Source organism: Mizuhopecten yessoensis, unplaced genomic scaffold (assembly GCF_002113885.1).
Source record: "Mizuhopecten yessoensis strain PY_sf001 unplaced genomic scaffold, ASM211388v2 scaffold10377, whole genome shotgun sequence".
Lineage (NCBI taxonomy): Eukaryota > Metazoa > Mollusca > Bivalvia > Pectinida > Pectinidae > Mizuhopecten > Mizuhopecten yessoensis.
In genome coordinates this window covers 376,637-448,725 of record NW_018408516.1, presented here as the reverse complement: position 1 = coordinate 448,725, position 72,089 = coordinate 376,637, and the positions used below count along the sequence as shown (strand labels likewise).

Below are 72,089 nucleotides of genomic sequence, written 5' to 3'. Positions count from 1 at the left end.
GGACTGCTGCAGGTAGGCAGACCATTGTCATGTACAGTCTGGTAACATACTGTACTCCAAGGACTGCTGCAGGTAGGCAGACCATTGTCATGTACAGTCTGGTAACATACTGTACTCCAAGGACTGCTGCAGGTAGGCAGACCATTGTCATGTACAGTCTGGTAACATACTGTACTCCAAGGACTGCTGCAGGTAGGCAGACCATTGTCATGTACAGTCTGGTAACATACTGTACTCCAAGGACTGCTGCAGGTAGGCAGACCATTGTCATGTACAGTCTGGTAACATACTGTACTCCAAGGACTGCTGCAGGTAGGCAGACCATTGTCATGTACAGTCTGGTAACATACTGTACTCCAAGGACTGCTGCAGGTAGGCAGACCATTGTCATGTACAGTCTGGTAACATACTGTACTCCAAGGACTGCTGCAGGTAGGCAGACCATTGTCATGTACAGTCTGGTAACATACTGTACTCCAAGGACTGCTGCAGGTAGGCAGACCATTGTCATGTACAGTCTGGTAACATACTGTACTCCAAGGACTGCTGCAGGTAGGCAGACCATTGTCATGTACAGTCTGGTAACATACTGTACTCCAAGGACTGCTGCAGGTAGGCAGACCATTGTCATGTACAGTCTGGTAACATACTGTACTCCAAGGACTGCTGCAGGTAGGCAGACCATTGTCATGTACAGTCTGGTAACATACTGTACTCCAAGGACTGCTGCAGGTAGGCAGACCATTGTCATGTACAGTCTGGTAACATACTGTACTCCAAGGACTGCTGCAGGTAGGCAGACCATTGTCATGTACAGTCTGGTAACATACTGTACTCCAAGGACTGCTGCAGGTAGGCAGACCATTGTCATGTACAGTCTGGTAACATACTGTACTCCAAGGACTGCTGCAGGTAGGCAGACCATTGTCATGTACAGTCTGGTAACATACTGTACTCCAAGGACTGCTGCAGGTAGGCAGACCATTGTCATGTACAGTCTGGTAACATACTGTACTCCAAGGACTGCTGCAGGTAGGCAGACCATTGTCATGTACAGTCTGGTAACATACTGTACTCCAAGGACTGCTGCAGGTAGGCAGACCATTGTCATGTACAGTCTGGTAACATACTGTACTCCAAGGACTGCTGCAGGTAGGCAGACCATTGTCATGTACAGTCTGGTAACATACTGTACTCCAAGGACTGCTGCAGGTAGGCAGACCATTGTCATGTACAGTCTGGTAACATACTGTACTCCAAGGACTGCTGCAGGTAGGCAGACCATTGTCATGTACAGTCTGGTAACATACTGTACTCCAAGGACTGCTGCAGGTAGGCAGACCATTGTCATGTACAGTCTGGTAACATACTGTACTCCAAGGACTGCTGCAGGTAGGCAGACCATTGTCATGTACAGTCTGGTAACATACTGTACTCCAAGGACTGCTGCAGGTAGGCAGACCATTGTCATGTACAGTCTGGTAACATACTGTACTCCAAGGACTGCTGCAGGTAGGCAGACCATTGTCATGTACAGTCTGGTAACATACTGTACTCCAAGGACTGCTGCAGGTAGGCAGACCATTGTCATGTACAGTCTGGTAACATACTGTACTCCAAGGACTGCTGCAGGTAGGCAGACCATTGTCATGTACAGTCTGGTAACATACTGTACTCCAAGGACTGCTGCAGGTAGGCAGACCATTGTCATGTACAGTCTGGTAACATACTGTACTCCAAGGACTGCTGCAGGTAGGCAGACCATTGTCATGTACAGTCTGGTAACATACTGTACTCCAAGGACTGCTGCAGGTAGGCAGACCATTGTCATGTACAGTCTGGTAACATACTGTACTCCAAGGACTGCTGCAGGTAGGCAGACCATTGTCATGTACAGTCTGGTAACATACTGTACTCCAAGGACTGCTGCAGGTAGGCAGACCATTGTCATGTACAGTCTGGTAACATACTGTACTCCAAGGACTGCTGCAGGTAGGCAGACCATTGTCATGTACAGTCTGGTAACATACTGTACTCCAAGGACTGCTGCAGGTAGGCAGACCATTGTCATGTACAGTCTGGTAACATACTGTACTCCAAGGACTGCTGCAGGTAGGCAGACCATTGTCATGTACAGTCTGGTAACATACTGTACTCCAAGGACTGCTGCAGGTAGGCAGACCATTGTCATGTACAGTCTGGTAACATACTGTACTCCAAGGACTGCTGCAGGTAGGCAGACCATTGTCATGTACAGTCTGGTAACATACTGTACTCCAAGGACTGCTGCAGGTAGGCAGACCATTGTCATGTACAGTCTGGTAACATACTGTACTCCAAGGACTGCTGCAGGTAGGCAGACCATTGTCATGTACAGTCTGGTAACATACTGTACTCCAAGGACTGCTGCAGGTAGGCAGACCATTGTCATGTACAGTCTGGTAACATACTGTACTCCAAGGACTGCTGCAGGTAGGCAGACCATTGTCATGTACAGTCTGGTAACATACTGTACTCCAAGGACTGCTGCAGGTAGGCAGACCATTGTCATGTACAGTCTGGTAACATACTGTACTCCAAGGACTGCTGCAGGTAGGCAGACCATTGTCATGTACAGTCTGGTAACATACTGTACTCCAAGGACTGCTGCAGGTAGGCAGACCATTGTCATGTACAGTCTGGTAACATACTGTACTCCAAGGACTGCTGCAGGTAGGCAGACCATTGTCATGTACAGTCTGGTAACATACTGTACTCCAAGGACTGCTGCAGGTAGGCAGACCATTGTCATGTACAGTCTGGTAACATACTGTACTCCAAGGACTGCTGCAGGTAGGCAGACCATTGTCATGTACAGTCTGGTAACATACTGTACTCCAAGGACTGCTGCAGGTAGGCAGACCATTGTCATGTACAGTCTGGTAACATACTGTACTCCAAGGACTGCTGCAGGTAGGCAGACCATTGTCATGTACAGTCTGGTAACATACTGTACTCCAAGGACTGCTGCAGGTAGGCAGACCATTGTCATGTACAGTCTGGTAACATACTGTACTCCAAGGACTGCTGCAGGTAGGCAGACCATTGTCATGTACAGTCTGGTAACATACTGTACTCCAAGGACTGCTGCAGGTAGGCAGACCATTGTCATGTACAGTCTGGTAACATACTGTACTCCAAGGACTGCTGCAGGTAGGCAGACCATTGTCATGTACAGTCTGGTAACATACTGTACTCCAAGGACTGCTGCAGGTAGGCAGACCATTGTCATGTACAGTCTGGTAACATACTGTACTCCAAGGACTGCTGCAGGTAGGCAGACCATTGTCATGTACAGTCTGGTAACATACTGTACTCCAAGGACTGCTGCAGGTAGGCAGACCATTGTCATGTACAGTCTGGTAACATACTGTACTCCAAGGACTGCTGCAGGTAGGCAGACCATTGTCATGTACAGTCTGGTAACATACTGTACTCCAAGGACTGCTGCAGGTAGGCAGACCATTGTCATGTACAGTCTGGTAACATACTGTACTCCAAGGACTGCTGCAGGTAGGCAGACCATTGTCATGTACAGTCTGGTAACATACTGTACTCCAAGGACTGCTGCAGGTAGGCAGACCATTGTCATGTACAGTCTGGTAACATACTGTACTCCAAGGACTGCTGCAGGTAGGCAGACCATTGTCATGTACAGTCTGGTAACATACTGTACTCCAAGGACTGCTGCAGGTAGGTAGACCATTGTCATGTACAGTCTGGTAACATTCTGTACTCCAAGGACTGCTGCAGGTAAGCAGACTATTGTCATGTACAATCTTGTAACATACTGTACTCCAAGGACTGCTGCAGGTAGGCAGACTATTGTCATGTACAGTCTGGGAACATACTGTACTCCAAGGACTGCTGCAGGTAGGCAGACTGTTGTCATGTACAGTCTGGTAACATACTGTACTCCAAGGACTGCTGCAGGTACATATTGAAGGCAGGCTATTGTTAGCAACTTGTTACTGTTAAATATGTTTCTGTTAATGAGCACTTGTAAAGTCAGCTGCTACAGATAATCTCTGCTAACCAAGGGAGACAAATCATTCCCATTCTCTAATGTAGTAATAAGTGGTTTTGTTTATGCACCTACAAATATAATCTTTTCAGTATTGTGTTGAAATTGTCTTATAGTGAGTTATTTACATATCTGTCAGCTGACCCAATTTTGTCTGGTCTCATCCGATATTTCGACCTCTCACCAGATCAAATATTTAGGAGAAATGAAGTTTGTTTATGTAAAATACTGCTAAAAGGCATAATAAAATACAGGTTCTTGGCATTTAGTCGTTATCAGAGGTGTAAGTTGTGTGGAGGAAACAGGTGTTTCTAAGTGAATTGATTATAGGCAACTTAACAAATATGATACAAATATATATACTGTGTACTTTGAACCGCTTTGGGTAATTTTATGATCACAAATGGCAAGTAATGTTGTATTTTATAATAATTATTAAAACAAATGACTGAAGATGATAATTAAAAGTGAATTTGTATAATGTAACAGTTAATAATAATAACAACAATATACAACATTTGATACAGTGCCCTATCTAGCTCACATAAGCCACTCTAAAGCGCTTTACAGTACATATATATATATAGATATACAATTAGGATTTAAGGAATTCGCAGTAGCTGCCTTATCAGGTGCTAACTACTAGTCCTACGCCACCTGGCTTATATCTCCCTAATGGGAACTAGAACTCCTGATAATGGGAATTTGAATTATATATAGTGGTATATGTATCGTACACATCACAGAGAATAGTGACGGTTAACCCTTATGTGTGCGTATTATGTTGATCCACAGACTTGGAGGCTGTGAGAATGTTTTCCTGGGATTTAAATCACGCCTTCATCCACTCATCAAGAAAAAAATGAAAGAAGACAAAGATATAGATGTAATTAGTTTTGGTGAGTTGATGGGTTCTGTGTTATTATTTTTGGTGAGTTGATGAGTAACTGTAATATTTGGTAAATTGACATAAGTGAATATTGTATAATTGATTGACTCTATCAGGTAAACACTATGTAGGTACACTGTAACACATGACATAAAATCTATTCAATCTGCTCGTTTAATCGAACACCACTCATTCAGCATTACTTTGCATCCACTATACTATTTTGTGAATGTATTTTTATTATGCGCCCGCCATAAAATGGATGGGCATATAGTGTTGCCCATGGCCATCCTGTCCCGTCCCGTCCCGATTTAATGTAAACACCCGTCCCGTCCTGTCCCGTCCCGATTCAATGTAAACACTTAGCAACTTCATTCTTTGACAGATAATTTTATACAAAAGTACAACCCTCCATAAAATGGGGGGGGGGGGGGGCATATAGTGTTGCCCATGTTCGTCCCGTTCCGATTCAATGTAAACACCCGTCCCGATTCAATGTAATACACTTAGTAACTTCATTCTTTGACAGTTAATTTTATACAAAAATACAACCCTCCATAAAATGGGGGGGTGGGGGCATATAGTGTTGCCCATGTCCGTCCCGTCCCGTCATGATTCAATGTAAAAACCCGTCCCCATTCAATGTAAACACCCGTCCCGATTCAATGTAATACACTTAGTTACTTCATTCTTTGACAGATTTTGGTCAAACTTTATACAACGGTCAGGTATGAGTATACTTTGGACATTGATGTGTTTCAGGGTTCCAAGGCCAAGGTCACTGTTGCTATATATAGAAAATCATCAAGTGATTTAATTTAAACACTTAGCGACTTCATTCAATTTGTGATGGAGATGGTAATAACATACAGAAAAAACATATGAATATTAAAATCAACTTATCAACTTTAGGTGTAGTACCTAATGTGTGTATCAAGATCAAAGTGGTTGTAACTTTTTATAAAACACTGAAACTAATTTCACATGGCAGCGGGGGGGCATTTATGCCTTACAGACATTTTCTAGTTTTTAGCTCACCTGGCCCAAAGGGCCAAGTGAGCTTATGGCATGGTCCGGCGTCCGGTGTCCGGCGTCCAGCGTCCGGCCGGCGTCAACTTTTTACTTTAAACAACTTCTTTTCAGTAACCAAAAGGCCTAAGGTGATGATATTTGGCCAGAAGCATGCTTGGATGAAGGGCTACCAAGTTTGTTCAAATAAATGACCTTCATCAATTTTCAAGGTCACAGGGGTCAAATATGTTAAAATCTTTAAACAACTTCTTCTGAATAACCAAGAGGCCTAGGATGATGATATTTGGCCAGTAACATGCTTGAATTAAGGGCTACCAAGTTTGTTCAAATAAATGACCTTGCCTTATATTCAAGGTCACAGGGGTCAAATATGTTAAAATCTTTTAAACAACTTCCTCTGAATAACCGAGAGGCCTAGGGTGATGATATTTGACCAGTAACATGCTGGGATGAAGGACTACCAAATTTGTTCAAATAAATGACCTTGACTTATATCCAAGGTCACAGGGGTCAAATGTGTTAAAAACATTGAAACAACTTCTTCTGAAAAACCAAGAGGCCTAGGGTGATGATATTTGGCCAGTAACATGCTGGGATGAAGGACTACCAAGTTTGTTCAAATAAATGACCTTGACTTATATCCAAGGTCACAGGGGTCAAATGTGTTAAAAACATTGAAACAACTTCTTCTGAAAAACCAAGAGGCCTAGGGTGATGATATTTGGCCAGTAACATGCTGGGATGAAGGACTACCAAGTTTGTTCAAATAAATGACCTTGACTTATATCCAAGGTCACAGGGGTCAAATGTGTTAAAAACATTGAAACAACTTCTTCTGAAAAACCAAGAGGCCTAGGGTGATGATATTTGGCCAGTAACATGCTGGGATGAAGGACTACCAAGTTTGTTCAAATAAATGACCTTGACTTATATCCAAGGTCACAGGGGTCAAATGTGTTAAAAACATTGAAACAACTTCTTCTGAAAAACCAAGAGGCCTAGGGTGATGATATTTGGCCAGTAACATGCTGGGATGAAGGACTACCAAGTTTGTTCAAATAAATGACCTTGCCTTATATTCAAGGCCACAGGGGTCAAATATGTTAAAATCTTTTAAACAACTTCCTCTGAATAACCGAGAGGCCTAGGGTGATGATATTTGACCAGTAACATGCTGGGATGAAGGACTACCAAGTTTGTTCAAATAAATGACCTTGCCTTATATTCAAGGTCACAGGGGTCAAATATGTTTTAAACATTTAAACAATTTCTTCTGAATAACTAAGAGGCCTAGGTTGATGATAGTTGGCCAGTAACATGCTGGAATGAAGGGCTACCAAGTTTGTTCAAATAAATGACCTTGACCCACTTTCAAGGTCACAGGGGTCAAATATGTTTTAAACATTTAAACAACTTTTTCTGAATGACCGAGAGGCCTAAGGTGATGATATTAAGGCAGTAATATGCTGGGATGAAGGGCTACCAAGTTTGTTCAAATAAATGACCTTGACTTATACTCAAGGTCACAGAGAGCAAATATGTTTTAAACATTTAAACAACTTCTTCTGAATAAACGATAGGCCTAGGGTGATGATATTTGGCCATTAACATGCTGGGATAAAGGTCTACCAAGTGAATGACCTTCGCCCATATTCAAGTTCACAGTGGTCAATATATGTTTAAATCTTAACATGATTTGTTCTGTATATCCAAAAGGTCCATGGTAATGATATTTTTCCAGAAGCATGCTGGGTTGGAAGACTATAAACTCTGTTCAACCTAATATTATAATGTCCTTGTTCGACATTCAAGGTCACAGGTGTCATATGTTTAAATCTTTTAATAGGTTCTTATGAATGAAACACTGATATTTTGCCTGTAACTGTATTTTAGTCCACTTTTAAGATTACAAGTGTTAGATCAATACCAGGTGAGCGATGCAGGCCCATTGGGCCTCTTGTTTCTAAACATGTTTTTTGTGTTTTTTTGGTAAAATGTAGCAACTGTACAAGTATTGGGACTAGATAAATAATTTGCCCATATTTTCCTCTGCCTTTTTTTCAGAAATAAAATAGACTCAATTCAGTCTGATAAAACATGCAGTTATCAGGATTTACACCCTTAAAACTGGAAATTATTTTTTTAATTTTCAGAATTTTGAGGAAATAGAGAAACTTAAGTTTGTGTAGCACTATTAACAATGTAACTGTTTAATGTTGTAGGCCATTTACTGTTTGAGATGTGTACTGGTGCCGAGTTACCCACGGCCCACCCCAAACCCAACGATCTGGACAGATGTACAAATGAACAGGTGGAGGTGAGCTTCATACACACATACATGTAGGCAGGGTTTCAATTTATTATTTCTTGTTTTTCTCCTTTTTATGTAGATATTAGCTGAAAAAAACCTTTTCATTATTATACAACAAAAAATGCTTGGATCTGATAAACCAAAGCAGCTATAGGATGTACATGTGTTTGGTATTAACATAATGATTGAATCTAACGACAAATAAAACAAAAACTTTAACAGTAATAATAAGACTTTTTAGTGCATATTTATTCACAAAAAGGGAAATAATGGGTATACTAGTACGGTACTCTCAGTTAGGGGAGATAACTCTAATTAATAGGCTATTGTAATAAATTAATGCCCTGCAATATGATGGAAATTAGGCAAAAGGATTCACTGCACAAATCATAATCACAAAGAAAAATGTCCTGGTTGAAAGTTGGAAAACCCCCACACATCTTAGAGGAGTTTGGAAGTTGGAAAACCCCACACATCCTAGAGGAGTTTGGAAGTTGGAAAACCCCACACATCCTAGAGGAGTTTGGAAGTTGGAAAACCCCACACATCCTAGAGGAGTTTGGAAGTTGGAAAACCCCACACATCCTAGAGGAGTTTGGAAGTTGGAAAACCCCACACATCCTAGAGGAGTTTGGAAGTTGGAAAACCCCACACATCCTAGAGGAGTTTGGAAGTTGGAAAACCCCACACATCCTAGAGGAGTTTGAAGTTGGAAAAACCCACACATCCTAGAGGAGTTTGGAAGTTGGAAAACCCCACACATCCTAGAGGAGTTTGGAAGTTGGAAAAACCCACACATCCTAGAGGAGTTTGGAAGTTGAAAAACCCCACACATCCTAGAGGAGTGTTTTCGTTTATTTATGTATTGTGTTGATGTATTCTTATGTTATACTGTACCGTGTATTAAAATCAATTAGATGCATTTAACATAAAATGTATACATTTGTTACAGATGCTGAACTACATATTTAGTAACGATTCTGGAAAGTATCCAAGTTTACAAGATGTAAGTGTGGAATTCTTAAGAAACATCAATTACTGTATTCCTTTTTCTTTTCACAATACTGAAAAAATTCATGAAATGATTTTAAATAGCAAAAGTTACCCTTGTAACATATATATATATATATATATCAAGGCATAATCATTATACTGAAAATGAAGACCTGGTCGATCGTGAAGTCTACAGCCCTGACCACATGTCTACAGCTGTAGCTTATTAAAGGCACAAGTCTTGACTTTCGGTTAAACCTGTACATAAGGTGTTATATCATTAATGGTCCTGGGTGGTAAAAAGAAGATAATATCTCCTCAGCTAGTAGTAAACACAGTGGCAGTCAAATGTATTGATTTCTTTGTTTTAACTCCACATTAGGCCTAACTACAATAACTCAGCAAGCAGATTAATTGATGTTTTATGAACTTTTCCAGATATGTCATCAGCCATTTTTCCAGGTACACCTCCCAGAGCTGGATTTGTATAACCCTGCCCCTGTGAGTCCACCATTATACTGTCTGTGTTCATAAGTTACTAGCAGTTATCATAAATGTGAAAGCTGCAAATCCATTTTGTTTGATGATTTTAAAAGTGTCAAAAACATGAAATGGGTTAAGATATTTTGTCATGTGTTGTATCTATGGAATGTTCTTAATTCAAAACAGAAAGAAAACTAAGAAATAAGGAGATTATTTGTAAATAGATGGATGTTGTAGACAGGTGGTAGTTGTAGACAGAGACTAATTATAATTATCAGGTGGTTGATCATTATAGACAGGGGTCTTTATAAGCAGGTACTAATACCAAATATATTCAAGGAATAGCTTTCCATTTTGGTCAGGTTATGAGGTGATAACTAAGTCAAGCAGCTGTAAATTGAATAGAATGAAAGCCATCTATGATAAATTCACTCCTGGTCATGATCTGCTGATCAAAATACAAATCTTCCTTAACTTTGATTTTATCCATTAGTCTGATCAACAGACACAAACTTTGTTTTTGAAATACATTAACATGTGATTTGGTCAATCAAAGTAACAGAGCGAAATTTGCATAAGCCTTGGTAATCTCCGCCCACATGTGTTGTGATAGAAAGCTCCCATAGTCAGGTTCTGAGACGATAACTCCAGGACGATGGTTATTGAGTGAAAGTCAGTGAAGACTGTAAACATTTATAAATAGATGGTCATTAAAGACTGCATGTTTTAAATCAGGTGTACCTGTGCGATAAAACTATGTATGTTAATATTTTCAGATAAGTTTATCATCCCAGATGAAGTCTTTATTGAAGTCTGTGCGTAAAGGAAAGCCTCCTCCGAAGTAAGTGTCGCATAAAAGCAAGCCTAATTATATATTAAGGCATGCCTCCTCTAGAGTACTGCATAAGCACTGTTTAAATTTTAATGTTACCATTTCTATTGCTGAATGTAAGTTTGGCAGAGTCGTTAATTATGTAGAATAAGCAAAAAGTAATTTGTGATAAATAACAAGCAGAAAAATTAACAGATATTTGGATGATCTGAAAATTTGTAGAATTTGTATGGATAATCAACAAACTAACCTATTACATACAGTAGAACTGATTATTTGTGATTTGGGTATTTACAGGAAATTAAAAAGAAAACCATCTGTGTCAACAGGGCAGCGAACTCCCACCCCACCTACCCACAACAGGGCTTCCTCCTCAACAGGACCCCCTGGTGGCCCNACCCCCTCCTCCTGGAGGCCCACCAGTCCCTGGGCCACCACCTCCCCCACCAAGTTCATCAGCCCCGGCCCCACCATCCTCTGTAAGGACAGCACTGCTTGGCTCTATCAGACAAGGTACCAGACTAAAGAAAACAGTGACTGTGGACAAAAGTGGCCCCAGGATATGATCTCAACTTTGACCTCTGACCCATCGATCCTGAGTCACTATAATGAATGCTGGGTCACTCTACCTGTAGAGACATGTTTCTGTAGAACTGATCCTTCGAGACAGGTGATACAATATCTGTTTTATTTGAAACAACCAGACAGCTGGTGGTGCTACAGTCTTACAATGTTTATGTGACTGTTGTTATGTTAAAATACATGTTGTGAATGTGTTATAACAGTTGTGCCTAAGAACGGCTGTGATACCTACAGGGAGGATTATATATATAGTAGTTGTGTAATATCGGGCTTGACCTTGACAAGGGTCCTTGTCTGGTGTTACATCATAACATGTGGATTATAAAGTTCTTGGCCAGCTCCACGGTTTTTGTCTGTAGTGTTAAATGTGAAGTCTTTGTTGATGTTTGGATTATGTAGTTAATCAATTTATATTTAGTTTGTTATTGTTTCATTTTATTCTATTCAGGGTAAATTGGAAACGCGGATTGTTTGAGACAGTGAATGGTTTTATTGTTATAACTATTTAAAATGACTTGGCTATTTTACCAACCTTGAGTGATCATAAGTGTAACAAATCCACAAATCAAACAGTGTGCTGTAGTTAAAATCTGTATTACTACAACTCAACCGTCTACTGAACGAGGTGCTTGGTAGTGACGTGGATAATAATAATAATAATAATAATATGCAACATTTACATAGCACCCTATGTAATTTGTAAAGTTACTCTAAAGCACTTTATAACAAACGGATAGAGGTATTAGTTATGATTGATAAACAAAAGAAGGCCTACAAATCAGCATTATACAATCATTATCTCACTATGCATGAGGTGGGTCTTTATAGATCCTTGTTGAATGTGGCCGGTGGATGTAAACCCACTCACACAATCATCAACCAGTCATCCATCAGTCCAACATTGTTCCCATAGAAGACACGTTGTTGATAAGATCCCAACATACATACAATAAAGCTATCCAGACACCCACCATTTACAACAAAAATGATTTTAATTAGCCATCCATGGGTTAATTATATTTCTGTGACCGGTATCATCACTGAGTGCTGACTCTTTTTGCTGGAAATCCTTCATATGACATCCTTTTGTTAACATTTATTTATGGTGTTGGTTGTATTCTTTGCTTTAATTTGTTTTATTATGCAACCTGTACATAATAAAATGATGATAACCGGCAAGATTTGGTTTGCCATATATAGTAGACAATGCATGGCACACCAAATCCTTCTGGTTATTATTTGAGTAATTTAAGGCCTGTCAGTTTTATTCAGCAATCAGCTCATGTGGTTTATGTAAGTATCTGTGCATGTCAGATGTTTTTATAATGTGTGTAATTTTCAGTAAATAGAAATGTGTATGTTTATTAAGATTGGTTGTTACAAGCGCTTACATAATGTAGAGTTGTGACTATGTTTTTTCTATGGTAGATTATATTAAAGTATATGATTCTGCATCATTATTCCTAATACATATATAGGGTACCCCCCGGTTGTGTTAACACAATTTTGTCCATGGTTCATTTTACTCAAGTATTCTGCATCTCATCGCTATATTCACAGAATTTATGAAATGTGCCTAAATAGGGAGTATTAACCATGTGCCAAATTAAAGATCACTGACTTGTAATTTATACATGTTTGCCAAAATGTTTAACCAAATTATTGACCTTTGAAATCAGCAGTTTTCCAAAATGTTGTACTTGGCTCAGATTTTTAGATTTATTTGTAAGACAGCATAAACTAGCATCATTTCACACTATTATTTGGTCAAATACTCCCCATTAAAAATCTAAATGTTGGCAGGTATGTACATAATGCATATGATATATGAGTCTGTGATATATTCTTTTATGAATTACCGGTTTGCTTGACAATTTTATAATTTATTACGATTTATTTAAACATAAAGTTACATCATGTATATGCACGTATGTTTATTTATAATCAAACATTATTTTCACGGTCGTTTGTTGCAATAAATGTATGTATTTTTTTTTTTTTTTTAGTATTTGATTGATGATAACTAAATCTGTTTGGGTTGTGATACTATGTTGTGACAATGTTTGTGTCTTTAGTTTAGATTGAGCTATATTGATGTGGGAGGGGAGGGAATGCAATAATTAGTTTTAAAATAACTGTTTTCAGTTTAATTATCTATTTATCAAATTTATTTTTAGAATGTATAATTTCCTGTAAAGCTTGTTTTTCATATGTTTAAGGCTTTTGTTTGTTTGTTTGTTTGATTTTGTTTAACGTCCTATTAACAGCTAAGGTCATTTAAGGACGGCCTCCCCTGTGTGCAAGATGCATGCGTCAGCATGTAGTGTATGTGTGTGTATTTTGGGAGGCTGCGATATGTTCGTGTTTGTCTCCTTGTGATAGCGCGGAACTTATGCCGACATATGTTTAAGGCCCTAAGGGTTCCAAATTTTATCATTAGTTTTATTCTGTAATGAAATTATGTTCAGTAGAAGTATTTTTCTGCTTAAATATTTTCATGACAATTTTTAAATGACCCAACCCACCATGACAATGTTACCTGTATTAATCAAATTATATATAGATGTATATATTTGCAAAATTGCATATATAGGTGCTGTACAGTTTTTTTTCAAAAGTGCTCAATTAACAAAATGATGAATGTTTGTGATAGGATATCAAATGAGGTCTTATTATCACCAAGTGTCAGTAAGACGGAACGGGAGCAGGTTTGAGGTCCTCTATCACAGGAATTATCTATAAGTACAAATGTGATATATTTGCTCACAAAATTAAGTAGAAATAAACAAATCTAGCCAGTGCTTGTTTTGTCCTCCTCTGTGTATTGCGGACATCATTATCACTTGCGAGTTTACAACGGAAGTGAATACATAAAGGATTCGGTGCTATTTTTGTCCTTCACTATATTGATGTCATTGTTACTTGTGAGTTTTACAGCAGTGTAATTATGTGTCGCATGTCAAACATGTTATGATAAATTATATTGAGATGATTAGTGTTCCTAATGTTTTCTTTGTTTATTATCAGGGTTTTACTACCATACATGTTTCTGGGCATTCATGTGCATTACTAATATCTTCTGTGACCTCTTACATGTATACACCTTAAGATACTTATATATACATTCCTGACACAGTGTTGACATGCAGGTCAGACTTTTTCAGACTCTCGACTACCAGCCCATTCACACTGGCTGTTATTTTCAATGAAAGCTTTTTATAAATTCATCATAAAAAAGTTATTGATTTGACCAGTACAAGTAATTATTGATATGACCAGTACAAGTAATTGTTGATTTGACCAGTACAAGTAATTATTGATTTGACCGGTACAAGTAGTTTTTGATTTGACTGGTACAAGTAATTATTGATTTGACCAGTAATTATTGATTTGACCGGTACAAGTAATTATTGATTTGACCAGTACAAGTAATTATTGATTTTACTGGTACAAGTAATTATTGAGTTGACCATACTAATTCAATGTATTCTTTAAAGTATTAATTAACAGTTACCACAGTTTTTGACGACTATGCCAGGTGTTTACTACCCTGAGAGCAGCAGATTGTTTCTCCTGTAGAGCTGGGCAGTGGGTAGACTTAGTGAATTTTCCTGTCCTGCTATGCTGAGCTGTCATATCTTCTCATGCTTAATTCACTTGCTGGCCTCCTCATCATAGATTATAAGATACGTCTCAGAACTTTGAAAATCTTATAATTATATTGCTTCTTTTGTCATCAAATAGACAGATTCAGTTGGAAGAATTAATTTACTGAGGCGTTCTTGGAATCTAAGACCCTTAAAATCTAGTGAGTTGTTGACCTACCCAGAAGTCATTTAACCTTTCCTATCTATTTGATTTTATAAGGTAAACGGATTGAAAATGGGCCCTAAGTAGACATAAATATATATATATATGTATGTCTAGTAAAGACACATCCTAAACATGTTGGAAATCTTCTCCTGATTAAAACACTGAGCTTTCTTAATTGTCTTCACTGATATGTTGTTTGAATATGTATCATTTCCAAGTCCGTCTTGGTTATTGTTGTTGTTAGTTTTATAATGTCAAGTTCGTAGTTGGTATACCTAATGAAATCTTACCCAGGTGCATGTGCATTTTGATGAAATTTTGATAAAAATGTGTCAAGATCTTTCTGCAATATAATTATGATCATCTTGTATTTTAATAGGGCTGAAGATTGTTTTTGTATTGTCAAACACAATTATGTGTTGGAATTAACTAAAAATGGAAGGTTATTTATAAACATGGCAAATATAATATGTCCAAATACTGACCATTACGGTACTCCTGGACTTGCAGGTATCACATCTGAGTATTTAAGCAACTCAAAAATGTCTTATCCATGCATTCTACCACCAACTAATCAATTCATGGTAGCACATGAGTGTACTGATAAGTTCTGATGAGGCCTGCACTAATTCCTTTTTCCTCTCAGTCAATGAAACATACCAAGGTACGTTTTTCCAAACCAAATAAACACCCAGACTTGTGAAATGTGCCACTTATATGATCTTGCTGTTGTTTCGTAAATATAAACAACGCTAATTCCCAAGTGGACACTCTATGGGTAAAGTATTCATTTTGTTGCTTAAATATTGTTAGAATAATTGATGCTACGTAAAACGCTTCTTTTTGACAATTTTGTTACCATGACTTTTATTCTATTATTGTCAAAATGTTAAGTTTAATCATAAGCTTTACGATAAATGTGTTGTCACAGTGTGCTGGCACTTTGGAGCCCTTATGAATGTTAATAAAACATTACATACAATTCTTTTGTTGTTAGCAATATTCTACCAAAGTGTACAGTCATAATATATTTGCACATAGTTACAATATCCTGTTGTGACGATTTTCAAATCAATTAAAAAATAATTCCAGCCTTTATTAATGGAATGTTACTATCCTCTACCTACTTTTGAAGTGGCGGCATCCTCATTGCTGCCTAGCAGTTGTTTCTATTACCGTATGACATTTTTTATAGTCCTGTATGATCACGTGATCAGAAAACTTGGATGTATCTGATGTTTTTTTTTGTTTTTAGTAATGCCACTTGACTCGGGGAGTAGTAGCTGGTGTCGCAATACGGCATCCTCGATTATCCAGGGATTATCCTATCTGCACACCTGGCACATACCATAGGTCATGATATAGAATCAAAGATACATGTACAACTAAATAATTCCGCAGGAGCTTAATGGGCTTCAAAGAACTGGTATCCACCAATCAAATAGCTAGCAATGTGCCTTCATTGTTGTCATGTCAAATTCAAGGTGAAGAGAGCGAAAGTTAGCGTAACCCCTGGGGTATCGAGGATAGCAGTGAGGCTGTTTACTACAATACACATTAGTAACCCAGTTTGTGATCCTCTTGACTGAAGACTTCGAGTTGGAGTTCTATTAGCCTTGCTTATTACACTGCTAGTTTAGCTGCACATGTAGTTTCTTACGATTAATCTGACGTTTCAATGCTTCTTTTGAGGAAGGTGATCTGGGTAATGTTGGAATTGTCCCAGATTATCGCTGTGAGCGGGCCAGCGTCTTGTAGTAGGTCTACATGTAAGTGGTGTTAATGCCTCTTGAGTATGAAATCACGACCGAAGAAGGCGGGTGTGTTGCATGCCTTCTTTGTGATGTCAATTTTGTCATTTTGGGTCGATTATACTTTTGCGGTATTTTATGGGTGTGTCACAGGACTGTTTGCACTAGGACTAGTCGTTTGTTAATAATGGATATCCCTATTCCTGTATCCCATTGCTGCATGAGTCGGGGTCTTCCTTTAGTCATTTCACTCCTTTAGTCATTTCATATCGGTCTCTCCATCCATTTGTGTTCGATCAGACATTTGCGAACAGCTTCTTAGACGAGGTTTACCTGTATGTCGTTTATGTAAATCAACAACAGGAGAGGCAGTCATAATTGTTTCTTGAACTCCTAATATTACTGATGCTGAAAAGGGATTTCTCACCACCGTCGACCACTACTTTGCTGATGGCCTTCGACGGTGTTGTTATTTCCCGGGGGTCTGATGTTTTTGAAGAGTATGGCAATAAAGGCTGAATTCGTCGGCCGTTGTCTGGTCCTGGTTGATGGATTCGCGGAACGTTTTGGTGAGTGGTACGTGCGGAAGTGTTATCTCATTCATACTCTTCAACTTCGCTAGCTTTATGCTAATTTAGTCCCTACATTAACTTCAATATGCCTCTTCATAACCTATGTAAAGGTCATGGTGCCGTTCAAGGGTCACAATTTATTCATTGGTTGTAATAATGCCGAAGAGGTGCCAGGAGCGTTTAGAGGGAGGTGTAGCTTTACAGGAGTCGCGGTGCTGTCAAGCGATCATAATAGGTCCCATTCAGATACATTCATTTAATATTGTATACCTGTATACTAGTCAGAGATGGTAGTGCCGTACAGGATTGTAGTTCTGGTTATAGTTCATGGTGCCATTGATGGATCTCTCTGCTCTTCAAAGATCTCTTCATTGGTTATTTTATTGAAGAGGCTAAACTACGCAATAACAAAATGGAATGCAATACTGGCAATATAACACATGTCTCTATACTGCAGCATACTTAAATGTATTTTAAGGGTATGGTATCAAAATATTTATGAAATGATAACCTTTTAATCAATTATACATTTAGACAATCAGTTATAAAAATGTAATCCTGCTCGTTCTATTGTTTTTTATGTAAGGTTTAAAATAAATAAAACTATTTACGTCGTATCTTTTTATCAAAAGCAAATGCACATTGTATATCGTACAATTAAACATAGACGGGCTGTGATATCAGCGGATAACTAGTTATCGGGACTGGTTGAAAGAGAACAATGATTGTTTATCAGCCCGAACACTGATATGACGTTTATCACATGTACAACGTTGCTTTTGTTTGGAACAAAACTTTCCCGCGGGGTTGATGTAAAATTACAAACATACAACATGAAACAAAACTACAGCATCACAATATAGCTCTTCACCCAGGAGGTCGACATAAAACTACAAACTTACAATATGGAAAATACTTACAACTTTGCTTTTCTAGAGAAATATGAAGATTTATTCGATAAGCTAACTCTAAATGACTTGTTCTAAGCTCCATTGACTTAATGTAGTGACATTTTGTCTGCAGCTTGCTGTTGTAAATGACTACAAGTTTTGTTAAAAATTACAGTTTGACCCGCTATCAAAGTCAAGGGGTCCTTTTTTAGATGATCAAAAACTTCTTCTAATGATATCTTAAGGTCTAGAGTAACTAAATTCATCTTGAATCTTGTAAGAATGAATCAATCACCCTTATCCACTTAAAAGGTAACGAGAATCAAATGCACTACTGCTTTCAAAATATATAAGGTCTAGAATAATGGTATTTATTTGCTTGTAGCTTGCTGGAACAAAGGGCTATTGAGTTAGTTCAAATACCTTACGTGAACATCTCTGCTTCCCTAAGCTACGGTGCTAGCGTTGCAGTTGAAACAGTACTCAAGAGCGTGCTCCAATATCAAAGATGAAGACTGATGAATACTGTGGACATGTGTTATCGATGACAATGACACCACATTGGCGAATATTATTTTTCTTTGTGTATGGAGAAGGTCGATGTTTCTATTCTATTTTATTTTTTATTTTGTTTTGTTTTAAATTTTGTATATGCTGTTGTCTTGTTGTCACTAATCCGGTTCTCGATATGAGGACGTGCCATTACTGTGACTGACCTTTACATGGTGGATGCCGTCGATAACGCATAACCTTTTAAAGGGTATCTATGGAAATTATTTTCTTTGCCCGAGTTTTTTCGATTTTGAGATCGAATTCCCGTTTTATTGATGCTTGGAGGTTTTTTTTTTGTTCAAATAAATTACATGTATCCTCCTTGAAAGTCAGAAGTGTGTTAAAATCTCGTAAACGTCTATGGACTTGTGAATTCTAAAATAATTATCTTTTAACTTGCTGTGATGAAAGACTTTTTTCAACGAGACTTCACTTCCTTCAAAGTCATAGCTGCAAAATATGTCAACTTTAAAAGGCTCCTTTTTATATGTCCATAATACTTAAAGAAGTGATATTTGGCATGTAAACGTGTTTTTGACAAAGTCTGAGTAAATAAATGTGACTTTGGTTCGCTTTAAAAGTAGCAGTTATGTGTGTTTCCAACACCATTCCATAACAGGCGATCTAAACAGGCTCCTATATATAGCTACCTGTGGGCCGATTGGGTGTCTTAATTCTTTTTACGGGTGACCGAGTCTGTTAAAATTCTGTTCTGTTTGACGCTTTCACACACAGAGTATCCACACAAAAGTGGATTCTTTTTTAATATTGGAAAAGTGGGGTCAACATTGGGCCCTCACTTCAATTTCTTTTATTTTGCGCCATATGGTAGACACATAGAAATGAACGATTACTGCCTATACGATTATTATCACTACTGATAACCGTAGTGGACCTCCTTGCATAACACCAGGTTGAGTGACGTGGGTATACTAACAAAATGACAGATAAATGTCACAGGCGAATGTAATTTTGAAAATGAATTATGATAGTGTATAGTGTATAAAACTACTGTTATTTTGATACTAAATATGTCATATTGATATACATGAAGTAAACGTTGTGATGGTAATAATAATAAATAATAAATTCTTTTATTTAGACAGGGTAACATATTTAGACTTTCGTCTAGTTTACAATATGGCCCTGTAAAAGACATATATATATACAATGTACAACAACACACTTTAAACTTTTACACAACATCACTTACATGAAAATAAAATAAATAAAGCATATATAATATTACCGGTATAAGATAATAGTTCAGTGAGGCACAATGGAGCTTTCCAAGAGTTGGGGAGGTCCCTTCCTGCGAGGTCTATCCACTGCGCCATCACTTTAGTAAATAATTCTTACACCAAGGACATATTAAAATGAACGCATCTTAACTATATCATATGAATGGAAATTTAATAATACATACACTGTAGGGATAAATTTAAAGGATAAAGTTGAAATAAAACTGTGGCTTTAGGACAGACCATTATCACAGGTAAGCTTTGGCGAATTCGTATTGCACTATGTTGTTGATTTAAAATAGTTGCTAAGATATAACTTTTTTACAGACTCATTTTTATGTAATATCAAAACCGGTAAAATACTTGTTTAGCATGCCAAACATGGCTAATGCAAAATTTCACATAATCATGAAGATTTGATTACCATTGCCCATACATGCTCTGTTTTTTTGTATCATACCAACACACTTCATCATATTATGCATGTTTTCAGATTATGTTCAGCAATGATAACTCATAAATATGTATTCTGCAAAAGTAATATTTCCTCTGGAGAAATACTTCAGGTTGAGATTGTGTTATAAACAAAGATATGCATGCAGATATTTAAAAAACAATAAAATAATCTTAAGGTCAAGGTCACCAATGTTTACCAAACTTATGTCCATTCACATAAACAAGCTATTTGCCAATTATCAAGACCCAAGGACTTTTTGTTAAGAAACACAATTTTAAGGAAAAGTGGAAAGAAAGCTTTGTTTTATTCTTTTCTTGATTAATTAAGGTGGCTCCACACATCGTCATCAGTGTCCATTTTCGTGACGTAAAACTGGAAAAAGTACAGCTCGGACTCAATTATCTCGATCGAAATGTGTATGTACACCGTGTGTTATGGCACGATTAACGATTTCTCACCCGGGTGAGAAATCGTGTTACAATGTAGGGGTAGGTATATTACCCGTTGCCATGAGTACGAACACTGATTTTTATTTTGGGGGATTGTTTTAGGCTTGTTTATTAAAAACTACTGCATAAACTTCAACCTTTTTCAAACTTTAAACTTGTTCGAACTTCAATTAATATGCCATACCGCAGCGTCCGTCCGTCCGTCAACTTTTCCTTTAAAACGCTACTTGTCCTGAACGACCCAGTAGATTTGAACTAAAATTGGCCTGGAGCATCCTTAGGCTAAGGGGACTCATATTTGTATACACGGTGGATGTGGCCCGCATGGGGGCAGATAATCGGGGCCCAATAGGGGAAATAGCGGTAAAACCTTTTCAATCCTTCTACCGTAGGGATTAAGAGATTTATCCTTATTTGGTCTGGAGCATCCTTGGGTAAAGGACTCAATTTTGTATAAATTCATCTACCACAGGGATTTAAGGATTTCGTCCCAATTTGGTATGGAGCATCATTGGGCCAAGGTGACTTAATCTTGTTAACATGGTGGGTTTCGACCCCCTGGGTGCAGAGGGGCGAGACCCATTAGGGGAAATAGATGTAAAACCTTTAAACTCCTGCTTCTACCGTAGGGATAAGGGTGTTTTTCATCCTTATTTGGTCTGAGGCATCCTTGGGCAAAAAGGACTTGATCTTGGATAAACGGTGGGTATGGCCTTTTTGGGTGCAGAGTTGCGGGTCTAAATAGAGTAATTTGAGGTTTAATTCTTTAAAATACTTCTTCTTCTGTACCATTGGAGGGATTGTTTGCAATAAGAATACTTTCTCATGGTTGCTTTATTATCCAGGTGAGCGATACATGACCTGTCGGCCTCTTGTTTTATTTTATCTCAACACCTTTGACTGACAATGGTATACACAGATATGTTACATACATTTACACAGATTATAAGCAGAGACATATAAAGCCAGTAGTAAATACGTCTCTGGTATAAGCATGCGTGGTTGTACAGAGGGATACAAGTATCATAGTAATAGAGGTGTACTGCAGTTACATATAATACATTTACTCACTAATGATATTCGATGTTAAGTTTCCGAACGGATCTAAATCATGGCCTATAATTTGTTGAGTCATTTCAGGCTATAACAATTTCTGTTCTGATTTATGGACCACACTTAAGGTTATTTAATTGAATATTTTAATGGTGTTCTTGAAGATGGGGGAAAAGGCCAGTTAACCGGTTATTCGGGCGAAAGACCACGAATCGGTTACCAAAATCCTTAACCGAAAAGTCTTACCCATTTTGGGAGCCGCAGGTTTCCCTGGCTTAGACCTAAAAATTATCTGCATTTGTATAGATGCGACCAACATCGGATAGTTTTGTAATAAAAACAGTATTCAGGGATTATATGTTAGTGTTAAATTTGTACTCTTTTGTAAATACTGACAAAAAGGGTATTTGACTTGCTAATAGCAGATGGTAAGCTATTCCACAACGTGGCCGAAACCCTCCAAAAGCACCGGTTTCCATATGTCACAGTACGAGATTTTGGGACACACAACCATGATTCTGACTCCGCCCGCAGTGATCGTGACGGCTGATACAGGGTAACAAGCTCATGTAGGTACTGGTTCCTTTCAGTGCCTTGTATGTGTACACCATAATTTTGCACTGCGACCTGTATCTAGCACAGGTGTGATGTGCTCTCTCTTTCGAGTACGAGTTACCAGCCGTGCTGCCGTGTCCTGGGCCCTCTGCAGACGACTAGTTAGTTCGTCAGATATACCACAGAGCAGGGCGTTACCTTAATCCAACCGAAAGGTAACAGGTGAATGCACCAAAATCTTGCATGCATCTGCAGTTATAAAATGCCGGAACCAGCCGCTGTTCCTGATCTGGTAGTAACAGGATTTGGCAATAGGGTTCACTTGTTTCTCCCTGTTCAGTGAACTGTCAAAGTATACCCCTAGGTTTTTAACAGCTTGGACAGTCTCAATAGTTCTGACACCGACTTTGAGCTGATGGAGAGCCGTTGTTTGGTGACACTTTGGGGAAAAGACGATTAGTTCCGTCTTTTCCTGATAAGGCTTTAGCATGTTGGCGTTCATCCAGGTACTGATATCTGTCAGACAAGCTTTGAGATTTTCTGATATTGTATTCCAACTGCCCTGTGGTTTGATGACCATGTACATGTGTGTGTCATCAGCATAGCAACGATAACGAAGGCTATGGCGACAACACATTTCTCCGATCGGTTTGGAGTACAGGCAATATGTTTGTGGTCCTAACACCAGCATAGTGTGGTATCAGTCACTCCATAAGAGTACTCCAGACGTTTATAAAGTATGCCATGGTCGATGACGTCAAATGCAGCTGACAAATCCAGCATGACAAGCACCGCTCTGCACGTGTTATCCAATGCAGAAGCTATCTCATTGTGTACACGTAGGAGGGCCGTTTCATTAGTGTCCAATGCGGTAAGCCGATTGCAGGTTGTCGTGGAGACTGTTTGCATAGAAATGAACCTCTAAACGCCGGGACACAACCTTCTCCAAGATCTTAGACAGAAACGGCAAATTTGATACTTCAACAATTGTCTAACATATGTGCCTTCATGATTTGTTCATGATTGAGGTAATCAAAAGAAGCAGTGCTTCAAGACATTGCTTCAATAGGTCAGTAGGTAGTGGATCAAGCTCACAGGACTTCGATTGCGAGGTCATGATGATGATGCGCAACCCGTCCTGGGTTGTTGGTGAGAGCTTTGTCAATGGTTCCCCCATCAAATTTAATGCCAGCAGTCATGACAGATATATCACTGATTTTATTTAGAAAGTAATCACTGAACCTGTTTGACAAGTCTTTTTAACACATTCTTCAATTCTTTCCGAATAATAAGCCTTCTTTGACTGAATGAAAAATGAACCAACTAGTAGGCATTTTCCCCTATAAATCTGTTGGTGAACGGTTAATTTGGTCCTTCGCCACTGTCTCTGCTTCTCTACAGTTCTGTTTTCTAAGATGAGATTTTCATTATATCACGGGGCACCGAGCGACAGTTTAATTCAGAGGAATAACTGACTTACAGTGACCAGCTGGTGACCTGTAGATTCTCGTACGATACTGATGAAGTCGGAATCCGTATGGAAGTATCGTAACGGATCAATTTAGGTGAACCGGATTGCGTTTGAATGTGTTTAAGAAGGTGCGCGCACGTGCAGTGTATGAATAGGGCAACAGTATGTTTTTTCATTGTCTAATTGAATCTGGAGATTTTTAAGACTTCTGTTGTGTATTTCAAAAGTAAATGAATAAATTGTAGATTTTTTAATTACCGTGTGATAAGCAATTGGCGACCTCATTTCCAGATAAATAAGTGTCAGTCATTAATAAATCATTTTCATATTATAGCTCTAACGGGCCTCCGTAAATGTCTACCGGTTTGTCGCCTCACTTAATTTAATCTATGTGAACAAAATACATATGGTATGATTAAAAAATAAGGTTCACTTTATCATAACAAAGAGTATCGGATTTTGTTTGCATCTGATTTGCAGCTAAAGCATTCCAGTACATAAATAATTCAAAAACATATTCCCTGGAGTTTAGAATGCTGATGACTTTTAACAAGGTGACAGACATTACGACAAGTATAACATAATATGACGTAAAATGCGTTTAACTTTCCGCACCACAATCTCAGTTTTCATCCGATCAGCAACATGGTTTATGCCAAAAAGGTCTACTGTTGCAAACCTTGCATGTTTCACTGTTCAGATTTCCAAAGCCTTTGATAAAAATGTAGAGTTACATGCTGTATATACTGATTTCTCAAAGGCATTTGACAAAGTAAACCACAGATTATTATTGCATAAGTTAAAATTGTATGATGTAGAAGGTAGCATTTTAGATTGGTTTACCACTTATTTGAAAGACAGATTCCAGCGTGTTACTGTCAATGGGGCAACATCCGGTTGGTGTGATGTAACTTTCGGTGTGCCTCATGGTTCGATACTTGGACCTAAGCTTTTCCTTGTTTTTTTCAATGAACTGCCATCTATTGTGAAATTTTCTAAAACTCGTATGTTTGTCGACGACAGCAATTTCTTTAAGTGTGTAAGAACGTTGTCTGAGTGTGAGCAGCTACAGAGCGATATAGATAGAGTGTATGATTGGTGCACTGTGTGGAAAATGAAAGTGAATGTACAAACAAGAAGAAATGTATGAATTTTGATTACACTATGAACGATGAGAACCTGAAGAATGAAATGTGTGTGAAAGATCTTGGTGTTTGGCTGACCACTTCAATGAGTTTTAGTATTTCTTTACAAATGTGTTAATAGTGCTTTTGATTGTCCATATTAAGTCAAGCAAATGTGTTTTTTAGTCCCTGATCGTAATCTACGATCAATTCGTTTCAACCAGTTTTACTGCCAGAGAAGTAGAATAAACGTTAGAAAGTATTGTATTTTAAACAGGATTCAATGTAATTTTAACTATCTAGATTTTGCACCAGACTGTGATATGTTTTGTTTCTCACTCTCAGAGTTCAAAGTACGATTAAAGAATATTTGCTATCACTAATTTTTTCTTCTTTTACATATGAGTATCTTTTAGTCTGTGTTACATGCATAACCGACTGTGATATTTTATACTTTATGTTATGTTGTAATGTTGTTATCCATTCTGTAAGTGGACCCTTGGGTCTGTCGAATTGGAAATAAATAAATAAAGTAATTTTTGAATACTGGTTTGTTTATATGTCTCTTCTCGGATCCTGTTGTGGTCTTTTTATTTAGTTTCAAGTTACTTTATTTTATTGTATATCAAATATTTTTACTCACTTGCCTCGAAGTATCTGTAATGCTATGCTGTGGTATCGTACGTCAGTAGTCTATAAACTATTTGTATGTACCACCTGTGCCAAGTAGTCTTAATTTTTGACCAGCAGATACCTTGAACGGTTTCGGAACACTTGACTTACTTTAAAGGTAACTGTGGTCTTACATGTTAAACGTTTAAAACAACATTATATAACACAAACACTTGTATATGCTATAAAGACCAGAAGTGCATTTATTTATATGGAAAAAAATATTCATAAAATGTAATTTTTATATGTTTTAGGGGTTGAGATAGACTTTCGGTAAAAAGCAATATATATAGTAATATATGAATAAATAGATTGATAGATAAATCAATCAATAAACATTAGGCATGTTTTACAATGAACTACTACTCACTTAGGCAAGTTTGGAGACACCACGGATGAAATCCATCCCCAATTGAGATAGACAGTTGGGGTGAGAAATCGTGCCGGGTGAGAAAACGTGTCACCTATGCCCATATTGTTTGCACGAGAAATCGTGCAGGGGTGTGAAATCGTGTTGCGAACGTGAGAAATCGTGTCTGGGTGAGAAATCGTGCCGTAACACCGTGTCGCCATTTCCGTATTGCGTATCGGGCATTTCAATATCGTAGTGCACATTATAATAACACCTGGTAAATAATAGTACACGTGCGTGGCGATGATATGTCAACACACAATAAAATGTGTAATCATACGTACTTCAGGAATAAAGCATAAAGCATAAAGCATAGACATAAACAGACTCACGGGAAGACACTGACATGAGACCAGACGACCTCAAGAAGGTCATATATGAAACGCATGGAATGCGTACTGATGTGATTTGTGGTCAACCTCACATGTGTACAAATGCAGTCTACTTACTCTGTGAAAATAATGCTTCGTACAATATCAAGATCCCTATGAGAATGCATGTGTGAGTGCACGCGAGAACGGCGTACCATGCGATAGCCTCTGGTCACATATGTACCTGACATGGAAATATACCGTGCGTTATGTGGAATGATATCCAAAGTGTACATGACTGAGAGTAATTTGGTTTCATACAAGAACAATAAATTGATAATTTTGATTTCATAATTTTGATTTATTTCCATCATTTTTGTTATATATAAACAGCGATAACTGTCATTGTGTACATTTTATCCCTCTGCAAAAAGTTCCGATTTTTTTCAAGGAAAACAACTCTCACCAGGATCCAAGTGATTGTAAAATATAAAATACAAAATTATAAAGCCATTGTGTATATTTTGTTCAATTTCTCACTCTATATGTGTGAATCTTTGTGTCCTGTTTGTTTTTAGCTTGTAGATTATCACTTTTAAATACAAATACACAAATTCAATAAAAATACACTTTGTGTAACGTGTGGTATATATTTTGCGATAAATAAAATATTTGTAGAGTTAATTAGCAATGCTTCTTTTTATTTTTTTTATTGTTGTTATTGTTCCGAACAATGCCACACACACACAAAAAAACCGGAAAATATTTAAATTGACGAGAATTAACTTTTTTGGTATTTTTTCCAAACAAAATCAACTCTACATAGTTGCATAACCATTATATGAAAGTTTTAACGAATTTTGCTGGTTAATTGCGAAAATGTGGAGCCTCCTTTACCGATTTTCATTTTTTGGAGTTCCTGATGTTGAAAGATATTATTGGTAGCCAATTTTTAAGCAAGTATGAAAAATAGACTCGTTTTAGAACTATGCAAATCAAAGTGTCCAACATGGGAATTCTCTCATCGGTAATGAAATTTCACATACTTTTCTGCTTAAATCTTCAATAAAAAGAACAAATCGTTCTTGATAATAGTGTACTATTTGGTATCAAAATAATAGTTAGAATATGTAGCACACGATGCTGATATAATTTTATAGTTATTGTGTCATTTAAATGCTCTAGGAAGAATTGTATTACCGCACCTTTAACACCCACACAGGTGTAAGTCGCTGAGGTCCCATTTGTCATAAAATGAATTATGAAACTAACTCTTTCTGATTTTAGCTTCTTATACCTATACCTTTATGTATTAATCTTGTTTTGCAATTCCAAGCGGGGACCGACGCTAATGTTAAATCTCCAAAGGCGCTAATCCTACAGCTCTATCAATAACCGTCCTTACGCTCGTGTGTAGACTAAACGTTTCACCTTTGTGCACTTCCGAGCCTTCCCCGTTCGTACCACAGGGACCTGAGCATTTGTTACAGCTATATTTGGATCTAAGCTAAGGTGTTTAGAGTAATTCTACACGTTTTAGGAGTTAAATTATCATTACCTGGGTTTTTTTTTTTTTTTTTTTTTTTTTTTTTTTTTTACCGAAAATTGAAATAAACCCCTAAACCTGCAACTCAAACTGAAATATTAGCATTGGTATTGCACATCGCCAGTATAGGCTAGTTTAATGTTCTACCTAAGGGAATATACATGTACAGTCTAACCTAGAGAGATTTGTTTTGTCTTTTCAACAGTCAGAAATGTACATAGGACGGTCATGAAAATGTTATTTGTACAGTTTATAATATTATAGAAGGTAACAGTTTGGTCTAGTATGGTATCGATGGTGAATAAACAAATTTCTGTTGTGTACAAGATACAAATTCAAATTCAAAATTGTATTTGCATATCTGTAACTACAAAGTAATTTGAAGGCAAAACATTGAAACACAGTGAAATACATACATAGACAGGTACATGTAGCAAAGTCGCAAGGTGATAGCTTATATTTCTAATATACATTAACATGAACAAAATAAACATAGTTTCAATTGGAAAATTTGATTTAAACATTGTTAGCTGCAAAGTCTATACCCTATACTGTCAGCAAGCCCATTCTCCTCAGTTCTACAGACTGTTTAATGAATAAGGAAGAGTCAAGTATAAACTACGAGTTGTTTGTAGACAGTATTGAGGTCAAATAATTGGTATCTAACGTAACATAATTGTGATTAAGAATGCATTATTGGAAATATTCTTTCTGTCAGATTCATTAAGGGAACAGAGAAAAAAGAAGTGTACTTCATTTTTTAAAATACCACATTTTTAAATGTTCTGACAATGCGGTGATCAGCATAATAATTAGGACATGTCTCCCCTCACACGCACATACACCGAACCACGTATTAGTTGTTTACGTCTTTGATTTATACAAGGCTATATATGTACAGAGTTTAAATATACTAAGTCTTTATTTAAAGTGCATAGTGCACGTATGTATTTTTCACTGTCCATTCAGTTTATGTATCAAATTACACATGTATTTGTAGTAAGTCTAACAAATGTTTATACCAGTGTAGTAAGTCTAACAAATGTTGATACCAGTGTAGTAAATCTAACAAATGTTGATACCAGTGTAGTAAGTCTAACAAATGTTTATATCAGTGTAGTAAATCTAACAAATGTTGATACCAGTGTAGTAAATCTAACAAATGTTGATACCAGTGTAGTAAGTCTAACAAATGTTTATACCAGTGTAGTAAGTCTAACAAATGTTTATACCAGTATAGTAAGTCTACCAAATGTTGATACCAGTGTAGTAAGTCTACCAAAGGTTGATACCAGTGTAGTAAGTCTAACAAATGTTTATACCAGTGTAGTAAATCTAACAATTGTTTATACCAGTGTAGTAAGTCTACCAAATGTTGATACCAGTGTAGTAAGTCTAACAAATGTTTATATCAGTGTAGTAAGTCTAACACATGTTGATACCAGTGTAGTAAGTCTAACAAATGTTTGTACCAGTGTAGTAAGTCTAACAAATGTTTATACCAGTGTAGTAAGTCTATTAAATTTTTATACCAGTGTAGTAAGTCTAACAAATGTTGATACCAGTGTAGTAAATCTAACAAATGTTGATACCAGTGTAGTAAGTCTAACAAATGTTTATACCAGTGTAGTAAGTCTAACAAATGTTTATACCGGTGTAGACAGAGGATAGCCAACTGTACATCTCTGAATGTAGACACAAATTAACCAGATGTTACATAATAACTCGACGGCAATTACTTTTTGAAAGGACTATAATAAGTTGTAATTACTTGTGCCTAATCCATTTGTAGTTATTTTCAATAAAATATGCTTAAACTAAGTCAATTAAATCAAGCAATACAAAACGATTATGAACAATACACAAGCACACAAAGAAACAAGGCCAACTCTTCTCAGTTTGATAGTGACTAAGCAGGAATCATGTACAGGCTGTATATTATCAGAGTCAGAATGTTTAGTAGGGATATTTATGTAGGAAAGAATCAGTTAGATTATATTTGGTCAAGTAGTTCTTTCTCAGTTGTGAATACCGCCTATGCATGAGGAACTTGAAATTGTTCCGGTATAACAGTTGGTCTCTAGGTCCCTTTCTCCTCAAACTACCGTACTTCTTGACTACGCTCAGATCATTTAAATCTAGTATACACGCGGACTTCAATATCAACAGTATTATTTAATTAATATAAGGAACCGGGGAATATATTGTATACATGTACTAGCGTTGTGTGGAAGGTAATATAATCAATAATTAGGGAAGAAATTATGATACATAAAAACTAAATTTTCAGCAAAGCACAGTATGACTTCATTGAAGGTAGATGTTGTTTTTTATATAAACGACATGCCTGATGTTACGAGTCCAACAACGAATACATTTCTTTTCGCCGATGATACGAAAGCTTTTAGGGCAATCAATGATGAACAAGATTGTAAGATTTTACAACAGGATATATTTTCACATCAAAAGTGGTCAGAGGCTTGGCATCTTCGTTTTCATCTGGGCAAATGCAACGTGATGCGCGGTTTGAAATGTGTGAACCTCGGAAAAGATATCGGTGTCATCATAGACAATAGATTATCATTTGATAAACATATATCTGAAAAAGTAAATAAAGCTAATTCCATTATGGGAGTTCTACGAAGAACAATGAACATGGAGAGTTTTAGGTTGCTTAACACATCTTTAGTTAGACCACACATTGAATACGCGAATCAGGTTTGGTGTCCTCATCTCGAAAAACGCATTGAAAAAAATGTTCGACGTCGAACAACGAAGCAGGTACCCGGCCTAACATACTTATCCTATAATGAGCGTTTAGAAAAACTAAAAATACGAACACTAGCATAGAAGATCTCGTGGCAACATGATAGAGGTTTACAAAATATTGTCTGGGAAATATGACCATGAAGTATCCGACATATTTAAAATCAGGGATTATTATACGACTGGTGCTAATGCACAGCCCTGATTGGAGGAGCGTAAATCAGGGATAGACCTCACCTAAAGTCCATAATTGTATTTAGTTCAATGACAACTTAGAAATTTACAAATCGAATTCAAGATCAAATATTCGAAAAATTTCGTTTACACAGAGAACTGTTGATTTATGGAACAATCTTCCGTCAAATGTTGTGAATTAAAGCACAGTTAAACAATTTAAATATAAATTAGATGAACAATGGCAAAACCAAGCGCAGAAATATAGTTTTAATTAAAAATAGAAATATGTTGGGGTTTTTTTTCAGAGCTGACTGTCAAAGGATTGTAAAATCCTAATTTTGTCAGAATAAATCTATTATCTATGTATGGTTTCTTTATATATCCTTCTAAAGAAGATATTTGACATGAAAATAAGCTTTTCATAAAAAATATTTTCTGAATCCTTTGAATATTCATGGTATCATGCAGTCTATTTTACTTTACCATATCATTAATATATAGCTGTACCATGAATAATTATACCAGACACGTTTATACTACTTTGGCGTTATATGTCTCCGATTATACGTATTTGCATATATACGAAGGACTCCAGGTAAACTCGGAGTACAGTGTGGTGCACAATATGTACCTGAAGTCCTAATTATCCAATAGAAACACATCTTATACTTCGAGAACTACATGGGTCTGTATGGTCTAATTGTGAAAGTAAACACAAATATACAGCCCTGCATCACTCGGGCGTAAACATGGCAACACGTATTTCTAGGAAGATAAATATACACGGAACCATTAAATCCTACGTAATACAACATAGTGATGTACCAGAATACAGGACAGGTGGTTTATGTATAGCAGCCTCTCAATAATAATAGTATTTATTTACGTAAAAGGCAGATATTACATGTATATCACATTTTGCAGATTGGACATAAATATATATATTATCACAGATTTTATTTATAAGTTAGTTATGCCATAGAACTAGTAATCAGTCAGAGTGTTAAAAACTGGTTTTGATACGATTAAATTTAGACCTTTACCTGGGATTACCCATAAAGCCACATTGTGGCTTAATTCCAACGGGGTCCCTTAATTTAGATCTAAATAAATAAATCTAATTCACAAAATAGTTACATATTTATATACATAATTGTATTATAGATATTGATAATTTGATAAGACTCTAAGACACAATATTTTATAAAAATAGATATAAAATGTTACAAGAAAAATACTAAACTGTACATCCCCTACCTCATAAGCTCTCCTTCATGCATATACCAGATATATTAGGAGACTTATAAAATAATCAATAAAATAATGCTGGTAATGGAATGATATAACTTAAAATGTTACTTGCCAAAGGGCTTGTGGTTGGGCCAATCCCTACCGACCAAGCTCTCAATACTGCTTACCGGTAGATAACTTATACTAATAAAATAATTTGAAATAAATAAGACAATAACAAGTGTATCCCGTTTTGAACATTTAAACAAATTTGTTATTTATTAAAATCTGTTTGCTTCTTGCAGAAGAGGGCCTTTGGTGGTTAGGCCAGTCCCTATGGACAAACTCTCTTATTGAATAAAGTAATAGTAATTGTCATTATGACAAGTACACAACATAAAAAAGATGGAATATAAATAGGATTCAAGTCAGAAGTGTAATGCCTTTGAATATTTCAATTGACAAATTTTAAAAAGTATATTTAGATTAATTTCTTCTTGCAGAAGCTAGAGGGCTGGTGGTTGGGCCAATCCCTACCGACCAAACTCTCAGACTGCATATAAAGTAACAATATAGTATCATTTAATAACAGTGTTTAGGATCATATTTGAATTAAGAAGTAATAGGGTATGTCACTGAAGTCTCACCATTACCCTTTCACAAAATCACACTTTTGTTCAGATCTAAACTTTGATGTTAAATGTTGTTTGACCAGAATTTTGAACCTGTGTAAGTTGTTGGTAGCCTTAATATTTTTTGGTAATGCATTCCAATATTTTATTGCATTCTAAGAGAAAGATATGTTGACTCTTCCCCATTTATTTTAGTGTATATAAAAGTTTTAAACTGGCTTGATCTTGTACACCTCTTGGATATTTTTCATTTTTTTTAACACATGGTTTAATCTCTGTTGAGCCACTCTATTACTTACATTCAACATATTTATTTTTTCCAGTTCTACAAAAGTTGTTATTTTCCTCCAATCTAAATCCAAAATAAAACGAACAAACTTGTTTTGTGTAACTTGAAGTTTGTGTTTAAGAATTTTTGGAGATACCCTCGTACCAAGATGAGTCAGCATAGTCAAAATGACACTGGATAAGTGCCAAGGAGTGTTTTTCTTGATGACAGAGATAGTTTTTTTCTGTTTCGGTATGAAAATTCTAGTCTGATTAATTTTCTATATAGAATTGTTCACAATAAGTTGTCCTGAAAGAAACTGGTCTAGATTTAAACCCAAATATTTTACATGTACAGTTTACTTTGGACTCAACTTGGTATGTCCATTGCATTTGATATTAAAACAAGTAGAAGGTAAATTTCTCAATTTTCCTTCCGGACCAAATAGGACACTTTCTGTTTGTATACAAGCACCGTGACAGGACTCCAGTGTTTTGGATAATTTATATGATGTTATGTTAACTAATTCATTTCAAACATGACATTATTGATGTATTTTTCGTTTGCTAATTGAAACTCACTGTGTGTAATGTTTTTTCAAAAGAATTAATAAAGTTGAGTATTTATGAAATGATTCATATCATTTCTGATACCAGGAATTACGGTCAGTTTACTTTCGAAAAGAAATGTTAGAAAAAAATAGGGTGATCTCCCTTCGCGCACCGACTCGCATCGTTGCTATGACGTCACAGTATTTCATAGTATTAAGCGTACAAAATGGCGTACCCGGCCGGAGGAACAGACAACATTCTGCTTATCACCGACTCATACAAGGTAAAGTAATTGCGTTCGATACTGTTGCTTGGTTCACATACTCTTTAGTATAATAAGGCCACAGTCCGGTATTTTTGGGGGTGACCTGAGTATCTAATGATGTGTCAGGCTAACATAAACATATCGAAACCAGCAGTGATAGTTATTTTTTCAGTAAATCGCCGAATCAACTATTTCACCACCAGTCGGTATACCTTTGTGAAATCAGTCGTCTAGACAGGCAACGTACGTTTTAAAACGTACATTATGAGGTCTTAAATTACACAATTAATTAAAACAATTAATCAAATATATGATGTTTAACGTAATAAATTAAGGTAATCTCCTAGAATCTATTCTCAATGGAAAATGAAAGTAGAAATAAAAATCCAAATTAGTTTTCCTTTGAAATAAATTTTCAGAAAATATCTCGGCCAAAAAGACATGTCATATTTCTAAGAAAATTGTTTCAACAGATTTTTTTAAACCTACATATATTTTAATGGTGAATGTACAAATGTGCTACATGCTTATATATTATAAAACAAAACAAAAACTGTAAACATGTTGTTTTGATCATGAAACAAACATACCTGATTTAATAAGCAATTGACACTGCTTCAATTTAATTCCATAAACATGTAGTTCAACCAGAGCAAATGGAAATGTAATGCTAAATATTCACGTTTTCTTGCTGATTTTTTTTTTTAATTTAAATTTAAGTTATTAATTTCACACATTAATTAATGCTTGTCGTGATGATTTAATTGCTTCATGCTACATAACAGGACCTCACATGATCATTATGATCCGGTCAGCTAAGCCTAACTAAAATATTCTGTCCTTTTGACCCATGCATTGAATTTTCATACCAAGCATTTGCATTTTGTTATCTTGTAATTGCCCACCTATTTATTCACATACAGGTAGTACAGTATGCCTGATGAACTAGTTGTCTGTAATGATCTAGGGCTTGCAGTTGACCATTAGAACTAAGTATGCTGTCAATTAAAATTTGTCTCAGTTGTCAATAAGTAGGTCATTGATGTTAAAAAATAATATGTGAGTCAAACAAAAAATATATGTGTTTCAGGTGTCCTGACCTACCCTAGATTTTACTGCCGACCCTAGATATTTTATCAGAAACTCGTATCTAAGATTAACTTATTAGCCAGGCAAAGTTCACAGCCCTAGATTTTACTGCCAACCCTAGATATTTTATCAGCAACTTGTATCTAAGATTAATTTATTAGCCAGGCAAAATTAGTTCACAGCCTGACTCATTAAAATGTACTTTCTTCATGTTCCGAGAGTCTGACCTTGTTCTTGACAAAATAATAGCCATTGTAATCTGTGAAATGCATTGTAAAATTTGAAATAAAGCATAATATTAATTCACAAAAATAAAAAATTAACATTGAAATAAAATTATTTGCCTTAACTCATGATCACTAATAATTACTCTATTTTTTCAGACATGTTACCTGAAACAAATATATTTTTTGTCCTGATGCTATTTTGCCATATAAACCAAAAATGAATTGCCCATGTACCCAGTAGTTTGAACACGATAAGGTTCAAAGAACCCATCTTTGAAACAAAAGGGTTCTGCTCTCAATTATACATTTGATGAAGATAAAATGAATCATGCAGCAGCATAAGGGTTAAATTGACTACCTTTGAAGATGGGTCTAGCTTCTATGTAATCTTCAAAGTACATGTATGATACTTTCACCCTGGCAATGGTTCAGATTCTATACTTGCAATTGAAACCAATTGTATAGCTTACTCTGATCTTTCAATTTTTATCATGACATATTCCAAGGGTGCAATGAAGATACTGGTATGTGCTTTAAGACTGTGGAACCCTTGGGTTCTAAGACAAAACAGTTCTTTTCTATATAACAATGTGAAAGATTTTGAGATCATGAAAAGTATGTATTTTAAATGTTACTATTATCTTTTATTTTTACGATGATGATGTACTGGAATGTAAAAATATTTGGAAAAATAAAAATTGAATTTCATGTGATTGTTTGACAGTGATCTATTGCTATCCGTCTTCGTCCGTCATCCGTCGACTTAAACTGAAATACTGGCAAAGGGATTTCATTAATATTTCATGGGAAGGTTACTGACATCTACCTGACCAAGTGTTGTTATTTTTTCGGGTCGATCAGAAATCCAATATGGCCGCCATGGCCGTCATTTTGAAAAACTATTTTAAACTTAAAGTTAAGTTCTACTGGGCAAATTAAACTGAAACTTTGTTGGAATGATAAACTCATGGTCCTGACAAAGTGTTGTTATTTTTTCGGGTCGATCAGAAATCAAATATATATAGCCAATACGGCCGCCATTTTGAAAAACTATTTCAAACTTTAAGTCAAGTTTTGCTGGGCCGATTGAACTGAAACTTTGTAGGAATGTTCGACTCATGATCCTGACAAAGTGTTGTTATTTTTCGGGTCGATCCGTAATTCAATATGGCCGCCAAGGCCGCCATTTTGAAAAAACTATTTCAAACTTAAAAACAAGTTCTAATATGCCGATTTAACTGAAACTCGGTCTAGGAATGATCAGCTCATGGTCCTGACAAGCTTAAGTTAACGTACTATTTTGTACTCAAATTGGTACATATTTCAAAAACAAAAATAAATACTGTAGGACTCAGGTGACCGTTTAGGCCCATGGGCCTCTTGTTTCTTACAGGATCGATAATTATAATTAAAGAACAGATTACATGAAAATGAACATTTTTGACAAAATAAATGGCCGCAAACATGTACTGGTATATATCTGCCCATTATAATATATCAAAACTTCAAACACAGACAATCCTGGTATCAGTTACTCTAAGGTCTTCTTTTAGATACAAAAGTGTGTAGGAAGTCACAGTCAGAGAGATCAACATCAAAAACACAGGCATCATTACACAAATGAACCCTGTTTTTGTAGCAAGAAAAAAGAGTGCAAGGACCCCATTCTGTGTCTCCTGTTGATGCTGCATTTGGGAGGAAAACTACATGTAAACTGTACATTTGTAATGCTTTATTTTCTGTTTAATAACTGCCTTATTTGGTCAAGCCTCGACCAAATTAGGTATGCACACACAATGGCAAGACTCGGGCTAAGTTGTGTTGCCAATATGATCCATGCATCTTATTTGATTCTGATTTGTTGGTTTCGTACTTTCCATTCAGAAGCTGCCCATAAAACAGTTCAATTTCAAAAAAAATAAAATGTATGCACATACATAATGTCATCTTCGCTAGCCAAGTGCTCGATTCGTATACACTCTGGATTGTATACGAAGCGAACACTTGGCTAGCGAAGATGACATAATGTCAAGTCTGAGGCCAAGTGCAAAATCACAAATATAAATGTATAAATTTGTGCATAATTAATGAAGCTAGTTAATTCTGGATGAAAAAGATATTGATGATTGGTTTCCATTCAGTAAATGACGTAAAATGCTTCAGTTTCCACCAGCTACAACATTGTCATGAAAGTTGGGAATATAAATTCTATGAATTCTAGAATCGTAAGTACAACCAATGTAATGTAACCACTTAATTAGGACCCCAATCTTGAAATGATACATTAGATGGAGTGTACCCAGTAAACCTCACAGATCTACTGTAGGTTGCAATTGATGCATTGTACCCAGTAAACCTCACAGATCTATTGTAGGTTGATGGAGTGTACCCAGTAAACCCCACAGATCTACTGTAGGTTGATGGATTGTACCTAGTAAACCTCACAGATCTAGTACTGGAGTTTGATGGAGTGTACCCAGTAAACCTCACAGATCTACTGTAGGTTGATGGATTGTACCCAGTAAACCTCACAGATCTAGTACTGGAGGTTGATGGAGTGTACCCAGTAAACCTCACAGATCTACTGTAGGTTGATGTATTGTACCCAGTAAACCTCACAGATCTACTTTAGGTTGATGGAGTGTACCCAGTAAACCTCACAGATCTACTGTAGGTTGATGTATTGTACCCAGTAAACCTCACAGATCTACTGTAGGTTGATGGAGTGTACCCAGTAAACCTCACAGATCTACTTCATAATACTTTGCTCCTACTACCACAGGTGACACATCATTACCAGTACCCTCCCAACACAACAGTCGTCTGCTCCTACTTCGAGAGTCGTGGGGGTAAATTTCCAAGCACAGTTTTCTTCGGTCTGCAGTACATCATAAAGCGCTTCCTAGAAGGTCCAGTGGTCACAAAAGAGAAGATAGAGGAGGCCCGTGATCTGTACAACGCTCATTTTGGTCATGAATACTTCAATGAGGAAGGATGGAATTATATCTTGGAGGTAAATATCATGTTTTTTGTTCAAGATAGTTTGTCAACAATGTGTGAAGGAGAGGCTGTGAAAAGTAGTCTGTTACTCTGGTGGTATCTATCACAAGTGAAAAATACTAATGTGCTATACCTGCAGTACATTAGTGTATTTGGGATATATAAGTAATTCTATTGCTATAGGTTCTTTTGCTTCAATAAGGCTATATATTATAATGATAGAAAAATCAAAATGATCATTTAATTGTCTTTGAACTTTGAACTAATTGGATGCAGGTACTACATACATGTATATACTAGGACTTTTCATGTGATGCCCAATTCCTGTCTGTATGGGAATGTCTTAGTGGAAAACATATCTGACTATGAGCCTTCCTGTGCACAGGGGAATATATCTAATTGTAAAATGTATTACATGATGGCCTTTATGTTTACGGGTGCATGTCTCAATTGTTTTGTATCTAATGTTATACAATACAATTATACAACGGTAGTCTAGTGGTAGGACGCCGGGCTCGTGACTGAAAGGTTGCGGGTTCGAGTCATGTCACAGCACTGTGTTGTATCTTTGAGCAAGATACTTTACTCCGCGTGTTCCAGTCTACTCAGCTGTAAATGAGTACGTGGTTGGGCAGAGCTAGAATTGTTGAATGCTATAGTTGTGAGTGCCGGTTATCAACCATATCCAGCAGGTAACTAACACTGCCTCAGCTAGATATCATTTTCCACACAAATCACAGAAGGATTTTAATAGATAGGTTTGTAAAGAACAGAGTTAGCAATTTTTGAACAGAAAATATCAAAAAACGAAAAAGGTGCAATGGACTGTTCTCATGTTTAGTGATACATTATTTAACTCAATATTACTTTAATTTATATAAGATGTATTTATAATTATAATCCACTAACAGATTTTCCTCAGTAGTGTCTGCTAATGATGTGCAAAATGTAATTATAACTATACACTGACATTAGGTCTGATGATGTAAGAATCTTTTCACTGGTCATTAACACCTGATTGCTCAAGGTGTGATGTGTACATATTTATCGGTTTCTACAGCAGCCTGTGTTAGCACTCGAGATAATTAACCTTCAGAAATGGTTTATTTATGACTTCCAACACTTCAGTTAAAACCCCGCTCAGGTTTCTGTTTGTAGGTTTGACAGGTCCCAAAGGAGTTGATGAGCACATTCAGGTGGTTTAATACCAGGTGTAACACTATTAGCTCTGTCAACACAAGCTGTATGTGATGTCTGACACCGTTAATCAATTATTGTAATTAATACAGAAATACATCAATTGAAAATGCTTCAGTTGGTAAAGGACAAATATTATGAAAATTCCTGTTGATCATTACAGAGTAAACGTCATTGCTGACTACAATAATCAATAAGGTGGCTTGGTTCAGCCTGGCTGCTCTGGGCCTGCTGGTCACTAAGTATGAGCTCATAGCTACACAGTATTGTTATGCCTCAGTGCAGTGTATTTTGTCTTCTTCCTATTGTTTACTGTAAATTGTGTTCTCATACTTACTGTATATATTCAACAATAACTAGTCTTTGAGACAGGTAGATTATTGTGTGCAAGTTAGCAACCTATGTAAGGTCTGAGGGATTCAAATATATGTACCTATCCCAGTAATTCCTTTTATTGAACAGGTTTCAGCAAACCCCATTTATATATATATAGTGATAATGCAAAGCTTTTTTCAAAAGTGAGGTTCCAAGTCAGTGGTTAATTTGGAAATGCACAAGAATACAAGTCTTTATTTTAAAAAAAAGGGTTCCCTGGAAAACTTAAGAGCTTTCAGATATTTCACAAACAAGGAATTTTATGTAACAACTGATGCACACAAACTGCTTATTTACATTTATTCATTGAGATGAAAGTTAAACCAAGCAATATGCTGAATTTAAGGAGAAGTTATCATAGCTGCTATATATATGGCTTCATCTTTGTAAAAGGAAACAGGTGCAGGGTTAGGGTTGTAAAAAAACTTTTAAAAGTGTTGGTTGTAAACAACTCAAGTGTCTGCTGAATCAGCATTATCTTCATCCTACTTCTTTTCTGTCATTATTTATTTCATATGCTGAATCATTAAATAAGTTACAAAAAACAAAATGACATAAAGGTGTAATTTACAAGAATTCACAACAGTGTCAGTCACCCTCTCAACAGCTGCTATCAACAAGATATTTATTAAATTGCATAGACAAATGCTTCCAGAATACACATATCCATGATCTCTTGAACTTGTGTAATTTAAGTAACACATAATCGCTCAAGGTTGGTCAGCAATATATTGAATACATGACTGGTCTGAACTACCTGTGTAGTGTACATTACAACCTGTGTAGTGTACATTAGACCTGTGTAGTGTACATTACAACCTGTGTTGTGTACATTAGACCTGTGTAGTGTACCTTATACCTGTGTAGTGTACATTACGACCGGTGTAGTGTACATTATACCTGTGTAATGTACATTACAACCTGTGTAGTGTACATTAGACCTGTCTAGTGTACATTAGACCTGTGTAGTGTCCATTAGACCTGTGTAGTGTACATTAGACCTGTCTAGTGTACATTACAAACTGTGTAGTATACATTACGACCTGTGTAGTTTACATTACGACCTGTGTAGTGTACATTAGACCTGTGTAGTGTACATTATACCTGTGTAGTGTACATTACGACCTGTGTAGTGTACATTATACCTGTGTAGTGTACATTACAACCTGTGTAGTGTACATTAGACCTTTGTAGTGTACATTACGACCTGTGAAGTGTACATTACGACCTGTGTAGTGTACGTTAGACCTGTGTAGTGTACATTATACCTGTGTAGTGCACATTACAACCTGTGTAGTGTACATTCAACCTGTGTAGTGTACATTAGACCTCTGTAGTGTACATTACGACCTGTGTAGTGTACATGACGACCTGTGTAGTATACATTACGACCTTTGTAGTGTACATTACGACCTGTCTAGTGTACATTAGACCTGTGTAGTGTACCTTATACCTGTGTAGTGTACATTACGACCGGTGTAGTGTACATTATACCTGTGTAGTGCACATTACAACCTGTGTAGTGTACATTATACCTGTGTAGTGCACATTACAACCTGTGTAGTGTACATTCAACCTGTGTAGTGTACATTAGACCTTTTTAGTGTACATTACGACCTGTGTAGTGTTCATTACGACCTGTGTAGTGTACATTACGAGCTGTGTAGTATACATTACAACCTGTGTAGTGTACATTCAACCTGGGTAGTGTACATTAGACCTTTGTAGTGTACATTACGACCTGTGAAGTGTACATTACGACCTGTGTAGTGTATATTACGACCTGTGTAGTATACATTACGACCTTTGTAGTGTACATTACGCCCTGTGTAGTGTACATTAGACCTGTGTAGTGTACCTTATACCTGTGTAGTGTACATTACGACCTGGGTAGTGTACATTAGACCTGTGTAGTGTACCTTATACCTGTGTAGTGTACATTACGACCGGTGTAGTGTACATTATACCTGTGTAGTGCACATTACAACCTGTGTAGTGTACATTATACCTGTGTAGTGTACATGACGACCTGTGTAGTGTACATTAGACCTGGGTAGTGTACATTACGACCTGTGTAGTATACATTACGACCTGTGTAGTGTATATCACGACATGTGTAGTGTACATTAGACCTTTGTAGTGTACATTACGACCTGTGTAGTGTATATTACGACCTGTGTAGTGTACATCACGACCTGTGTAGTAAGCTTCCAGGTACATGCTCACCTTGCTCCTGGCTGTAATATAGTTCTATAACCTTGCCTGACTGTAGCCTTGCAGATCAATAGGGTGAAAATCTGAAGCATGGAAGCAGCAAATATTTTTTCATTTCTTTTGATTCTTTTATCATTAAGGTAATAGGATTGTGTCACCATTTCTCAGTAGAATTTCTTCAAATTTTGTAGTTATATTGCTTTGAAATAAAGAAAATTTTCTGCCACCAAAAAAATATAGGTTGTCATAATTTTAAGGAATTTAAATGGAAATTTATGTAAAAAGGAGTGACATTTGGAAAAAAAATGAAAGACAAAATAATGTCAATAAAAATGATACTGCCATAGACTAGTATTGCATTAATGTATATCAATTTAATAAATGCTGAAATTATGTCAAATAAATTATCTATAAACGATTGAAAATAGACATTTTATAATAAAACCATGTGCACATAGTAATTGCAGGTAAGAGTTATCTTTCTTGAAAAAAATCACAGTAGTGAAATAGGTAGCTGTTTTCCTAAAGTACAGAAAAATGGATACATGTGGCTCATTGATAAAAAAAAACCTGAATTAATGCCTGCATTGCTTTGAAATACTTTAATATTGAGAGAAAACATTGTTCTGTCAATAAAAAACATACAATATTCATCAGTTTAATATTAAACATTAGAATATGCGGAAATCGTGATACTGTCACCCTACATTGGATTTTCAACTAGGGATGTACTTCCTACTTCCGATTATCAATACACTCCCTATTACCTTAATAGGCTCAGTAATGGTACTCACTATAACACTTGTGTTCAATCACCAGTGGTATAAGCTACTGATAACAACCTGTGGAGTGATGGGAGTTAATGGTTACACCATTACACCACAACCCTCCCTAGGAAATGACTGATGTCTGCTACTGATGCTGGGCTATATATGGCTATGGCGCCATGTCAGGAAGTGTCCATAGGCCTGGGGGTACTTTGCGACTCGCGGAGAGGCTTTGTTGCTGGCTAGCACACACCTTTTGATCACAAAGGTTTAAGGAAACCAAGAGTTCTGATATGACTCTGTATTGACATTACAGTATTGATCCACCTACAGCTAGACCACTTCATACTCTGTTTTCATTAAATGTTACTAAAATAGCCAGGATATTTCATAGTGAGACAACCTGACTGTAATATGGAGGGATTAATTAGTAAAGAAATTAAGAATGTCCTGGTTTGAGACCTGTATAATTAATTAAGCAATAACTTACAGATGGGAAAATACAGGTGGACTCTGACAGGTGTATACTTGATCATGACGATACACAATACTAACCTATTGGCTCCCACACCTGTAAACTTGATTACACAGAAAGTACAAGAGAACACACACAGGTGTATATAAACCAATAGTTTGAATACGATTCATCAGTTTGGTATGAATAATAAAGGCTAATTTTGTTTTGAACACAAACAGGAATTGAAAACTTATTTAGATAGCTTTCGAAAATGTCTGTTTCCATGTCAGGCAAAGAGTGTAAATGGCTGGTGTCTGGACTCTAAACGGCTGAAAACAACTCACTAAGCCACAGTGGGCCGAATCAGTAAAGTCAGATGGCATAGAGACATTCCACCCAATAGCACTCTAATACTGCAGGCAGTCAGGGGAACAGGTAACATGTTTACCCATTCCGCCCTTAATGGATGTTAAAAGTAGGTCATAAAGATGACTGGGCTGTTGGGCTCCTTCGTCTCTGTTCATTGATTCCCCTCACTCCTAACTCAGATAGATTTTCTTATTTTCCAGTTGCTAGTGTTACAGGCTATAAAGTTTGTTAAAGATAACCATGCTCCACGTGATCATGTATATAAGTAAAACAACTTAACTTTTTCCAACAAAGATCCATAAGGTGTAGAGTAATGATGTTTGGCCACTTGTATTATAAGCTAATTAGTGGCTGATAAATATGACATTGACCAACTTATCTGATGGTCACAGGTGTAACATGTTTGCCAATACCATGCAATGATACAGGTCCGTTGGGCCTCTTGTTACAGTGAATGTCAAACAACCCCCCTTCCCACTACCCATGGTATGTGTCGTCTGTCACCCTGTAGTGAACTCGGCCTTCAGCCTGTTCAGGTGAGGTGAATATCTACAGCTCGAACACTGCAATATGGATTAGTGGTGGCTGAGGGTGTTCAGAGTAAAGTATAAACTGCATCCAGAATCCTGAAGTGTTTGCCCAACCCTGAAGATTACTGTATTTATCTCTACCTTCAGTGAGACCTGAGCCTTGAGTGGAAAACAAACTTGTCCATTGGGACATACTGATCAGGAAAACAAGCATTATTGATTGGTGATAACCAAAGGACTCTTTTCCAATGAACATGAGATATTTATCTATGAAATTTTATGGAAATATTTTCATATTTTTATTAATAAAATTGTATTTAAATCATGAAATTTGAAGATAAAATTTCAATTGCAACTGCTAAACATATTTAATAAAATTGATTTTTAACTTAATATTGCATGTCCCTGTAAATTGCGTTTAATATGTTGACTTCATATTGATATAGGGCCATTCAATGTACCAGGAGTATTGTATATATATGGTGTCATGGACAGAGGCTACAATTATTAAAACATTGGTGCTTACAGGAATATACTTCCAAGGGCAGTTAGGACAATTTCCAAGTACTGTTGCATCTAGATATGTACGTACATCGATTCCAGAGCAGTTTCCCACTACTGTTTTAACTTTGTATGTACATCGTCCCTAGAGCATGCAACTTGTCTCTGTACTATCATGGAGATTGCTGATTGTCCTCTGAATCGAAATTCTAGCACACACAACAATTAATTTGCTTGTAGTGAAACAATATAGAATGATAAGGGCTGCTGTAAATAGATTTCGTTTTTACTCTTATATGATAGCTTACCTGCGATTTGACTTTACTATTGCTCACAGGTCCGTTAAGCAACTAACTAACTTGACCTAATAAGTGCCTATCTTTCCCCTTTTTGTCTATGAATATCATTGATAGGTATTATTAGTTCAGCAAAAAAAAAAGAAAATTAACAAGTACTGTACCATTTCTAGTCAATTTAGAAAGTGAAAGTGGAAAACCTGTACTCAGAAATAATCGTAATATCCTTCCTGCTATCAATATCTCGTTTAACCACGGATAATAATTTGTGAACCACTTTGAGATGACTTACGAACTAGGTTGTGATAAGAACCACAAATTATTATAACTACTAAGTTATTTTGTGTGTGTGATTAAAAAATGTCATACATACATTTGGAGAAAAGATTAAATGTGGTGGAAAGATATATATAGCGTCTTGGGTTTGCATAGACAACTGGTAGTGTGTCAGGCTATTGACAGTATATATATGGTCACAGGTTTGATTCCATCAGGTGATCAGGCTATTGACAGTATATATATATGGTCACAGCTTGATTCCATCAGGTGATCAGGCTATTGCCAGTATAGATATGGTCACAGGTTTGATTCCATCAGGTGATCAGGGTATTGACAGTATGTATATAATAGTCACAGGTTTGATTCCATCAGGTGATCAGGCTATTGACAGTATATATATAGTCACAGGTTTGATTCCATCAGGAGATCAGGCTATTGACAGTATGTATAGTCACACGTTTGATTCCATCAGGTGATCAGGCTATTTACAGTATATATATATGGTCACAGCTTGATTCCATCAGGTGAGCAGGCTATTGCCAGTATAGATATGGTCACAGGTTTGATTCAATCCGGTGATCAGGCTATTGACAGTATATATATAGTCACAGGTGATTCCATCAGGTGATCAGGCTATTGTCAGTATGGTCACAGGTTTGATTCCATCAGGCGATCAGGCTATTGACAGTATATATATAAAGGTCACAGGTTTGATTACATCAGGTGATCAGGCTATTGACAGTATGGACACAGGTTTGATTCCATCAGGAGATCAGGCTATTGACAGTATGTATAGTCACACGTTCGATTCCATCAGGTGATCAGGCTATTGACGGTATATATATGGTCACAGGTTTGATTCCATCATGTGATCAGGCTATTGACAGTATATATGGACACAGGTTTGTTTCCATCAGGTGAGCAGGCTATTGACAGTATGGTCACAGGTTTGATTCCATCAGGCGATCAGGCTATTGACAGTATATATATAGTCACAGGTGATTCCATCAGGTGATCAGGCTATTGTCAGTATATATATGGTCTCAGGTTTGATTCCATCAGGTGATCAGGGTATTGACAGTATTTATATAATAGTCACAGGTTTGATTCCATCAGGTGATCCGGCTATTGACAGTATATATATAGTCACAGGTTTGATTCCATCAAGTGATCAGGCTATTGACAGTATATATATAAAGGTCACAGGTTTGATTCCATCAGGTGATCCGGCTATTGACAGTATATTTATAGTCACAGGTTTGATTCCATCAGGTGATAAGGATATTGACAGTATATATATGGTCACAGGTTGGATTCCATCAGGTGATCAGGCTATTGACAGTATATATGGACACAGGTTTGTTTCCATCAGGTGAGCAGGCTATTGACAGTATAGATATGGTCACAGGTTTGATTCCATCAGGGGATAAGGCTATTGACAGTATATATGGTCACAGGATTGTTTCCATCAGGTGATCAGGCTATTGACAGTATATCTATATGGTCACAGCTTGATTCCATAAGGGGATTAGGCTCTTGCCAGTATAGATATGGTCACAGGTTTGATTCCATCAGGCGATCAGGCTATTGACAGTATATATATAGTCACAGGTGATTCCATCAGGTGATCAGGCTATTGTCAGTATATATATGGTCTCAGGTTTGATTCCATCAGGTGATCAGGGTATTGACAGGATGTATATAATAGTCACAGGTTTGATTGCATCAGGTGATCAGGCTATTGACAGTATGGTATATGGTCACAGGTTTGATTCCATCAGGCGATCAGGCTATTGACAGTATATATATAAAGGTCACAGGTTTGATTACATCAGGTGATCAGGCTATTGACAGTAGGGTCACAGGTTTGATTCCATCAGGTGATCAGGGCATTGACAGTATGTATATAATAGTCACAGGTTTGATTGCATCAGGTGATCAGGCTATTGACAGTATAGATATAGTCACAGGTTTGATTCCATCAGGTGATCAGGCTATTGACAGTATGGTCACAGGTTTGATTCCATCAGGTGATAAGGCTATTGACAGTATATATATGGTCACAGGTTTGATTCCATCAGGTGATCAGGCTATTGACAGTATGTATAGTCACACGTTTGATTCCATCAGGTGATCAGGCTATTGACAGTATGTATAGTCACACGTTTGATTCCATCAGGTGATCAGGCTATTGACAGTATGTATAGTCACACGTTTGATTCCATCAGGTGATCAGGCTATTGACAGTATAGATATGGTCACAGGTTTGAATCCATCAGGTGATCAGAATAATTTGTGTCCTTCAGCTAGATAGTTTAAACTTTGTTGTGTATTACAGTTTCTATGGTGTTTTCAAGTAGTACAGTACTATAAATAAGTTTATGGAAATCCACACCCATAACAAACAGCATGTTATTATACAATCACCTACAGTATACACATACCCAGTGTCTGTTTGACCTTAACTTTGCAACACCCTCTTTCTACTATATACATCTGTACATGAATTTGAAAATTATAGCAGTTTTTTTTTCTCAAAATATTTTCTTAATTTTGGGGAAATAAATCTTTCTTTTTTTTTGCTATGGGAAGAAAAACTGTATTTGGTTGTAAAACTAACAAAATTAAACCACTCACACCTGAATACATAATAGAGTTCCTATGGGTTTCATGTGGCAAAATGTCTTTTTTGAGTAAGACTTCTTTCATACACTACAGATTGTGTTTAATATGTACCGGTATATACGTTCTTTATAGTATCACAATAGTAGATTTAGAGCTACTGTACATATCATAGGTTATATTCACATGAACAAATTTGAGATGTATCCTTTAAATGTAAGGTGCCAGGTCAGAGAAATAAGACAGGATACTATATATACAAATGGTGTATATTAATAATGATAAAACTGTATACAGGGAAATTGATCACTACAGTTAAATATTTCCTTTTCCGCCCGCTGTAATGAGGCCAAATGTATCGTTACAGAGAACATGAGTAACAACATAATATCAAACCAACTAAATGTGAAGGCGAAATTAGCACTGGGCGAATATAGGAATTATTCCAGAGAAGGACGAAGGTTTTACTGGGCGAAAATATCCCGGTTTAGAGTAATACTATTAAAGATATGGTTAGACATTATCATAAACTGATGATACACTTGAACCAAATGTTAAAAACTTTGCCTTTAGTAGGTTAAAGGAATTCAGGAAATACATAAGTGTCATCAAAGCAGACAAACAGGAAGAGCTATAATAAGGTCACTAAGGCAGGTTTACTGTTGTATATCCACGGTATACAGGTGGTCCTAATCAATGGATGGTCACTAAGGCACGTTTACTGTTGTATATCCACGGTATACAGGTGGTCCTAATCAATGGATGGTCACTAAGGCACGTTTACTGTTGTATATCCACGGTATACAGGTGGTCCTAATCAATGGATGGTCACTAAGGCACGTTTACTGTTGTATATCCACGGTATACAGGTGGTCCTAATCAATGGATGGTCACTAAGGCACGTTTACTGTTGTATATCCACGGTATACAGGTGGTCCTAATCAATGGATGGTCACTAAGGCACGTTTACTGTTGTATATCCACGGTATACAGGTGGTCCTTATCAATGGATGGTCACTAAGGCACGTTTACTGTTGTATATCCACAGTATACAGGTGGTCCTTATCAATGGATGGTCACTAAGGCACGTTTACTGTTGTATATCCACGGTATACAGGTGGTCCTAATCAATGGATGGTCACTAAGGCACGTTTACTGTTGTATATCCACGGTATACAGGTGGTCCTAATCAATGGATGGTCACTAAGGCACGTTTACTGTTGTATATCCACGGTATACAGGTGGTCCTAATCAATGGATGGTCACTAAGGCACGTTTACTGTTGTATATCCACGGTATACAGGTGGTCCTAATCAATGGATGGTCACTAAGGCACGTTTACTGTTGTATATCCACGGTATACAGGTGGTCCTAATCAATGGATGGTCACTAAGGCACGTTTACTGTTGTATATCCACGGTATACAGGTGGTCCTAATCAATGGATGGTCACTAAGGCACGTTTACTGTTGTATATCCACGGTATACAGGTGGTCCTAATCAATGGATGGTCACTAAGGCACGTTTACTGTTGTATATCCACGGTATACAGGTGGTCCTAATCAATGGATGGTCACTAAGGCACGTTTACTGTTGTATATCCACGGTATACAGGTGGTCCTAATCAATGGATGGTCACTAAGGCACGTTTACTGTTGTATATCCACGGTATACAGGTGGTCCTAATCAATGGATGGTCACTAAGGCACGTTTACTGTTGTATATCCACGGTATACAGGTGGTCCTAATCAATGGATGGTCACTAAGGCACGTTTACTGTTGTATATCCACGGTATACAGGTGGTCCTTATCAATGGATGGTCACTAAGGCACGTTTACTGTTGTATATCCACGGTATACAGGTGGTCCTAATCAATGGATGGTCACTAAGGCACGTTTACTGTTGTATATCCACGGTATACAGGTGGTCCTTATCAATGGATGTTCACTAAGGCAGGTTTACTGTTGTATATCCACAGTATACAGGTGGTCCTTATCAATGGATGGTCACTAAGGCACGTTTACTGTTTTATATCTACGGTATACAGGTGTTCCTAATCAATGATGGCCACTAAGGCACGTTTACTGTTGTATATCCACGGTATACAGGTGGTCCTAATCAATGGATGGTCACTAAGGCACGTTTACCGTTCGAGATCCACAGTAGACAGGGGGTCCTAATCAATGGATGGTCACTAAGGCACGTTTAATGTTGTATATCCACGGTATACAGGTGGTCGTTATCAATGGATGGTCACTAAGGCACGTTTAATGTTGTATATCCACGGTATACAGGTGGTCGTTATCAATGGATGTTCACTAAGGCAGGTTTACTGTTGTATATCCGCGGTATACAGGTGGTCCTTATCAATGGATGGTCACTAAGGCAGGTTTACTGTTGTATATCCGCGGTATACAGGTGGTCCTTATCAATGGATGGTCACTAAGGCTTGTTTACTGTTGTATATCCACGGTATACAGGTGGTCCTAATCAATGGATGGTCACTAAGGCAGGTTTACTGTTGTATATACGCGGCGTCTAGCCATATGACATCATATGGTTCACCTTTTATTTCTGTACATATGTAAATTTCATACTATGAGAACTATAAAGAATTTTTGTTTTCATTGCAGAACCACGATGGCAAATTACCCATGAGGATAAAAGCTGTCCCTGAGGGATCAGTGGTCCCATACAAAAATGTTCTCTTCACGGTGGAAAACACAGACCCAAAGTGTTTCTGGCTCACTAACTACTTTGAGGTGAGTGACTAGTCCTAGACCATCACTTAGTGAAATTTAACTGTTTTTTGTTCACTCAATCATTTGAAGTGCCGGCCCTAGACTTATCACTAGAAGTCTCACTGCATGTGTCAAAAGTCATTCTTGCCTCAGTTTCATTAAACATAAACATTTATGGTATAATTTTCATTTGACAAATATTGTTCATTGTAGACCCTGCTAGTTCAGACCTGGTACCCCATGTTAGGTTACTTCACCAGTGTATTGTTCATTGTAGACCCTGCTAGTTCAGACCTGGTACCCCATGTTAGGTTACTTCACCAGTGTATTGTTCATTGTAGACCCTGCTAGTTCAGACCTGGTACCCCATGACAGTGGCCACAAACTCCCGCTCCCAGAAGGAAGTTATTGCCAAGTACCTGGATGAGACTGCCGATAGTATGGATGGTCTGGGTTTCAAACTCCATGATTTTGGTTTTCGTGGATCTACATCTGTTGAGGTAACTTTAAACAAACTTGTGTGATCTTAGCAATAGCTGCATTTAAATATAAAGAGAGTTCTAAGTTTAAAAATAATAACATTATTTAATAGCATTCAATAGATAATTAGCGAAACAAATTCTACATGTGTCAACTCAAACAGAATTATCTCCCTTCAGTATGTTGGAAAAATCTGACAATATGTGTCAAGGTAAAGCAAGTGATCTCCCTTTCAGTCTGCTGGGATAGGTGGAACTGCACACTTGGTGAACTTCTGTGGTTCAGATACAATTACTGCGATCACCACAGCCAAAAGGTTTTACGGCTGTGATATGGCAGGCTTCTCCATACCTGCAGCAGAGCACAGGTATGTATGTATTCTGCTGCTTAGTTTTCCAGTTAGCTAAGGAAAGGTAAAATATAATGAGAGCATGGATTACCAAATTTCAGGAATTATCAGGAAATTTCAGGATGTCACGCTTGATGACTTTTGAAGTGGAAAGCTTATGTGCAAGATGTCTCATGAACCCCTCAACAAATCATGCTTATATATACTGCATAGTATAATAGTAGTGTAGCATTGAGTTATACTCATGGTTAGATTTTAATTGCCATAGGTCAAAGATAAAGGGTCAAATGTCATGGGCAAAACATCCGTCTGTAGTAAAAGAAACTTGTGTACAAGAAATCGTATGAACCCCAGTTGTGGGGGATATATTTATGTGAGCCCCCACTCGCTTCTATTTTGCCTCTTTTTCATCTCATTCATTTCGATGGTAAAATTTAGTACAGATCTGCATAAAGTTTATCCATTAGGATGTTTATCCATTAGGAAAATGTAATGTTAACACTGGCTGGATTTGAAGATTTAAGGATGAATATTTGACTGAGCAAGTTTTTCCCATTCTATAGGGTAACTGTTTAAGTGTAGTTCCATTCTTCAAATAAGTAAATAAAAACTTAAGATACACAACATTTGATATAGCGCCCTATCAAGCTAGAATAAGCCACTCTAAAGCGCTTTACAGTACATAGATGTACAATCAATACAATTAGCATATACATTAATCAATGAGGAGTTTGTAGGAGCTGCCTTATCAGATGCTTACTACTAGTCCTATGCCACCTGGCTGATATCTCCCTATGTGTGTATGCCTGCGCGTGTGCTGGAGATGTATTGTACATACTTAAGTAGTTGTAGATATTAAGCATATGGAGACTGGATGTAAATAAAGTTGTTACCTCACTGAAGCCAAAAGGGTGGCGTCTTTCATCCATCCTTCTGTTCATCAGTCATCCACCCTTCTGTTCATCAGTCATCCATTCTTCTGTTCATCAGTCATCCACCCTTCTGTTCATCAGTCATCCACCCTTCTGTTTATCAGTCATCCACCCTTCTGTTCATCAGTCATCCATCCTTCTGTTCATCAGCCATCCACCCTTCTGTTCATCAGCCATCCACCCTTCTGTTCATCAGTCATCCACCCTTCTGTTCATCAGCCATCCATCCTTCTGTTCATCAGTCATCCATCCTTCTGTTCATCAGTCATCCATCCTTCTGTTTATCAGTCATCCATCCTTCTGTTTATCAGTCATCCATCTTTCTGTTCATCAGTCATCCATCCGGTGTCTGTCCAGCATCAACACTTTCCTTGAATGGTCTTTTTGTTGAAAACTGTTAGCCTCAGAGTGATGATGTTTGGCCAGTACTTAGAAGGTACCTGGAGTAGATCGAGTGCTTTAAATGTCCCTCATATGAATGACTTCCACCTACTTTAAGGTCACAGGGGTCTGTGGGTCAAATGTTTGAGACCCCCATCCTATAACATATATGTTCTTGTTGTGTGTGAAGAAATAAATACCATCAGGCTACCGGGAAGGTCCCATCCCTAGGGACTCCATTCCATGGTCAGGGTGAGTAGTTCAAGCTCATTGGCCTCTTGTGTTGAAAAAAACGTGCTTAATCTTTATATAACCATTTTACCAGCACATTTTCCTATTCTTTTTTGAAACATTTGAAGCATTAACAGAGTTGTTTTACCATTTCAGTACAATAACAACATGGGGACGGGATGGCGAGAAGGAGGCATTCATTAACATGCTCACTCAGTTCCCAAATGGGCCAATGGCCTGTGTCAGCGACAGCTATGATATTTGGAATGCATGTGAAAATGTGTGGGGAAAGGAGCTCAAAGACATGATAATTACAAGAGGACAGAATGGTGGGGTACTTGTGGTGCGACCAGACTCGGGGGATCCAGCAGAGGTTGTCATTAAGGTAAGGGACAAAAAATATTTATACACAAGTGTTTCATGATACATAAAATAAGCTGAATTACCCAAAGGAGGAACAGGCATGTTTTTGTGCAGGAATAAGGTGTTTTCTGTGGTTACCATCTCTGTCATTCTAAAAAAGTCACTCAGAAACTGAATTTCTGTCTCAGTTTAAATTTGACACCACATTTGTTGATTAATGTTAACAGTATAACAGAAAACTCCAATAGATTCAGATTGCAAAATATTCCGACTGTAATAGTTGCCACTTTAATACCACCTATAGAGTTAGTTTAGAGACAGCAAGTGTACAAATGTAAGGTGAATATAGTTTAGCAAAATATAGATAAACATTTAACTAAACATTCCTGGAATTTTAGTAGGTTACCTTTTACCTTACAAAATTGTGAATTTTTCCTAAGGTTATTAAAACGGCAAAATTAATACATTTTAATATTATGTAGGTGCTGAACATCCTTGGAAATGCATTTAAGACGACAGAGAACAGCAAGGGTTATAAAATGTTACCACCTTACCTGAGAGTTATACAAGGGGATGGCATCAGCTATGAAAGTCTGGGTGAAATCCTGGAAGCCATGAAGTCTAATGGATGGAGTGCAGACAACATTGTATTTGGGAGTGGAGGAGCTCTGTTACAAAGAATGGACCGAGATACACAGAAATGTGCCTACAAATGTAGCTACGCTGTTATAGGCGGCAAGGAGGTACAGTATCAGGTTTAGCTACTCTGTTCAAGGGATATTTTATTGGGACTACTTCTTTGATCTGTCGGTTTTGTTATAAAAAATCCTTTTGTTCATTAAACATAACACTCAAAAATCACAGGAATAGTTAAATGGGTTTTTAACGGCTTATTTTCAAATACAACAAGGCTTGAAATCATAACTTTTAGCCTGTAGCTGGCTGGGATGGAGATTTGTCAAGTTTGTTCAACTTAATGACCTTGACCTACATTCAAGGTAGCAGGGTTCAAATCTGTTAAAAACCTTCAAGCAACCTTTTTCAACAGGACTAGGAGGCCAAGTATAATGATAATTGGTTTATATCTCACTGGGAGAAAAGCTATCAAATGTGTTCTAACAAATGATCTTAACCAATATTTAAAATCATATGATTATCATATTTTGAAATCTTGAAACAATCTCTTCTAATGAACTATGATTCTTAGAATAACAACACGTTTCTCTATTGAGGAGCTTTTAGGGTTATACATAACCACACTCAAGGTAAACTTGATAAATGTATCAAAATTCTTCTAGTTGACCATGAGACAAAAATGTATGATAATTACCATGTAGTCTGCAGCATGCTACAACAGTAGTGAATTACCATGTAGTCTGCAGCATGCTACAACAGTAGTTAATTACCATGTTGTCTGCAGCATGCTACAACAGTAGTTAATTACCATGTAGTCTACAGCATGCTACAACAGTAGTTAATTACCATGTAGTCTGCAGCATGCTACAACAGTAGTTAATTACAATGTAGTCTGCAGCATGCTACAACACTAGTTAATTACCATGTATTCTGCAGCATGCTACAACAGTAGTAAATTACCATGTAGTCTGCAGCATGCTACACCAGTAGTTAATTACCATGTAGTCTGCAGCATGCTACACCAGTTGTTAATTACCATGTAGTCTGCAGCATGTTACAACAGTAGTTAATTACCCTGTAGTCTGCAGCATGCTACAACACTAGTTAATTACCATGTAGTCTGCAGCATGCTACAACAGTAGTGAATTACCATGTAGTCTGCAGCATGCTACAACAGTAGATAATTACCATGTAGTCTGCAGCATGCTACAACAGTAGCTAATTACCATGTAGTCTGCAGCATGCTACACCAGTAGTTAATTACAATGTAGTCTGCAGCATGCTACAACAGTAGTTAATTACCATGTAGTCTGCAGCATGCTACAACAGTAGTAAATTACAATGTAGTCTGCAGCATGCTACAACAGTAGTTAGGGTGAATGGCTATTATATAAGTGCCATGTTATTTCTCCGTTGACCAAACTTGAAGAATAATGAGCCATTATTTTTAATAGAGGAACCATATTGTAATCAGATGTGTGATTATTCCTATTTTTATGTACATGTTGATGTGCCTATAGTACCATAGCTGCCGAAACTTAACCCAAATTGTTAAGACAATTTAACCAGAACAATTTAAAAGTTTAATGGTTTAGTGTTTACACACTTCAATCTTGATGTGACCTTTCTATTCTTCCAAATATGCATTTTGGCTAATAAGGGGAGACAAATTTCTAGTTTGAAGAGTGATGCTCTCCTGTTACAGGTTAATGTGTATAAGAACCCTATCACAGACGTGGGAAAGAAGAGTAAGAAGGGACGATTGACATTAGAGTACGAAAATGGAAAATATACGACTGTGGAGGAAGGAAAAGGCAACCCAACTCTGGTAGGTAGTGCTGTCATGTAACGTACTAAATATTGTAGGTAGTGATGTCATGTAACTTACCAACTCTGGTAGGTAGTGCTGTCATGTAACGTACTAAATATTGTAGGTAGTGCTGTCATATAATGTACTAAACATTGTAGATAGTGCTGTCATAAAACTTACTAAATATTGTAGGTAGTGCTGTCTTGTAACTTACTAAATATTGTAGGTAGTGCTGTCATAAAACTTACTAAATATTGTAGGTAGTGCTGTCATAAAACTTACTAAATATTGTAGGTAGTGCTGTCTTGTAACTTACTTAATATTGTAGGTAGTGCTGTCTTGTAACTTACTAAATATTGTAGGTAGTGCTGTCTTGTAACTTACTAAATATTGTAGGTAGTGCTGTCATGTAACGTACTAAATATTGTAGGTAGTGCTGACATGTAACTTACTAAACATTGTAGATAGTGCTGTCATGTAACTTACTAAATATTGTAGGTATAGTGCTGTCTTGTAGCTTACTAAATATTGTAGGTAGTGCTGACATGTAACTTACTAAACATTGTAGATAGTGCTGTCATGTAACTTACTAAATATTGTAGGTGGTGCTGTCATGTAACTTACTAAATATTGTAGGTAGTGCTGTCATGTAACTTACTAAATATTGTAGGTATAGTGCTGTCTTGTAGCTTACTAAATATTGTAGGTAGTGCTGTCATGTAAGGTACTAAATATTGTAGGTAGTGCTGTCATGTAACGTACTAAATATTGTAGGTAATGCTGTCATGTAACTTACTAAATATTGTAGGTAGTGCTGTCATGTAACTTACTTAATATTGTAGGTATTGTCGGACAGTACTTAACATCTAATTTCAACAATTGAAGATATTTCAGAATTATGTAATGCACCTCTCACAGTCGACAAGAAATATAGTGCAAAATTTTCAGTGAAATATTGTACAGGCTGAAACAGTTAAGCCATTAAACTATTATCAGTTACAACTCGTTTAGTATAGAATGTTGCACTTATGATGAGGCTACTGATTTAGAGACACTCTTTATATGGTCATAGGCTGCTGATTTAGAGACACTCTATATATGGTCATAGGCTGCTGATTTAGAGACACTCTATATATGGTCATAGGCTGCTGATTTAGAGACACTCTATATATGGTCATGATTCTGAGAAGTACTGTTCATATACTTTAGTATTGCTGAACACGTAGGTTGTCTAACATGTACTGTTTATTAGGTGTCTAACATGTACTGTTTATAAGGTGTCCAACATGTACTGTTTATAAGGTGTCCAACATGTACTGTTTATAAGGTGTCCAACATGTACTGTTTATAAGGTGTCTAACATGTACTGTTTATAAGGTCCCTAACATGTACTGTTTATAAGGTGTCTAACATGTACTGTTTATAAGGTCTCCAACATGTACTGTTTATAAGGTGTCCAACATGTACTGTTTATAAGGTGTCTAACATGTACTGTTTATAAGGTGTCTAACATGTACTGTTTATAAGGTGTCCAACATGTACTGTTTATAAGGTGTCCAACATGTACTGTTTATAAGGTGTCTAACATGTACTGTTTATAAGGTGTCTAACATGTACTGTTTATAAGGTGTCCAACATGTACTGTTTATAAGGTGTCCAACATGTACTGTTTATAAGGTGTCTAACATGTACTGTTTATAAGGTGTCTAACATGTACTGTTTATAAGGTGTCCAACATGTACTGTTTATAAGGTGTCCAACATGTACTGTTTATAAGGTGTCTAACATGTACTGTTTATAAGGTGTCTAACATGTACTGTTTATAAGGTGTCCAACATGTACTGTTTATAAGGTGTCCAACATGTACTGTTTATAAGGTGTCTAACATGTACTGTTTATAAGGTGTCTAACATGTACTGTTTATAAGGTGTCCAACATGTACTGTTTATAAGGTGTCCAACATGTACTGTTTATAAGGTGTCTAACATGTACTGTTTATAAGGTGTCTAACATGTACTGTTTATAAGGTGTCCAACATGTACTGTTTATAAGGTGTCCAACATGTACTGTTTATAAGGTGTCTAACATGTACTGTTTATAAGGTGTCTAACATGTACTGTTTATAAGGTGTCCAACATGTACTGTTTATAAGGTGTCCAACATGTACTGTTTATAAGGTGTCTAACATGTACTGTTTATAAGGTGTCTAACATGTACTGTTTATAAGGTGTCCAACATGTACTGTTTATAAGGTGTCCAACATGTACTGTTTATAAGGTGTCTAACATGTACTGTTTATAAGGTGTCTAACATGTACTGTTTATAAGGTGTCCAACATGTACTGTTTATAAGGTGTCCAACATGTACTGTTTATAAGGTGTCTAACATGTACTGTTTATAAGGTGTCTAACATGTACTGTTTATAAGGTGTCCAACATGTACTGTTTATAAGGTGTCCAACATGTACTGTTTATAAGGTGTCTAACATGTACTGTTTATAAGGTGTCTAACATGTACTGTTTATAAGGTGTCCAACATGTACTGTTTATAAGGTGTCCAACATGTACTGTTTATAAGGTGTCTAACATGTACTGTTTATAAGGTGTCTAACATGTACTGTTTATAAGGTGTCCAACATGTACTGTTTATAAGGTGTCCAACATGTACTGTTTATAAGGTGTCTAACATGTACTGTTTATAAGGTGTCTAACATGTACTGTTTATAAGGTGTCCAACATGTACTGTTTATAAGGTGTCCAACATGTACTGTTTATAAGGTGTCTAACATGTACTGTTTATAAGGTGTCTAACATGTACTGTTTATAAGGTGTCTAACATGTACTGTTTATAAGGTGTCTAACATGTACTGTTTATAAGGTGTCTAACATGTACTGTTTATAAGGTGTCTAACATGTACTGTTTATAAGGTGTCTAACATGTACTGTTTATAAGGTGTCTAACATGTACTGTTTATAAGGTGTCTAACATGTACTGTTTATAAGGTGTCTAACATGTACTGTTTATAAGGTGTCTAACATGTACTGTTTATAAGGTGTCTAACATGTACTGTTTATAAGGTGTCTAACATGTACTGTTTATAAGGTGTCCAACATGTACTGTTTATAAGGTGTCCAACATGTACTGTTTATAAGGTGTCTAACATGTACTGTTTATAAGGTGTCTAACATGTACTGTTTATAAGGTGTCCAACATGTACTGTTTATAAGGTGTCCAACATGTACTGTTTATAAGGTGTCTAACATGTACTGTTTATAAGGTGTCTAACATGTACTGTTTATAAGGTGTCTAACATGTACTGTTTATAAGGTGTCTAACATGTACTGTTTATAAGGTGTCTAACATGTACTGTTTATAAGGTGTCTAACATGTACTGTTTATAAGGTGTCTAACATGTACTGTTTATAAGGTGTCTAACATGTACTGTTTATAAGGTGTCTAACATGTACTGTTTATAAGGTGTCTAACATGTACTGTTTATAAGGTGTCCAACATGTACTGTTTATAAGGTGTCCAACATGTACTGTTTATAAGGTGTCTAACATGTACTGTTTATAAGGTGTCTAACATGTACTGTTTATAAGGTGTCCAACATGTACTGTTTATAAGGTGTCCAACATGTACTGTTTATAAGGTGTCTAACATGTACTGTTTATAAGGTGTCTAACATGTACTGTTTATAAGGTGTCCAACATGTACTGTTTATAAGGTGTCCAACATGTACTGTTTATAAGGTGTCTAACATGTACTGTTTATAAGGTGTCTAACATGTACTGTTTATAAGGTGTCCAACATGTACTGTTTATAAGGTGTCTAACATGTACTGTTTATAAGGTGTCTAACATGTACTGTTTATAAGGTGTCTAACATGTACTGTTTATAAGGTGTTTAACATGTACTCGTCTAACCTTTTCCTTTTCTGTCTCTCCTAGGATGCATTGGTTACTGTGTTTGAAAATGGCAAGTTACTAAAAGATTATACGTTTGCTGAGGTGAGAGAAAATGCAGAGCTGGAACTTGTAAGACAAAGGAGGGGCCAGAGCAGCTGTAAGGTTTAGGCCCTGTCCAGGTTTAAAACTCGCCGAACGGGGACCATAGTGCGGTGTTTAAAGTCAGAAGCATTGTAGCAGAGATTTCCATCGCCTATAACATCACAAATAACATATACAAATATGATATCATTTTAAAGTTCTCACTGGCTGTAGAATCTACTAGATGGATGTTGAAATAGAATTCTGATACACAATCTTAAACAGACTGCTGTGTAGAAAAGACAGAAAGGTGTTCTTTGTATTATTTCAATTTTTAGAAACAATAAGGTTGTTGGTACAGGAACAATATAGATCATGACTAGTATATTATGATGATATTTTCCAGAGTTACACTTTACACTTTCGCGGTGTGATTGTTAAGAATCATTATACGTTAGAGTCCACTGTTATGGTTCAGTTCATGTCATCCTTTCCGAAGTCTTGGTTTTCCTCTTTTTAAATATATAATCACGCTTTATTGTCAGTATCTCAACCTTTAAAGTTAGAACTTATATGTGCTGGCATATAACAGAGCAAAAGAGTGAACAGGTTTTCCCTAAAATGACCCGAAGGTTAGTTTTTACACCCGAAGGTTAGTTTTTACACCCGAAGGTTAGTTTTTACACCTGTGTTTGGTATCAAACATGACACCAAATCATGAAATGGCTTAATTATGAGAATGTTTACCCTGATGATCTTTTCTGTGTTATGACAGTGAATATTTATAGGTAATACAGTATATAAAATCTGATTCCATTTTTATTTTTTTATGTACTTGTGATGTTGGTTCAATTTCACAGGAATTATTGTTCTGTTGATATCACATTTTACTTATCTACTCATTCACCCCTGACATTTCATAATGAACTATTCCTACCNTTATCTCCCCTATATAAACACAGGAAATGTCTACATGTCTAAGATATTGACATATTGATGAAGTTATCTCCCCTATATAAACACAGGAAATGTCTACATGTCTAAGATATTGACATATTGATGTAATTATCTCCCCTATATAAACACAGGAAATGTCTACATGTCTAAGATATTGACATATTGATGATCTTTTGATTTTGTCCTCCGACATTGAAGCAGTTTATAATGGTCGATCAATCATCTCCACTTGTTTTATGATATTTTTATTTGTGAGAGTGTTTCTTTGCAGATGTGTGTTGATTTCCTGTATCAGATACTGTATAGATTTATTTATGTAAAAGATAAATAATATATGTTACCATTTTCTAAGCAATATTTTTATGACTATATTCAGTTTTTTTGATGGATAAAATTTTATTATTTGAAAGATATAATGCCTTATGCTTAAGAGTTTTCCTATTAATACCACAAATGAAATGAGATTTGAACTGTCTGTATTATAGCGGACTGTCGCTTAGTGTGAGCAACTTCTAAAGTGAACGTTTTAGTCCAACAATCAATGTGTACTAAGCTACTTGTGTTCCCAATACAATGACTGAAAAGTGCTACTTACATTTTTCCTCACCCACTTCACAGGTGCTTTCCCATTTACACTTAACAGGGTTAAATATTGTATTGTGTTGATCTACCTCCATTAAGATAGATCACACATGCCTTTAACCTAGAATGTCACTGATTAACCCAAGGCTTTTGTCATCACATAAGCAGTGTTACCATTCTTGTTTGGTTTGAGTCATTAATTTTGTTACATATTTCATGTGCGATTTATGATGTTGAGGTGCATATATTTTTACTGTAGATAGGTTTAGGAGAAAAAGCTATAACCCCTTAATGGATCAAGATCCCTCTTTTGCAGGGAAGAAGCTGTATAAACATCAGGTTGGGGGAGGGGCGTTGACTCCTGGACCCCACCTATTCAGAAACCTGGATCTGCAATTTTTTAAGACATTATAACAGTAAGATGTTATTAATAAAATACTCTCCATAGTTTTATCAATCAGTTTTTGTTCATAATAACAGGAAAATCTTACTTAAAATGTATTTTCAGACCTACTTAAATGTAAGTTTTAGATGGGATCAATTTCTAAATGTTTCTGCCAAGATGCAAACAAAATACAATAACAGGATTTCCACATGACTTCCAAAACATGACTATGCTTTACTTTTATGAAACTCAATACATGTACTAAACTTATCTCACCAGTAAAACCTCATTGTTAAAGAAATTTCATTTGTATGCAAGTTTGTCCATCCGTCCAGCTTGAGGTTAAAGCCTGTTTTTGTCCAACTATTGACCAGGTCATCAGTCAACATCTGAAGATGACTGTAGAAAGTTGTAATGTAGAATTGACTTTAAATGATCACTGAACATTGAGGTGCTTACTCTGTTCATAAATTGAAAGTATATTATAGATATACAATACTGTCCCGAATATCCCAAACCATGAAGAAAGGCCTTCTGTATGCTTATGAGATTACCTGAGCCAAATGCTAAAGTGACCTTTTGTGGCCCTGTTTCTGTCCGTTGTCGTGGTGCACTGTCCGCTGTCCGCTCATGTGTTGTAGATTTGACCAGTACCAGTAGTTACATACATGTAGCTAGCCTGTTAATGTCCGACCATAACACCAGTTAACTAACTTAATGGCCTACACCCACAGGCAGATATCCAGGTACAACTTGATATGTCCTCAGTAAATATGATAACAAGTGTGTCAATGTATCCATGAACAATGCTTACTGAAATAACATCAGAATAACCTGTATAAATATAATTCAAACAATTTCACTTTAACTTTTCTTAAGTTTGAGATATGTCCTTATAATGTTAACTATGCTGACTGAGATGTTACTTGTTAACACTGTTTATCTATACCATGTGTTATAAAACCCTAAGTGTGTAGTTTTATGTTCACTTCATGATATGTATATTTGTATGATTTTATTGCGCCAACCAACGTTAAATACATGTTATTTATATTGATAATATACAACCACTTTAACCATCTGAAATATACCAATCTATCATAGCCACAAATCTACCATCGCCACAACTATAAAAATCTACAATTGACACAACTTTACTATACAAATCTACCATCGCCACAACTATACAAATCTACAATTGACACAACTTTACTATACAAATCTACCATCGCCACAACTATAGCATAGGCGACTCCAAACCACCCCCTGCGGGAAGGCAACTTCCCTCACGCCGACAGAACACCGACTTCCGTCAGTGAGACGGATTCATGTAGGCGCAAAACCCTTCAACCAACCAACCAACAACTTTACTATACAAATCTACCATTGCCACAACTATACAAAGATCTACCATTGTCACAAATAAACAAATCAAATCTAATATTGTCACAACTATACAAATCTACCATTGCCAAACTTTACCATTATCACAAGTTGACAATACAAATTTACATCTCTTAACTTTGCATAACTAACAAAACTATACCTTCACAAGTATACTCTGCCAAATCGTTACTATACAACCATAAGGTAGAACCAATTTCAAAAATATACCATTTTCACGTTTTTACACATCTACCATTTCCACATCTTTCCTATATCAATTTACCCATTCCACATCTTTACAATTATACCATTGCCACCGGTCATCTGTATAAACATCAACATGACGTGGCTGTAACAATCCTCATGAGGGTTATGACACAGAAAGGTCAATCATAACTGGCTGATTTTGTCATAGTTTGTTAAACCTCACAAAACTTAAAACAGAATATGCAGTGTTTTGGATTCATTTTCAAATTATTTGCACAACAATACCCGCATATCTTCACATAGTTCTTATATTATCGCTTTTAGCGAATGCAGTCTGGCGCCTTGCCTTGCCTAGTCCCAGCCTTCCAATTTAGTTACTGGCAGGGAATGATCAATGTCTCTTGTTATTACTGATATCATGACGTAGACCACCAAATAAAGTGATTTCATGCATAGATGAAACTAAAATGAAATATGCTTGTATAATTGTAGAGTGATAATTTACTAAACAAAGTGTGTCATAAGAACCAAGTATCAATTAAAAACGAGTCACGCTCTAATTATGATAATTATTTAGCAGTACTTGACGTGATATTCACTCCGAATTAAAAAAATGAATCTGTCTGAAGTTTTACTTCGAATCTAACAGTGAGTCTAACTTACAGTTAAATCTGCAACGTGAAATTTATGATAAAGCACAGCTATCTATATTCACGCGTGTTAAAATTTGTGAGGATATCGGTTTTGGTAGCGTATTTCATGAAATCCAGAAATGTCATCGGGTACTAGAAAATGTACCTTGTATATGTGTTTGGTATGACACAGATCCATGCGTGTTTTCCTTGGTTGAATACGATAAGTCACCAGGTCACACACGTTATAAGGCATTGTTACATGTTGTAGTCGTTTCAAAGTGTCAACGTCACATAGGCCACATTTATTGATCGCAATGCAAACGGTTGGACCAGAGTTGTTCACGAAAGGCGCCATAATGTGAGGTCTGTAATCGAGGTTGTTAACGATATTTGTCTTTGACCCTGAATCACGTTTACATATACAAATTATGCTATTGATTAATATCATACCACTTTGATTTGAGCACCAATATTACATTATGTAAAAGTACTTATTAGATGATATATCTTTCCTTACTAAGTAATATAAGATCATTTATTAAGTAAGTTGATCAGTTTTTAATTAGTACTGTGTTATGAGCTGTCTGCAATGTTTTAATGTCAGTGATGCAATTTAGCACAATATTATGCATGTTATGCAAAGAAGCTACATTATCCCAACCTTCAAACCTAGCTGAGAGCTGTACCTGATTGATGTAACAAATATATAATGATTGAAATGGTTTGATAAAGAACATGATGTGTAGGATGTATGTGGGCCCCTCAGTCAGACATATAATCGAGGGCTATCAAATTAATGATGAGGATTAACATTAAATGAATGGCAGGCACGTAATGTGCGCATAGGTCCTTCTGAGACGTCAAAGTCGATCGTGAGTAGTGTTTGGATAAAGAGTTTGAAAGACTTCACCATATATATATATATTGCCACGTTTGTACTTCACCAGATATATATATATATTGCCACGTTTGTATGTAAACATTTGTATAAGTTTGATACGCGCTGTAATATGTTCTATGTGCGCTTGAGCAGAACAAACTACAAATAAACATCATGATGAATTGCATGTGACGTTTTCGTCTGTAAACTCAACAACATACAAATGAAAAATAAAGAACGAGAATTTCAAGCTATTCGAACCAAATATTTATGAAGCTAGTGCAACATTTGAACTGAAAAAACAAGGATAATATACCAGGTATTTCTTCAGGTTAAGCATCTTCATCTTATTCACTGATGCCGCTCATGTAAATAAAGTTCAAATCACAGTAAAGTCATTTTTAGTTCAAATGAATGACCTTGACTTATATTCAAGGTCACAGGGTTCAAATATGTTTAAAACCTGTAAACAACTTCTTCTGAATAACCAAGAAGCCTAGGAAAATGATATTTGGCCAGTAACATGCTGGGATGAAGGGCTAACAAGTTTGTTCAAACAAACGTCCTTCATCTATTTTCAAGGTCACAGGGGTCAAATATGTTTAAAACCTTTGAAATAACTTCTGAATATCCAAGAGGCATAGGCTAATGACATTTGGCCAGTATCATGCTCAGATGAAGGGCTACCAAGTTTATTCAAATGAATTACCTTCATCTATTTTCTAGGTCACATGGGTCAAATATGTTTAAAAACTTTAAACAACTTCTCAATAACCAAAAGGCCTTGGATGATGATATTTGGCCATTAACATGCTGGGATGAAGGGCTACCAAGTTTGTTCAAATGAATGACCTTTGTTCATATTCAAGGTCACAGGGATCAAATATGTTTAAATCTTTAAATAACTTGTTCTGAATATTCAAAAGGTCCAGGGTAATGATATTTAGCCAGAAACATGCCGTGACGGAAGGCTATAAACTTTCAAGGTCGCAGGCGTCATATGTTTAAATCATTTAATAGATTCAAATGGATTGAACACAGATATTTTGCCTGTAGCTGTATATTAGTCCACTTTTAAAATTACAAGAATGATATTAATACCAGGTGAGCGATTCAGGCCCATTGGGCCTCTTGTTTAACGTGAGAGCCGGATAGTGACCTTAAAACCATTAGGCTAGCAATGGGCATAACCTAAAACATCGAAATTCATATAGCACATGGAAAAAGAGTATTTCTGAATGAGATCAAGAAGGCGACTTGCCCATGGTCTTCATCAACTTGTATCTCCCAATCCCAATAGCCTTATATGAGAGCAAAATAAATGTCGGTCAAGACGTCACACAGTTTGTTCCCATGTGGATGCCAACAGTCCGCTTGAAAATACTGTCAATTGTGGATCCGATCTACTCGGAATAAGATTCACCAGTTTTGTATGAATAATTGTAATAAAGGATAAAGTTGTTTAGAACACAAACAGGAATTGAAAATGTCTTCTGCAAGCTTTTGAAAACGACTGTTTGAGTGTAAATGACCAGTGTCTGGAATCTTAACTGCTGAAAACAACTCACAACTGGATTTTCAACTAGGGATGTACTTCCTATTTCCGTTTATCAATACACTCCTATGACCTTTAATGTGATCACAGATAAGTAGTATTCCGAATAAGTAATTAAAAGACATTGTTAATAGTGAATGAATACTTGTATAGCACACAAGACTTACTTAGGACTTAGGATTAAAACACTAATATGACTCAGGCATGGCCTGGAGAGAGCGCAGCTCGTACATCTTTTTCAGTGGTATAGTATAATTTAACATTACCCATTTTAATACATACAAAAATTTTCTGTAATGTTTTTTTTATAATATACTTGAATCTGTTGCTGGGCAAAATCATTCATTTTGAAAACAGGCATTGTCTGAAACGAGAGAAGCGTCTAAATGCTGTTTTTTTCAATTGTATTTTCTAAATAACATCGTTTAAAATATTATCTTTTTATTCGTTTCATAGCAATAAATGTAAAATTAATAATAAGTGATTATGCAGTTCAAGAGAAAACACAAATGCATTTGGTACTGTTGTATTTAATTGCACCGTCTATGTCCTCAGCGTAATGTTGCGGACAGAGTGAGGCCCAGTAGAGGGACTTCATATTTGAAGATGTATTGTTAATCAAATATAACTGTTATTATCTGTTATTATAAAAGTTAAGTATATTGGTGATTAAATTCCAATTTTATTTTCCGACATGATATACTTTGCCTGATCCCTCTAAATCGTGTAAAAAGAGAATCACAATAGCCCAAACATATCCGGATTTCCGTCTGGTTTGGTAGTTACGATAAACTTCCGGTTTGGGTGGAGAAATGAAAAGACTGAAAATTTGAATGAAGCTCCAGTTTCTATAATTTCTAATGTCATGAATTTACATAACCATAGAAAAAAAATATCAAATAAAGAGATATTTTTGAGAATGTGTAGAAAAGCTAAACAGCATCGTAAAAATAGGACCGCGGTAACTCTATACTAGCTACTTCCGTGACGAAGGATTTTGGAAGCATAGTATTTCGACGTTACCATGACTTCAATTGTTCGTACACATGTTACCGGAATAGAGCTTAGCTTCTTGCGCCTTCGGCTCAAGAAGAGCTACGCTCTTATTAGAATATATAGAATTAAAATACAAATAAGATGCTGCAGAAGTATAGAATAGAATCAAAACATATAAGAAATGAAATAAGACAATAAAAGTATCACACAACCCAAAATGTCAGGTGGCAGAGGTAACCAGGGCACAGTATGAAGTATCAATCTTTGCAGATATTGCAAAGGCAGATCGGGCCATCCCAGGAATGGACCAGCCTCCTGAATTCTTTGAAGTTTTCAACTTTTCGGAAGTCATTTGGGAGAGCCTGTTCCACACCCGGGCGGCCTCAAAAGCAAACGAGTTATTTCCATACTTCACAGTGTTGACCCTGGGGACCTCTGCAGTATTTTCTTTCCTGAAGTCATAATTATCCATCTTAATATTTACAAGATTATGAATATATTAAGGAGAAGTTTTGTTTATAATTTTAAAATCCTCACAACCCATTTCCTTCAGACGCCTTACATGAATCCTGTCGCTGTTGGTAATACTGAGTAAGTGTCGGAAGGATGAGTTGTGATCATTATGTATAAACCTTAAAGCTCTTTCTTGTATCTTTTCTAGCTTTCTAGCTAGCTTTATAAATTACAAGTCTACCTTGTTTGGAAAAAAAACACCTCCCAATTCGCTTTAAAATGGACAATTGCATTGAGGCTTTCCTGCAAATTTCGGAGATATGAGCTTCAAAGTTAAAAATGAATCAAAGTTCACACCTAAAAGTTTGACAACAGTGTCAGGAACAATATCTATTTCGCCAATATTCAAAGACTGTATGGCAGATCTACCGAACGTTTCCCTATACAAATGGCCTGGAATGTATCGGGGTTTGCTTTCATCTGGTTTAATTTAAACCAGTCTATTCAATTTTGACAGTCATTTTCAATATTATGTTTTAAAACATCTGGGTCTTTATTCGATTCACTGACAGTGTTGTCGTCTGTATTATTATATAATTTACAGGATGTCATATATAAAAAAAATCACATAATTTACAAATAAATTAAAAAGCAAGGGTCCTAAAATAGAACCCTGGGGTACCCCTTCAGCACTTCCAGCCAGTCACTGCTTTTGGAACCAATTTTTACCTGCTGCTTCCTGCTGCTCATGTAGCTGGACACAAGGTTAACTGAGGCTTTGCTCAGGCCATAGGCCTCCAGCTTCCCGACCAACAAGTTATGAAAAAGACAGTCAAAAGGTCCATCAGTATGGTAGCGACATACTAATGGTTGTCCAGGACTCTACGCCAATGCCGAACAAGTCGCAACAGGGTGGATTGACACCCAAATTCTGACCAGAAGGCTGCAAGGAAAGGATGAAAAACATTATTAAAAAAGGCAGTCAGTTGATCACACATGGTTCTTTCAACAAATTTCGATATACAAGGTAAAATATTGACTGGTCGGTAGTTTTATTTATCTAAAATATCGTTTTTCTTAAAAACAGGAACTACCTGTGCCTCCTTGAGTCTGCAAGGGAACCCTGATTTATCAAAACAGTAGTTAATCATATCTCTCAGAGGCACACTGATGTCAGTACAACAGGCTCTAAGGAGTTTTGAAGATATGCCATCGATACCAGTGGCCTTCTTCGCCTTCACCTTAGAGATAGCCTTTTCAACCACGAAAGGAGAGTCATGATTAAAACAAAACCCTGACTGATCATTATTGTGTGCCCTAATCTCTTTTCAAATAGTTTCATCAGAAGAATCTTCTGTACCAATATAAGAAGCAACATTTGCATAAAAATTATTAAAATCATTGCTGACCTCTGTTTGATCACTGATAATGGCCTCATTTTCCTTTAAAATTACATTATTGCATTGTGCAGAGCCCTTATTTGATAAAAAGTGGTTTAATGGTGGGCCAGAAATCTTTTGATTTAGGACCACCTGCACAGCGTTCAAAAAAATGGTTGCGCATAGATTGTTTACGTAATTTAGACACATGATTTCTATGGTTACGATATGCCTCCCAATCAGAGGCTGATTTGCAACAACTATATTTGTTAAAAAGCATACGAATATGAATATTCAAGCTATTATCTGTTCTAGTGAAAATGTGTTGTGACATAATCTGAGTTCTAAATAAACAAAATGGCAGCATGATGCAGTAAATGTGTTGATTTCTGCATTTAATAGTTGAATATTTAAATAGGCGATCCCTTACATATTATTTATCGTGATGATTTTATAGTATCAATATTGGTAAATAGAAGTTGGGATAGGGGTTTGGTTTGCCAACAAGCAGAACCATCGACAAACCAATACAAGTGAGGCAGATACTGACCAGTATGTGTTTGTACTACATAATCATGATTGGTAAGTATTTCGTCTTTCGAACAAAATGCAGAATGTATACATGGTTATCGACCAAGCCTATGTTTTTAAAGCAGCAAATATAATAGTGTTTGCATACAAGGATTAAGTTTGCAGATGTTTAGTCGGCCGACATAGCCACAGATTTTTCATGCAGATCGTTTTGTGTGTTTTGGACATCAGTACCAATATACAGTTTATACTTGTAAGCTGTTTTTTATCTTGGATTACCAGCTGTCCATTCCTTTTTTGGATAACGGAACCGGTAAATTAAAATCACCTTTAAATTAAACCAACATGCGCTCGTTGTTTGCTTTGTCTGGCGTAATCATTCGCGGAATCCATTAGTCTTTCAAAATACATATTCGAATTAATGATATTATTTTGTGGATACTTTGGTCCGTTTATGAAAGCTGTCGTAGGGATATTTTTTTCGATCTTTTTTCAAATATGGAAAATGGTCAGTAATTCAAGCCTGGTGGGCACCTAATTCTTCTCCTTTGAGAAGAGAACGAGGACATTACATTTGCATGATTGCATCCTGGACTTGACTATTTTTTCCTACATAATCTACGGTCATTATATTGCGTTTGACTAAGAATTGCCCAGAAATCGTATGTAGTGTTTATCTCCTTGTCTACAGTACGGGATAAAAAGTGTAGGTTATTTGTGAGTTAGGGTTATTAAGGGTTATTTGTTGGTTAGGGTTATTTGTGAGTTAGGTTGAATAGGGTTATTTGTGAGTTAGGTTTACTAGCGCTATTTATGAGTTAGGGTTACTAGGGTTGTTTGTGAGTTAGGGTTATTAGGGTTATTTGTTGGTTAGGGTTATTTGTGAGTTATGGTTATTAGTGTTATTTGTGAGTTAGGGTTATTAGGGTTATTTGTTGGTTAGAGTTATTTGTGAGTTAGGTGTATTTGTGACTTAGGGTTACTAGGGTTAATTGTGAGTTAGGGTTATTAGGGTTATTTGTTGGTTAGGGTTATTTGTGAGTTAGGGTTATTAGGGTTATTTGTTGGTTAGGGTTATTTGTGAGTTAGGGTTATTAGGGTTATTTGTTGGGTGATAAATGTTCAAACCATACTGTATAAGCTTAATATCAGGACTAATAACAAAAACCTATCAAAGTCTTTTAATTTCACATTTAGATATATTGACGAGTTGCCGGTTTTTCAATAACAATATGTATTGGACCTAATACAAGGAATTTTGATGACCACATATTTCGTATTTATCCCCCTGAGCCCGAAATCAAGGAAACTACAGACTCTGCTACTTCAGAACGGTTTCATTGATCTTTACTTACAGTATGACCAAAATGATGACTCACTGTTACTCTGTACAACAAGATTGACGATTTCGATTTTGCTTCCCCTACATACGATGTTAACATGTCACAGTTGGTTCGGTGTTCAAAAGCTGCACGAAATATCATGTGTTCGTGATAGAGGTCGACTGCTAATGAGCAAAGCTACAAAACAGGGTTTCCAAAGATGCAGGTTGATAAAGACGCTGCACGTGTTTTATGGTCGCCATCACGATCTCATAAGTACATGTAAACATGTAATTGTTGTGTGATATAGGTTAGGGTTAGGGTTAGGGTTAGTAAACATGTAATTGTTGTGTGATATGGGTTAGGGTTAGGGTTAGTAAACATGTAATTGTTGTGTGATATGGGTTAGGGTTAGGGTTAGTAAACATGTAATTGTTGTGTGATATGGGTTAGGGTTAGGGTTAGTAAACATGTAATTGTTGTGTGATATGGGTTAGGGTTAGGGTTAGTAAACATGTAATTGTTGTGTGATATGGGTTAGGGTTAGGGTTAGTAAACATGTAATTGTTGTGTGATATGGGTTAGGGTTAGGGTTAGTAAACATGTAATTGTTGTGTGATATGGGTTAGGGTTAGGGTTAGTAAACATGTAATTGTTGTGTGATATGGGTTAGGGTTAGGGTTAGGGTTAGTAAACATGTAATTGTTGTGTGATATGGGTTAGGTTTAAGGATTAAGGTTAGGGATTAGGGTTTAATCCCTGTGCACTGGCCTAAGTGTTTATGTTGCTGCTTTAAGTCGGCTACGAACTAACAGGTCTTGCAAACTTTTGTTTTTACGGTAGGCTGTAACTAGTTTAGATTTGAATACTTCTGGTAACTTTGTTCTTAAGTCTACGTAATGTTTTCTTACCTTGTGGCTCGCTGTTTGGGCTGTCCTATTGTAGGTAATGACAAAGGGGAGAATTTGGTTCGAAATGGCTTTTTCATTAATACCGTTAGGTTTTAGGGTTTGAAGTTTATTCATCCAAAATTGTTCCCTATC

The 72,089-nt window shown here is 36.6% G+C and overlaps 2 protein-coding genes across 3 annotated transcripts in view; both read left to right on the top strand.

Moving 5' to 3' along the window:
• Positions 1–13,129, top strand: part of LOC110460381 (slowpoke-binding protein-like) — a 26,741-nt gene extending 13,612 nt beyond the window's left edge. The window contains exons 8-13 of the mRNA XM_021513255.1: positions 4,859–4,962; positions 8,207–8,301; positions 9,248–9,301; positions 9,727–9,789; positions 10,548–10,612; positions 10,901–13,129. Of these exons, the coding sequence (XP_021368930.1) occupies positions 4,859–4,962; positions 8,207–8,301; positions 9,248–9,301; positions 9,727–9,789; positions 10,548–10,612; positions 10,901–11,345 (826 nt within the window). The 3' untranslated portion in view covers positions 11,346–13,129. The remainder of the gene's footprint in view (positions 1–4,858; positions 4,963–8,206; positions 8,302–9,247; positions 9,302–9,726; positions 9,790–10,547; positions 10,613–10,900) is intronic.
• Positions 13,130–33,875: 20,746 nt separating this feature from the next.
• On the top strand, positions 33,876–60,713 carry LOC110460388 (nicotinamide phosphoribosyltransferase-like). Of its 2 annotated transcripts, XR_002464007.1 has the most exons (10): positions 33,876–33,961; positions 38,042–38,272; positions 50,500–50,628; positions 50,949–51,107; positions 51,324–51,454; positions 53,137–53,365; positions 53,826–54,086; positions 55,685–55,807; positions 59,740–60,410; positions 60,451–60,713. XR_002464007.1 is itself a non-coding variant. In XM_021513263.1 (9 exons), the coding sequence occupies exons 1-9, from the start codon at positions 33,905–33,907 to the stop codon at positions 59,863–59,865; spliced, it is 1,446 nt and encodes a 481-aa protein (XP_021368938.1). In that variant the 5' UTR covers positions 33,876–33,904; the 3' UTR covers positions 59,866–60,713. The 2 variants fall into 2 exon arrangements, 1 of the variants encoding a protein (XP_021368938.1); XM_021513263.1 differs by having other exon boundaries at positions 59,740–60,713.
• Positions 60,714–72,089: the final 11,376 nt, after the last annotated feature.

What these genes read in the sequence shown, in the direction of transcription:
- LOC110460388 (XM_021513263.1), top strand. Translation starts at nt 33,905, where the DNA reads ATGGCGTACCCGGCCGGAGGAACAGACAACATTCTGCTTATCACCGAC. An exon ending in GTGGATCTACATCTGTTGAG is followed by an intron (nt 51,108 to 51,323) that starts GTAACTTTAAAC and finishes TCTCCCTTTCAG; the next exon opens with TCTGCTGGGATAGGTGGAAC. An exon ending in CTGTTATAGGCGGCAAGGAG is followed by an intron (nt 54,087 to 55,684) that starts GTACAGTATCAG and finishes CTCCTGTTACAG; the next exon opens with GTTAATGTGTATAAGAACCC.